We start from the raw sequence: 72,089 nt of genomic DNA on the forward strand, positions 1-72,089 counted from the left end.
TGCCGGCTGCAGTGGGCAATCCCAGCCAGCACAGCCATCCCAGGACAGTTGTTGAGGTTTGATGGAGCATTGGATAACTTCCCAGGCAGCTGCTGCTGCTCACATGAATCTACACAACTCATCAGACCTGGCAGAGTGCCCAGGGCCTTATGCTCATTCTGCAATACACAGTCTAAGCTGTGTGCTTAGGGTAGGATGGGGGTGAGCAGAGGAATGAGTGAGAGATTTTCAAACATTTTTATAAACACCAGAACCACTCAGGGCTCTTTTATCAGAAAAGGTTTTCGAGCCTCCAAAGAGTTCTTTGGCCCACAGACATAGGGTCCATCCCTGGGAGCCTAAGAAGCCATTGCTGAGACCTCCCCACTACCCCCTTCTTTGGTTGCTTGCTCTCAACCAATGTGAGGCTGAAACAGCCCCCTTCTATGAACGGGAAAAAGGTGAGCAGGAGATAAAGCAGTTTACTAACTTTCTTGGGTCTGCACTCAAAGCTCAATTCCTACATCTCCAACTTCTCAAAGGCTGCATGTACTCAGGAAAACAACTGGAATTAAACAAATAAGTAAAACCACTCTTCTGGTAACTGGTCTGGAAAATAAAATGGTAACTTCTTGTTGATTTTTAAAATTTGAATATTTTGTCTGAACCTCAATCAAATCAGATTTTTTAAAACTTCTAAGTAAATTTGTGCTTGTGCTCTTTTGTTTGTACATCTTCTCTGTGAAAGACATTGTCTAGCCCTATGGCTAGAGCCTATGTCTTCATTTGGGTTCCCCTTGAAGCAGCTTCCTAGACAAGGTGCCAGAGTTTATTTAGGAGCTGACAGGAGGAAACATCATTAAGGGAGTGAGGAGGTGAGGCAGAGTGTAGGAGGAAGCCAACAGAGGCAGTATGATCCAGTAAGGTACCACTGGGGGTAACTGGAGACTCTGAGATAGCTCAATGATGGCACCAAGAAGATGAGTCATTGCTTTACCAAGTCCCCACCTGTTCATGGAGGGGCTGATTTCTAGGTTAACTCTCCCACACTCACTCCTGATTTGCCCTTTTCTGTGAGCTATAGTAGTGTGAGTCACTCAGTCATGTCCAACTCTTTGTGACCCCATGGACTGTAGACTACCAGGCTCCTCTGTCCATGGAATTCTCCAGGTAAGAATACTGGAGTGGGTTGCCATTCCCTTCTCCAGAGGATCTTCCCAACCCAAGAATCGAACCCAGGTCTCCTGTATGACAAGCAGATTCTTTACCATCTGAGCCACCAGGGAAGCCCTTTGTGTGAGCTGAGTGATTTCCAAAGCCAGAAATAAAAGCTCCCAGATGGAAAGGTGATATCTGCCTAGCAAACAGGCTTGACATGTGGAGGTGAAGGCCAAGAGAAGATGACCAGAGCCAACAGCATGTCCTACAGCCACCCTCTAATCCCATGCATTTGTTCACTCATTAATTCAAAATGTGTTCAAAGATGCCTTCTTTTCCAACATTCTCCAGACAGAACATAATGGTTACTGAGAAAGTTTATTTGTGCTGTGAAGCTTTCCCAAAAATGTTACAAAAACATATCTTACACATTTTAACTAAAGCACACAAATATACATTTAGTGCCTGTTATTTTGATGTTGATCCTAGCTCTTCTCTTTTCATATACTTGCACTAATGCAGTCCTGCTCTCCTTTTCTTGTACAAACCACACTCATGGAAATTCATTCCCCCACCCCCTCCCCCATTTCCAGATTCAGTTTCTACAACGTACAACAAGAACTTAAGTCATTTTTGAAGCAATCTCATTGCAGGAACTCTCTAGATGTTTATGATTTCCCCCCATTCTTTTATAGTGGTTTTTCCCATATCTAATTCAACAGCTATTTTTTAGTGACTCACCTTTTATTGAGTCCAAAGCATTCAATTTAATGTTCAAAGAAGCAACAATTCTTCTTTTCACACTTATCATCAGTTTATGTAACACTTAATTCAATTTCATGGTTACAATATTAAGCATAACTGTCACACACAGATTTATGAACAAAGACAATTAACACTTGAAAAAGTGCAGCCTGAATAGTGGAGGCCCAGACATGTGGGCCTCCTGTTGGCGAGCACTGTTACTGCATGCCAGACAAGTCTGCAAGATTAACTCATTTGATTTTCTTCACAACCTAAAGTGAAGGATGGTTGTTATACCTACTTTCCAGAAGGTTCCAAGCTCTGCTTGCTCAGGGTTCAGTGACCAGTGAGTGGCAGACCTTGATTTCTAACTCAGGGAGTCACATTGTGACATCAGCCACAATGTCATGCTGTCCTGTCTAGAGAGTGGCCTTCAGCAAGGTAGCCATGATTTACCTTCCACATCATGAGACTTCCGAAAATGAGAGAGTACACTATTTTTTTAATTTATTTTATTGAAGTGTAGTTGATTTAAATGTTGTGTTAATTTCTGTTGTACAGCAAAGTGACTCAGTTATACATACATACATTCTCATATTCTCTTCCATTATAGGTTATCACAGGATGGTGAACATAGGTCCCTGTGCTATGCAGTAGTACCTTGTTATCTATCCATTCTGTATATACTAGTTTGCATCTGCTTATCTCAGACTCCCAATCCATCCTTCCCCTACCCCCTTCTTCTTGGGACCACAAGTCTGTTCTTTATGTCTGTGAGTCTGTTTCACAGATAAGTTCATTTGTATCATATTTTAGATCTCACATACAAGTGATATCATATGGCATTTGTCTCTGTCTGACCCAGTTCACTCAATATTACAACCTCTAGGTCCATCCATGTCACTGCAATTGGCATTATTTTATTCTTTTCAATGGTTGAGTAATATTCCATCATATATATGTACTACATCTTCTTTATCCACTCCTCCCTTGATGCACAATCCCAGGTTGCTTCCATGTCTTGGCTATTGTAAATAGTGTTGCTATGAACACTGGGGTGCAGCTATCTTTTCAAATTATAGTTTTCTCCAAATACACGCTCAGGGGTGAGATTGCTGGATCATATGGTAGTTCCATTTTTAGTTTTTCAAGGAATCTCCATACTGTTCTCCATATTTTCTGTACCTATTTACATTCCCGACAACAGTGTAGACAGTTTCCATTTTCTCTATACCCTGTCCAGCATCTGTTATTTATAGACTTTTAAATGATCACCATTCTTGAGAGGATATTGATAATGACAATATCCTATGACAATAATAACTATTGATAATGACACCTAAACTGCAGAGATAAAATGACACAGTCTTGAGTCAGGACATCTGACCATAAGTCTTATGTGTTTATTGTGTCTCGGCTCTGGCCAAATCTAAGTGAGTGTTAGTCGTGTGTGTGGCAGGAAAAGGGGGACTTAAGTGAGGACCAGTTAGGCGAGCTTTGATGGGTGGAGGTTGGGAAAGCATAAAGGAGAGGGCCTCATGAGGCTTACAAATCAAGTGGGAAGAACCCATGTGGCACCTTAGTTATATTATAAGATACCTTAAGTTTCTGTAATATAAGGGTGTCAAGAAGCATGTGAACTAAAAGGTGTTATGAATCTTGTGAGGAAGGAGAGCATCTTTCCAACTCAGGAATCAAGGAAGCCTTCACAGAGATAGTGGCATTTCAGCTGCCCATGAATATGCAGCATACTTGGAGGCATAAGGGCGGACTTGGAGGCATAAGCGCGGCGGCTGCAACAGATGGCGCAGAAGCGCGGCGGAGAGGAGCTACCCCATGTCCAAGGTAAGGAGCGGAGGCTGCGCTTTGCTGGAGCAGCCATGAAGAGATACCCCACATCCAAGGTAAGAGAAATCCAAGTAAGACGATAGGCACTGAGAGAGGGCATCAGAGGGCAGATGGAAACCACAGTCACAGACAATTAGCCATCTGGTCACACGGACCACAGCTTTGTCTAACTCAATGAGACTAAGCCATGTGGTGGGAGGCCACACAAGACAGACAGGGGGTGGTGGAGAGGTCTGACAGAATGTGACAGAATGTGGTCCACTGGAGAAGGGAATGGCAAACCACTTCAGTATTATTGCCTTGAGGACCCCATGAACAGTATGAAAAGGCAAAAACATAGGACACTGAAAGATGAACTGCCCAGGTGCCCAATATGCTACTGGTAGTCAGAGGAGAAATAACTCCAGAAACAATGAAGGGATATAGCCAAAGCAAAAACAACCACCCAGTTGTGGATGGGACTGGTGATAGAAGCAAGGTTCAATGCTGTAAAGAGCAATATTGCGTGGGAGCATGGAATGTTAGGTCCATGAATCAAGGCAAATTGGAAGTGGTCAAACAGGAGATGGCAAGAGTGAACATCAACATCCTAGGAATCAGCGAACTAAGATGGACTGGAATGGGTGAATTTAACTCAGATGACCATTATATCTACTACTGTGGGCAGGAATCCCTTAGAAGAAATGGAGTAGCCATCATTGTCAACAAAAGAGTTCAAAATGCAGTACTTGGATGCAATCTCAAAAATGACAGAATGGTCTCTGTTCATTTCCAAGGCAAACCATTCAATATCATGGTAATCCAAGTCTATGCCCCGACCAGTAACAATAAAGAGGCTGAAGCTGAACAGTCCTATGAAGACTTACAAGACCTTCTAGAACTAACACCCAAAAAAGATGTCCTTTTCCTTATAGGGGACTGGAATGCAAAAGTAGGGAGTCAAGTGAACACCTGGAGTAACAGGCAAATTTGGCCTTGGAGTAGAGAATGAAGCAGGTCAAAGACTAATAGAATTCTGCCAAGAGAATGCACTGGTCATAGAAAACACCCTTTTCCAACAACACAAGAGAAGACTCTACACATGGACATAACCAGATGGTCAACACTGAAATCAGATTGATTATATTCTTTGCAGCCAAAGATGGAGAAGCTCTATACAGTCAGCAAAAACAAGACCTGGGAGTTGACTGTGTCTCAGATTACTCCTTATTGCCAAATTCAGACTGAAATTGAAGAAAGTGGAAAAAACCACTAGACCATTCAGGTATGACCTAAATCAAATCCCTTATGACTATACAGTGGAAGTGAGAAATAGATTTAAGGGACTAGATCTGACAGACAGAGTGCCTGATGAACTATGGACAGAGGTTCGTGACATTGTACAGGAGACAGGGATCGAGGCCATCCCCAAGAAAAAGAAATGCAAAATAGCAAAATGGCTGTCTGAGGAGGCCTTACAAATAGCTGTGAAAAGAAGGCAAGTGAAAAGCAAAGGAGAAGAGGAAAGATATACCCATTTGAATGCAGAGTTCCAAAGAATAGGAGGAGAGATAAGAAAGCCTTCCTCAGTTATAAATGCAAAGCAATAGAGGAAAACAATAGAATGTGAAAGACTAGAGATCTCTTCAAGAACTTAGAGATACCAAGGGAACATTTCATGCAAAGATGGGCTCAATAAAGGACAGGAATGGTATGGACCTAACAGAAGCAGAAGATATTAAGAAGAGGTGGCAAGAATACACAGAAGAACTGTACAAAAAAAGATCTTCATGACCCAGATAATCATGATGGTGTGATCACTCACCTAGAGCCAGACATCCTGGAATGTGAAGCCAAGTGGGCCTTACAAAGCATCAGTACAAACAAAGCTAGTGAAGGTGATGGAATTCCAGTTGAGCTATTTCAAATCCTGAAAGATAACGCTGTGGAAGTGCTGTACTCAATATGCCAGCAAATTTGGAAAACTCAGCAGTGGCCACAGGACTGGAAAAGGTCAGTTTTCATTCCAATCCCAAAGAAAGACAATGCCAAAGAATGCTCAAACTACCGTGCAATTGCCCTCATCTCACACACTAGTAAAGTAATGTTCAAAATTCTCCAAGCCAGGTTTCAGCAATACATGAACTGTGAACATCCAGATGTTCAAGCTGGTTTTAGAAAAGGCAGAGGAACCAGAGATCAAATTGCCAACATCCGCTGGATCATTGAAGAGAGTTCCAGGAAAACATCTATTTCTGCTTTATTGACTATGCCAAAGCCTTTGACTGTGTGGATCACAATAAACTGTGGAAAATTCTGAAAGAGATGGGAATACCTGACCACCTGACCTGCCTCTTGAGAAACCTGTATGTAGGTCAGGAAGCAATAGTTAGAACTGGACATGGAACAACAGACTGGTTGCAAATAGGGAAAGGAGTACGTCAAGGCTGTATATTGTCACCCTGCTTATTTAACTTATATGCAGAGTACATCATGAGAAATGCTGGGCTGAAGGAAGCACAAGCGGGAATCAAGATTTTCAGGAGAAATATCAATAATCTCAGATATGCAGATGACACCACCCTTATGGCAGAAAGTGAAGAACTAAAGAGCCTCTTGATGAAAGTGAAAGAGGAGAGTGGAAAAAGTTGGCTTAAAGCTCAACATTCAGAAAACGAAGATCATGGCATCCGGTCCCATCACTTCATGGCAAATAGATGGGGAAACAGTGGAAACAGTGGCTGACTTTATTTTTCTGGGCTCCAAGATTGCTGATGGTGATTGCAGCCATGAAATTAAAAGACGCTTACTCCTTGGAAGGAAAGTTATGACCAACCTAGACAGCATATTCAAAAGCAGAGACATTACTTTGTCAACAAATATCCGTCTAGTCAAGGCTATGGTTTTTCCAGTGGTCATGTATGGATGTAAGAGTTGGACTGTGAAGAAAGCTGAGTGCCAAAGAATTGATGTTTTTGAACTGTGGTGTTGGAGAAGACTCTTGAGAGTTCCTTGGACTGTAAGGAGATCCAACCAGTCCATCCTAAGGAAGATCAGAGCTGGGTATTCATTGGTAGGACTGATGTTGAAGCTGAAACTCCAATACTTTGGCCACATGATTCAAAAAGCTGACTCATTTGAAAAGATCCTGATGCCGGGAAAGATTGAGGGCAGGAGGAGAAGGGGACGACAGAGGATGAGATGGTTGGATGACATCACCGACTCAATGGACATGGGTTTGGATGGACTCTGGGAGTTGGTGATGGACAGGGAGGCCTGGGATGCTGCAGTTCATGGAGTCACAAAGAGTTGGACATGACTGAGCAACTGAACTGAACTGGAGGCATAAAAGAAAAGAGAACAGTCCAGGTGAAAATCCCAAGTTCAAAAAAGCTTGGTAGGCTATAGTCCATAGGGTCACATGAGTGACCAACTGAGCATGGATGCAGGGGAAAAAGCAAAGGCTAAGAGATAAAAAGTCACGAAGGATATTAAGTGATTTATTTTGCCTGCCAAATGATGGTGACTGAGTTCTGGGCAGTGGTGGACGGAGTGAGGTTACAAGTTGAAGTTTAGATTTATTTGATAGTAAGTGGTGAACCAGAGTATGTTTCTGAACTTGAGGATGACACAAGAGCAGTGGACCCTTGCCTGGCCACTAGGAGTGCAGAATCTGGAGCCTAGCTGCCTGAGTTTCAATCTTTTCACTTACCCTATGACCTGAGAAAAGTCACATCCTGGGGTCTCAGCTGTCACATTGTAACAGGGGTATAATAATGGTACCTACCTGTTGTGCAGATTAAATTAGTTAATATATCTGTACAGAGCATAGAATGGTACCCAGAGGAAAAGCTTTGTAAGTGTCAGCTACGATCGCTACACTGAAGTTGAGCTTTAGACAGGTTAAGCTGGGGACAGAGAGTAGAGTGGCTGACAAAGGGAAGAGGGGAGCAGCATGATGAGCTGAACTGGTGGGAAGATGGCAAGGTGGAGAATGCATACGGCTCACATCCAGTAGGGGATTTGGAACCTTCTCCTTCCCCACAACCACCCTTTTACCCCACTCAGCCTCCAGGCTCCAAATGTGCCTCCCTGATTGGCAGGTAGCCCATCAGACCCTACTACATGACGCTTCTTCCCCTTACAGGGTACTCGAGCCTCTGATGCCCATTTATGTGCTCACTGCTCCCACGAAAATGGAAATCTAAGGTCACATCGCTATGTTGTGTCTGACTCTTTTGCAACTCCATGGACTGTAACCAGTTCATTTTCTCTGTCCATGAGATTTCCCAGGCAATAATACTGGAGTGGGTTGTAATTTCCATCTCCAGAGGATCTTCCCAACCTAAGGATCGAACCCACATCTCTTGCATTGCAGGCAAATTCTTTACCGCTGATCTACCAGGGAAGCCCATGGCCACAGTAGCTCTTAAGTAAAGAGCCTTCTTGTTAAGTATATAAGTTCATTTGGATTTTTTTTTTAGATTCCACATATAAGCACTATCATAGAAAAGAAGCTTATGGTTACCAAAAGGGAAAGGTGGGGGGGGATAAGTTAGTTCGAGATTAATATATACACACGACTATATATAAAATAGATAATTGACAAGAACCTACTGTAGAGCACAGGGAACTCTAGTCAACATTTTGCAATAATCTGTGGGGTGGAAAGTATCTGAAAAAGATAATATATACATATATGCGTGTGTGCATGCTAAGTTGCTTCAGTCGTGTCTGATTCTTGGCAACCATGTGGACTATAGACTGCCAGACTCCTGTCCATGGGATTTTCCAAGCAACAATACTGGAGTGAGAAGCCATTCCCTTCTCCAGGGGATCTTCCTCACCCAGGGATCGAGCCCATGTCTCCTACGTCTCCTCATTGGCAGGTGGATCCTTTACCACTAGCACCACCTAGGAAGCCCATATATACATATAACTTTGCTATGCACCTAAAACATAACCCTGTAAATGGACTATATGTCCATAAAATTTAATTAATTAAATTTTTTTAAAATAAGTCTTCCTTCCCAGAGCATCCTATCAGAATTACCACCACAGATTCAACCTCATGGTGCATTTTATGATTCACAACACGTTTTTTCTACTAAAGGTCAACCTTGCCCTGTTTACGTTTGTCTTCAGGGCTTAGCCCAGTACTTAGAAGAGAGTGACTGGTCTGGCAATGTTTGTGAATGAACACACAAGTGAACTAATGAATGTGTGTTCTTTCTCTTCCACACACTTCTCTCTCCAATCAACAAAATGATCTAATCAGAAAACAAAACAACTCTGATCCTCAGCAATGACTCAGTAAGTGGTAGATTAAGCATTCTTGCTCCATCCACTATACCACTACTCACAGTTGAGGACCTGATGTAGGTGCAGAGGGTAGGGGAGCGACCAGGGAATAAGGCCTGAGTCCTCTTCCCTGAAATGTCACCTGCTCAATCCAGAGGAGAGATCTGACTCATGTACATCCAACTAAATTGATTCAGCTTTTAAATCCATCTGGTTTGGGTTCAGTGGATGTTAACAAATTTGTTGGTGACTGATAGCTCTCTCCTACATCATCTCTGCACTGAACTTCTTCTCAGTTAGACATCCATACTTACAGCTCTGGCCTCAGAGTGTAGAAAGTGACCAAGTGGGCCGCAGGGTTGGGTCCCCCATTCTCCTGCCCCTGAAGATTGATTACCTGGACACGCTGCTTTGTGACCACATCAGAATCTTCACAGGTTAATAAGCCTTAGATGCGACCCATCCTCTCTCAGCAGAATGGCCGTCATCTTGGGAGTAACAGAAGTGCTCTAAAAATGTCTCTGTCCATTTATAAGACAGGGGAAATGATATTTGTTTCTAATTTATAAGCATGGCTAATAAGCTAATTAGACATTTAGGAGTTTTCTGGGTTCTCTTCAAAGTAAAGCATTACAAAGGTAATCTCAGATGTTGAAATTATTGTTCAAATCAACCCCCGCCCCCCCATGCTTTAGTCTCTCACTTCTTTGGCCATACATCTTTGGGGTGATAATGTAGTTTTCATTAGTATTTTGCTAATCCAGTATTGCCAAAGCTGAATCAGTAAAAATTACTTATAGAAGTTTAGGAAAGAAATATAATGTTATTGTGCAACTGCAGACTAAAGGAGCAAAGAAAAAGAGTGGTTCTAGGGATGAGATGTATAGGATATGATTTGGGTTCAGGGACATCTGAGGTCTCAATTTCAGCCATCCTCTCTGGGCCTCAGCTTCTTCATCATGTTGTCTCTAGCTTCTTTCCTCAGCAATCAGGAGAGTAATTCTTGCTTTGCCAAGTGTGTTAGAAAATGGATTTTTTTTTTAGTTTGGTTCAATTTACTTTCTTAGGTAAATTAAGCATTCATCTGAGGTTTGATCATACTATCATACTATATTGTTTGTTGGATAAATCCTTCTTCCATGGAGAAATATTTCTGGACTTTAACCCAGCCTGACTCACCAGACGCCATAAAACCCAGAGCCCATCACTGTGAAAGCATGTATTTACTTATGTTCAAAGCAACAGTCCAGGACGCTTATCCCTGTGTTCTATCTGGCCTCTCATTGATCACATGTGCATCCAACCCTGAATATTGCCTGACTCCATAGTTATATTGGGTCTCACTCTTGTGAATTAAAGGTAAGATATGGATGGTATTATGATGTTATGGCCAGATTTCTAGGAACATTGAAATCCTTTTTCCTTTGCCATCCTACTACAGAGACATAACAAGAATCCTGGTACCTCCTTATTAATGACTAAATCAGCACCAATACTGCTACATGCAAGTCTCCTTTGTGAAGTTCAGTTGAAGAAAGCAGCTTTTTGGCTGGAGAAATGGAGAGAAAAAGAGGCACCAAGCACCAAGTTTAGCCTTAGATTCCCTACCCAACCAACAGTTCAGATGCACAGGGAAGGCTCATAAGGGTGGTTGGCTTACCCAAAGAAGCTTTGCTTCCATCTGAGAAAAGGCTGGCCATGTGGATTGACCTTGGAAGCACAGTAATCCTACCCACCAGGAAACAGAGCCCCATCAGATACACCTCGCCAACCTCTCAGGTTGGCCATTTCTTCTTATTATGAGGAAGCTCATAAAACAATGAACCACATTGCAGAAGATGAAAGGAGATTGAGGAGTCGCTCCCCTCCATGTTTCCTGGTCTTTGTGTCTGAGTCTCCATTTTCCCTGATAGACTTTAATTGGCTTCTATCTCTAACTCTTAGGGCCTCCAATCAGAGCCTCCTCCCTGGTTCCACTTCCCACTAGCCCTGTGGTTGAGTCAGCCCCAAGCACTAAGGTTATTTTAGATTTTAATCCACAAGTTTCAAGACATGTAACACAAAAGTGAAGAATCCTTGGTGGCTAAGAAAAGGATTTTAAGAGAAGTTTATTAGCTACATATGACTTTGGGAAAATTTAACCACAAGTGAAAAATGTGTGTGTCTGTGTGTGTGTGTGTGTATACATGCATGTGTATGTGTGTGGAGAAAGAACATTTACTTTTTAAAAAATGAGAATATCACTGGACACAAATAAGAACACTATAGCAATCATGAAAATTTCATGATTGAGAGAACAATTCTCATTTGTTTTCAGTGCCCCAGGATAAATCAGAGCCAATTTATCTACATTCCAGGCAGGTCTGAATTTCTTTACCCTCTCTCCTCCTCCTTAAAAGATACCCAACCTCAAGCCCATCAAACTCCAGACCATTTGGGTCTTTTAGAGTTATAATTTTGCTTCTTTATGTCTTTATTGCTCCTTTGATAGAGAAATTGAAAAAAAGAAAAAGATATGAAGGAGAACAACAAAAAGCTATAATTATGAAGATTCAATTTAATTTTAAAGCTTGTGGACAAAAAAGAAGAAGCCAGAAAAGAAGGAACCAAATTAATTTAGCAGGGAAGCATTGCATGAAATATTGTTGAAGTTTAATAACCATGCAAAGACAGATGATATGTGTGGAAAAATTAGTTGTAGAACCTCATAATAGTCTATTAATATTTCCTACAGGCGCAAAACCCTTTCCTGAATAATTGTGACAAAGTAATCTTTTGAAAAAGAGAAAGTTGAAAAAAGAATCTTCAAAAGGAGACAGTGATGAGGAAGGCGCTGGAAGGAGAAGGAGACTCTGTCAGCCAGGGGATCTGAGGGTTTGTTTGATATAACTCACCATGGCCAGACAAGAGAGATAAAGCTCATAGATGATCAGAAGCCATGTGGAGGGCACACACTCATCCACATTGTAAAGAGCTGGGAAAACATACAACGTGGTTTATAGACATATCTGTCTCAATGAAAATTACTTAGTATATTTTCCATGAGGCGAACACTATTGAGTTCTCCATCATGCAGATGAAAAAACTGAGATGCACAAAAATAGATTGACTGGTTTCAGGGGTCCCCAGGAAATGCAAGTAGAGACCTGCCATGGGCAGTGTGATGGACCTGACTGCCTCCCCGTAGCCTAGAGAAATGGAATGGCTTCTTCTGGCTGCGTCTTCCTTGCAAAGGCCAAATCCTGCTTCTGATTTACAAAGTCTGAGCTCTCAAGAGCAAAGTATTTGAGTTCCTCTGCATTAATCTAACAATAAGGGTAGTTATTCTGTATACCCCAATTCCAGAGATTATTGTTCTAGTGGGGACTCAATAAATACTTATTGATTGAATTACATTCAGTTTGGGGAAAAGGAAATGAAAACTTATATGTGTTAGTTTCATACATTAGTTTTGTCCCAATGCGTTAAAGTGTATTACTTTCTCTAATCCTCACTACAAACTTGCAAAGTAGTGATATAATGCCCATTTTGCAGAAGAGGTTTTCCGTTTTCCCTGCAGCTGGGAACTGGCAGAGCAAAAGAGTCAAACGAAACATATTGCTTCTACCTAGGTCTTTGCCTGTGGAAGGATTGGTTAGGTTTGCTGCCATAATCCCTTCTGCAGAGGGTTCTCCTGCCCTTTACCAACTTGCAGTTGGTAGCCACCTCAGTGGCTGCAATCTTGGTCCCAGGTGCTAAAGTAACTTCTGTTCAGGGAAATGGCTCATAATAAAGGGCCCTATTCCTGCCCTGCTGAGCATGGTCCTGCACTAATTCTGGCCCTCTGCTTCATAGTTATTGATGACTTAGGTTACTTAGGATAAGGGCCATGATCAATGACAAGTTCAGTCCATGAAAGTCTGTGGACTTCCATGATCAACTGAGAACTTACTTCTTTCAGAGTAAGATAATCATGAGCACCTAGCACATGAATGTATGAAATGAAATAGTTGAAAATATGGAAGGAAGAATTTTGAAAGGCATAGTGGTTGGGATTGGGTTTGACAAGGTTGTTTTCATCTTTTAGAAGAGTACCATCTAGATATTTTAGGGAGCAAAACTCTTCTTCCAGGTTTTTGTCTAGGGGGGTAGGCTAATGTTCTATTTTGGTTTAGACTTATTGAGCCAAAGTAAGCTTGCATGGCTGGGACAACTGTACACGTATCAGTACATTCTCAGGGAGCCACAGTGGCCATGGCTTATCAAATGTTGGACTATAGAGGGTAATTTGCAGAACACAAATTTGTTTGAAGCAATTACAGCCAGCACAAAATGTTAGTTTTCACTTCTTTTCCTCTTTAAGTTGGGCCACACCAAGCCCATCCTGACCACCTTGAACTTTTTAGTAAATTATTTTTGGTTCAAAACATCAGAGAACAGTGGTCATTGGGATGAATCCTGGGACAGGACAGGTCTGTACTTGCAGTTCAGGAGTCACCTGAATTTGGGGTTCCTCTTCCCATCACCTAAATTTCTCTCTCTTACAGAAATATTGAGGGCCTTTCCTAGGAATATAGAAAGCAAGGTAAGCTCTCATTTCAGAGGCATCCCACAAAAGATCTACAGTTTCATGCTAAGCAAAGAAAATAAGCCCTCCCAGAAACCAGTTGGAAGCCTCTTGGTACATGGGATGCAATAAAACCTAAGTCCTAGAAGCTGACCCTAGACACTCAAGGATTTTTCCCAATAAATTTTCTTACAGTCCACCTCCTCATAAAAATTATTTTAGCCATACTGAATCACTATTAGGAATAGCATTGATCACATGTTCAGTTTCATTTATAGAATTCTATAGAATTTATTCATTTCACAAACACTGATTAAGCACCTGTATTCTGTGCCTGCTGAAGGTTGAAAAATGAATAACACACAGTCTCTGGGTTTCAGGAAACCACACCTGGGTTTCAGGATTAATTACCTGAGGATTTCAGACCATATTCAGAAAATTAGATGTGAACAAACCAAAGATTTTTCAACCCTAAAATCCTTTGTGACTTTATAATGATGTAGAACAATACACATATTAACTTAGAAATGGAATAAACCTTCTCTTGCTTTTCCTTATTTTTCATTCATTGGTCAGATGGGAAATCCACAACCATTTTAAAATTTTTGTAAAATTAGAGGCCACATAGTTTAGGAAACATTTGTATTTTACAGATCATTAATCTAAATCACAGGTACATAGCCTGCAAATAGCCCATACCTCACAAATTTCCAAATTCACCCAGGCACTTAAACTTTACCCATCTTGGCCATTTTGAGGCACAACCAAGTTGTCATAAATGGATGACACCACCTGGTGTTTGAGCCAGGAACACTCACTCCAAAAGTTTAATTCAATTTTAGTTCCTCTATCAGAGATTACATTTGGCCCTCTATAGTGAGGGCGGAGTCCTAACCACTGGACAATCAGAGAATTCCCACTCATTTCTTCCAGCCTTATTTTGCTACTTGAGAACCAAAAATCTTCCCCTTATTATAATTGTTAAACATGAGACTATGTCTAGTGATATATCTGTATCAAGAAGAAATAAATCCTGTACCATCAGGTACAAATCAAAGCAAGTTCTGTTCCCCACACATAGGTCTCCCCAGACTTGCCTGTTTCTACCCCAATACCCTTGCTGCTGCTATTCCTGTGATCGGGAAAGCCCTCCCTCTCCTCCTCACCTCCCTAAACCTTCTTTTCCAGCCTGACCTTCTCTTCCAGCCCTGCCTGCTCCATATCCCCTTTTTCCCTGAAACCCAGTGGTTAATCATTGTATTAGTCTCCCAGGGCTGCTTGGACAAATTACTGCACACTTGGTGGCTTACAACAACAGAAGTTTGTTTCCACACCGTTCTGAAGGCAAATCCAAACTCAAGGTGTTAGAAGGCCAGTCTCTCTGAAGGCTCTGGAAGGGAATCTTTCCTGGTCTCTTGCAGGTTTGGGGGCCCCTCTCATTCCTTGGTTTGTGACAGCATAACTCTAGTCACTGCCTCTGCCATCACATAGCTGGCTCCTCTGTGCATTGTAATCTAGTATGATCTCATCTTGAATTTTACCATAAGTACATCTGCAAAGACCCTTCTTCCAAAAAAGTTTATGTTTTGAAGTTTTGGTGGCCTTGAATTTCTGGGAGCTGCTATTCAACCCACCATTATCATATACTGTTTGACTTTATTTAAAATTGGTTTGCCTCATTTTCAAATTCAAATTACCATTTAAGAGACTTTTTAAATTTCTCAGAGCAACTAAACCAGAACACACACCAATTTCAAATGTAATAGAAATAGGATTTGTAAAAATTCTCCCATGTTTTATTAAGAAGCATGCATGGTTTTTTAAACAGTATTTTCTCCATAAAATATATTAAATTGGTTTCTTATGTCTAACAACATCTGCTTCTTTAAATTTTACCTTCATTACTCTGTGTATTTAACCTCCTGTAACTAGAAGTTTCCTTCAATAGGTCTTATACTTTCAGAATTGAAAATATCTTCCTTGTAATGAAGAAAATACCTTGAAATACGCTAAATATGTATTTTCCTCCCAAAAAAGGCCAGTCTAAACTAGCCACTGTTACTGAGACTCAGAGATTCACATCTGGGAGACTCTCCTCTTTTCCATCTCTTGAAATACTCCCTTATTCCATTGTCATGATCCTCACCTCCACCTTATCAACCCTTCTCATCCAATGCTTGATTGAAGGCAATGCCATACTCCCTATCTCTCTGGGACATAAGCATTTTTGGACAGAGGTACTAAACTAGAATGCCACACCAGCTCTGCCTTTCTAACTCCCATCTGTCCTCCAAGATTCAGTTCAAGTACTCATCTCTTTCATTGTTAATCATTCCCTGATTCCTGCAGATGGAAATTATCTCCCCCTCTTCTGTATATGGACTTGTGCCCTAGCATTCAATATACAACCCTCATTGACAAGACATTGTGTTCAGGTCTGTCTTCCCCACCAGTCTCTCCTCTCTTCACCATGAAGGCAGAGGTCATAACTTACTATCACCTCCTGAACTTGCACTTGTAGCATTCACTACATACAGAATGGTTGTAAGTTGAAATTTTGTACTTACTTGAATATCCTTATATGCAATTCTCCAAGCGTGTTAGTAAAATTTACTTACACTTCATAGCAAGCCATGGCTGAGCATGACCCTAAATAGACAATTCTCCCTATGCTTTGGAAGCTATAATAAGCTAAAGTAAATAATTATCTGAAAAAATATTTGAAAATGTAATAAAGAGGAGAAACATCTAACATGAAGAAACCAGTCAGTACATTGACCCAAAAGTGAGATCAAGACCAATGCAGAGAGATATTATCTCATCCTGGAAGTCTTCCCTCATCTCCCAGAAGCACTATTCAAATATATGAGGTTTATAAAGCAGGAGAGCCCTGTGTTTGAACCACTGCTTGAGCTCTTACTACCTGTGTTAAGTTGAGCAATTAATTTCACTTAATTCCCTGAGCCTCAATTTTCTCATCTAAGTGAAAACAATAATTGCTTCACATGGCTATTTTAAATCAAGTGAGATTGTGCTTATACAATGACAAGTATAGTGCCTGACTGCTATAGACTGAATGCTTTTATCACCCTGCAAATTCATATATTGAAATACTAACCCCCAATGTGATAGTATTTGGAAGTAAATCTTTTGGGGAGATGATTAGGTCATAAGGGTGGGGCCCTAATGAATGGGATTAGTGCCTTTATAAAAAAAAAGATTCCAGGGATATCTCTCACCCCTTCTGCCATGTGAGGATACAAGAAGAAGATAACTGTCTATGAAGGAAATGAACCCTCACCAAACATAGAAATCTGACATTGCCTAGGTCTTGGACTTCCCAACCTCCAGAACTGTGAGAATGCTTGTTGTTTAAGTCACTCTGTCTATGGTACTTTTGTTATAGCAGTTCAAATGGACAAAGATACTGGCTCATAGTGGATGCTCAACTGTGATCCATGGATGTCTCATCAGTGATGGGCAGAGCAGGCTTAGTTTCTGCAAGGAGAATGGACAAAAATTGTGTTGTGAGCACTGCTGGAAATATTTCTTTTCTATGAGGTGGTTGAGCCCTGGATTTTACCAGAACTATTGCTAGGATGTGGCACCAAAGTTGCACTTTTATGTAGCATGTGGAAGATTTTTTTTTTTAGGAATAGCTTTAGAGGTCTAAGGTTTAATAGTAAGTCAATGAGAAAATCTTTAGGTCTTACATACACACAAGTCAGAATCATGGTGGAATAACATCCCATATAGCTGCCCATGTCACTGATTATATGAGGATGTCACTAAGATTAACTCATTCACTAAGATTAACCAGCTTCTGCTAGTCACTGGAGGAGAAGAATCTATTAGACACTGACCTAAGGAGCCCACTATCTAGGTGGAGAGAAAAGAATACAATAGTCTCATATTAAGTACCCAGAAGTGTCTATACATGCCCTCCATGGTTTTGTCTCCCCAGAACACAACTTTCCTGCTTCTGGGAAACATTTTTCTACTCTAAACTATGTGCATCCAAAAGGAGAAACTGTTGTTACAGATTCTACCTTTGCACCAATTAGATTTTTTGCATAACAAAACATCTCAAAAGACTTAGTGCCTTTGAGCAATAGCCATTAAGGTTTTCATGACTTTGTGGGTTGGTATTTTGGTCTAGGCTCATCAGATGGTTTCTCTGGTCTCCCTGAGCTTCAGTTTCCTCATCTGTAAAGTGAGAATAATAATTACTTGATAAGTAAAGTCAGTCAGTTGTGTCTGATTCTTTGTGACCCCATGGACTGTAGCCCACCACGGTTCTCTGTCAATGGGATTTTCCAGGCAAGAGTATTGGAGTGGGTTGCCATTTCCTTCTCCAAAGGATCTTCCCGACCTAGGGATTGAACCCAGGTCTCCCGCATTGTAAGCGGGATGCTTTACCGTCTGAGCCACCAGGGAAGTGGCTCAGTTACTTGATAGGGTTATCTTAAATTAAGTGAGATTTTGTTTATACAATAACAAGTATAGTGCCTGATGGTATGGTACTGATGGCAGTACTAATGGATCACTAGGCAGCTCTGCTTCTTGTGGTTGTCTGGTTGTCAGTTGGGGTAACAGGAATGACTGGGCTACATGTCTCTCACAGTTATGCAGCCTAACCTAGACTTGTTCACATGGCAGTGGCAGATCTCAGAGAAAAATGGAAATGTGTGTGCCTCTTGAGACCTGGGCCTGGAACTGACAAAGCATCACTGCTGCTGCATTCTGATAACACCAAAGCAAGGCTCAAGTTCAGCCAAGATTCAATGGATGGGGAAATAGACTCCACCGCTTGATGGAAGGAGCTACAAAGTCCCAAGGAGGAATGAAAAATCATGGCCACTTTTTCAGTCAACCATAGTGCCCTTGGCCAAACTGGGGGCATATGCCCATACTGGGCTCAGCATAGTACCTTCCTCCCCAACTCTCAGCCTCATTTTCTTGACTTAGAAGTGGACATCCAATAACTGCTGTGTTAATCAGATATCCTGCCCATGTCTTTTCCCTTAGGGGCCAGAGAGCCAAAGTATCAGTTTGTCCCTTGTGGGAAAAATATGAAACTAGAGCTATCAGCTATGTGTTTACCTGCCCCTGGAATCCACTGTTGAATTAGAAGAATCTGTCATCAGCTGGAGAGAAGAAAGTCAACACTTACAAAGAAGCAGAGAATAAAAACAGAGTTCTAAGGATGAGCAATCTCCTGATTGGATTCCTTGAGACTCAGAGGCCCTCTTCCTTTTCCATGATTACCAAACCTTCTAATCAGATACCTTTCTGAGCCAAGCTAGATTCTGCCATGTATAACCAAGAATGTTCTGCCAATATGAGGCACTGTATCTCAGAGAAGGTAAAAACCATGTCCATCCAAGGGAAGACAGGGATAGTTATGTGGAAAAGGAAGAGAGGGAGCCAAGGAGGTACAGAATTTGGACAGATGCAGGTTTCAGGAAGAAAGTTTCAAGACAAGAAAGAACAAGAGCAAATAAATAGGCATAAAGTAATGATAACAATGTCTGAAGCACATGAACTACTTTTCTGAAGCATGGGTTCTAGAGGAGGAAGAGAAAAGGATAAGACTGGAAAAGCAGTTAAACCAGATTTTGGAGGGTCTTAAAGCTATCATAAGAAATTTGAGATGCTGAACAGGGAATGTCATTGTCAAGAAGAGTTTGGGGAAGATCAGTCTGGTGACACCTGGTATGATAGATTTGAAGGACAAAAGTCTGAGACAAAGAGGCCTTGAACTGAGACTAGAGGAAAGGGTGAGGAAGGAACAGAACAAGGGACAAGCAAGAGGGAAAGAAAAGAAAAGGCCAGGACTTGGAAACAGATGGAACAATTGACCATGGATGATGAGATAAATAGCATCTCACCAAAGGCCAGAAAGCCAAGCATTTAATTAGAGACAGAGGATGTTTATGATGGCAGGATAATTTACGGGAGACATTCAATAAGAGCTTGGGAAAGAAACTGGGATCAGAGATACATGTTTGGGAATTATCTGGCAGTCAGTTACCAAATACCAGTGGAGGACCTTCTGTGTGTTCCACTGTGAAGGGTGCCAGGAACCCCAATGTACATAAATGTCTCACAGACTTGAATTCTGATGAAGACTGTGGGAGCCTTGGGAGCACAACTGGTCTATGAGGAAGGTGTCTCTTCTATCCTCACAAGCATGGCATGACACATGGGGAGTGGTTTTATTTTTACATAAATGACTGAGAGAGAAGGAGCTAGGACATAGCTAGTCTTCAAGTAGCCCCATGCCCACAAACTGAAGTCATTCCCACTGGTTAATGCCTTACCTGCATCTCCCTTTCCTTTTGCTTCTAACTTGCAGTTAATTTGTGGCTGCTGTTTTCCATATAATCAGAGAAAATTCAACATTTGTATTAGTCAACCCAGGAGCCACATTCAAATCACTATCAGAAGACAGTTACAAAAATCTTTAACACTTCCAACCAGACCAGTGGTAGCAACGTGAAGGAAATCCTTTGGCGGAAGGGAAGAACATGATTCACTAAGATTTAGAACCCAGTATTGCCTCTTAACAAGATTTATGCCAGCACTCCCCACCCAGGAATGGAGAAGATCCCTGGAGCAACTGGACACCAACTGGGAGTCATCTGCCTGGGAGAGGCTGGGAGGAAGGTGGGGGTACCACAGCCACAGGGGCCAGGCAGAAATGCAATTCTTGGCTTTAATGTCTTTTGCCTGCCTATTTTCATCTTTATAGAACAGTTCCCTCCCTGTCCTTCCCAATTCCCCATTTTCTTTTCTTTTTTCCTTTCTTTAAATGCAGTCTAATCCTGAGTATGAACTGATGTAGTTTGTGTGTTAGGGGGGAAAAAAATCTCTCTCTTTTTCTGCCTTTTTTTTTTCCTTCTTCTTCCCCTGGCCCAGTTCATTATTTTTCTTTCTTGTCACTCAGTGTGATAGGTTGAACAGAAGTGCACAGATGAGCACTGAAAACGGTGTCACAAGGCCTTAATCTAGTCTTTAATGCCTGACTTCAGAGATGTCATTTATCTTCTAACTGCAGCAGGCATCCACCAACTTTATCTCTAATAATATATTGATGGATTAAAAGGGTCGGGCAGGAGACCGGGCTGGAAAAATTGCTTATTGACATCAAAATACAGTGCCCTCAACCTGATAAACATGGAGGGCTCGTGTATCTCCCAGAATAGTTGGCGTAGCTATAATTTTTTTTCTAACATGTTTCCCCCAGGTTCATGGGGTGGTCCAGTAAAATAAACAAATACTAACATTATTTCTATGCTGACATAGCCAGGGAACACACGAGATATTTTAGGAACACATTTTTAATGTCAGATTTATAAATAGACCTCCCTTATTTATGACATGTTATAGCATATACTATGACAGCTCGAAACAGGCACCTATAGTCTTGGCAGTATTCAAATATTCTCCATGCAGTTTGCTGGAGCCAAAGCTCCCGTTAGCACCTGATTATGCTTTTGGACGGCTGGGAACGCAAGGCTATTTCAGCAGAGAGATGAGGCCAGTAATCTCAGAATGTAAATGAAGAGAGCCTTTGGAAAGGTTTCCTTTGTTTATTGTTCTCTTCATTTCATTGTTTGGTTGGCAGCAGCATGTTTCAAATCATGGTCCCCTTTCCTTGCATGGGCTGTGTCTACACAAGTCAGTTTTAGATAACCACAAAATAATTGTAGCCTTCAAACTCCTACTTAGTGGGTAGTTCCTAAATTGGCTTTTTTCAAAATTATCTGTTGTTGAACTGAAGTCTGTCTAATTTTTTTTGACCTTGGTGACTAGTTTGCATGTGAAGATACTCTCCTGGAGAATTATCAATTTTTAATTTCAAAATCTGCAATATTGTTGACTTTCACCTGATTTTCAAATGAAATGGACTTCTTCAGCTCAGCTTCCTTTGTTTGGAAAACAAGCTCTAAAAATACCTTCCCAGCCTTATGTTAAGAGGAGGGAGGTGAACTTATTTTAGTATTTTTTTATTAGTTAATATTATTTCCTCTGAGTATGAAGTTAGTGTCATAAAGTCTGTCTGACAGAGTTGTTTGTATAGGGACTTGCAGAAATGACACATTATTCCTGCATTTTGTAAATTTCATAGGAAATATCTTTGTGTTGGACTCTTGCTAGTGACAAGAGCACTGTACTCAGGACTGTCTGAGCCAGGATCCTGGACATCAGTGTCCAGAACCTAGAGGTACCTACAGAGGGAATTCTCCAAAGTCAGCTCCTGAATGTCCATGAAGACCTGCAGCCAAGCTAGCTGCTGTCTACTTTGTACAGCTGTCCAAGGTCCTGAGACTCTTTTACAGCAGTTTCCACACCTATAAAAAGAAGACAATAATTGTATGTATTTCATGGAGCAGTTGTGAGCATTCAGTGTGTTCATATATATAAAGTGGTCACAGTAATGTCTAATACATGGTGAATGTATTAGAGGTTAGTAAATCTAATCTCTATTATCATCATCTTTAAAATTATTGGGTTTACATGGAATGACATCTCATTCCAAAGGAAGCATGACTTGAGATACAGCCAGAAATGGAGGGTATCCACCAAGAGAAAATGTGATGGAGTGCGAAACAAAGGAAACTTCTGAGGCCAAAGAGGATGCCAAAATGAAACAACACAGAGGCTGACAAAAATTCTAAGAGTGTTCAGCTATACGGTGGCAAAGTTCCAGACAACCTATGAGAAGAGAAGAAGATAAGTGCTAATATATAATGTAATTTTCAAAAGCAGACACCTGACCCCTTCTTATAAGATTTCTTAGCCAAACTGGGGAATATATGGGAATATAAGCAGTGTTGCATAAAACCCTGCTATTGAAATGAGGGTTTAAAGACCCTCATTTGACAGATTCTAGAACATATTGAGAAAAAAAAAATTTGAATTTGTAAAGTAGAGTGGAGCCCATCCCAGAATGACCTATCAATCCTCCTTGTATCCAAGAAACATCCTCTGTGTTGAGAGTGCTGCAATTAGCACGGTCAGGTTGGCTACATGGACAGAATTCAAAATGCAGGATATAAAAGCTAAGAATCCAAAACTAATCACTTAAAGGCTCTTCTACACAGAAACATTCAAAGGAAGATTAAGGATCAATGTGATTGAAGTACAAAAGCTGAACTGGAAGTAAAAATAATAATAGATGCAATTTACAGGGCACTGACCATACACCAGGATTGAGTCCACGTCTGTCTTACTTAAAAGCTGTGCTCTGAATTTCCAACATTTCAACTGCAGGAAGTGAGGGGAAGACAGTAGGGTTCCCGAGATTCTGAGCTAGAAAGTTTTATCAGCAAGGGAACTCAAAGTTCCACATGCCTACTATTTAGCCTTTTGTGTATAGCTCCACCCAATAAGACAACTCTGGGCAGAGGGCCCCCCCAACCTTAATCTAGCTAGAGATTTTCTCTTTCCTCCTCGGTTTCAAGTGCTCAGTGGATAAAGAAATCAATTCTTAGAGCTGTCATCAAATGGAGTCAGCCTAAGGTAAGACAATAAATAGAGGGCCCATGACCTAGAAACCCTGTTAAAATGTGAAAGAGTCCATCCACACCCATGACTCACTGTTTTCACAGAAGATGGCTTTCTTGCAATTCTGTTGTTCTTTTATTTCTGTGGCTTTCTTTTTTTAATTCTTTAATTGGAGGAAAATTGCTTTACAATATTGTGTTGGTTTCTGCCATACAACAATGCAATTCAGCCATACCATTACATATGTCACCTCCCTCCTGAGCCTCCCTCCCCTACCCCAACCCTACCCCTCTAAGTCATCACAGAGTGCCAGGTTGGGCTCCCTGTGTTGTATAGCAACTTCTCACCAGCTATCTATTTTACACATGGTAGTGTATGTATGTTGATGCAACTTTCTTCATTCTTCTCACTCTCTCCTTCTCCCACTGTGTCCACAAGTCTGTTCTCTGTATCTGTGTCTTGCATTCCTTCTCTGCAAATAGGTTCATCAATATCATTTTTCTAGATTCCATATATGTGTATTAATATACAATATTTGCTTTTATCTTTCTCACTTCCCTCTGTATAACAGGCTCTAGGTTCATCCACCTCACTAGAACAGGCTCATATTCGTTATTTTTTATGGCTGAGTTATATTCCATTGTGTATATGTACCATATCTTCTTTATCCATTTATCTGTCGATGGACATCTCTAGGTTGCTTCCATGTCCTGGCTATTATAAGTAGTGCTGCTATGAACATTGGGGTACATGTGTCTTTTTCAATTATGGTTTTCTTAGGGTTTTCTTTTTTATATGCCTAGTAGTGGGATTGTGTCATAAGGTAGTTTTATTCCTAGTTTTTTAAGGAATCTCCATACTGACTATATCAATTTACATTCCCACCAACAGTGCAAAAGAGTTCCCTTTTCTCTACATTCCCTCTAGCATTTATTGTTTGTAGATCCTTTTATGATAGCCATTCTGACCTGTGTAAGGCGATATTTTATTGTAGTTTTGACTTACAGTTCTCTAATGAGTGATATTGAACATATTCCCATGTGTTTATTGACCATCTGTTTATCTTCTCTGGAGAAATGTCTGTTTAGGTTTAGATGCCATTTTCAACATTTATAAAATTCTGCAATTACACCTTTGTCCAATAATTTAACTTGCATAACTTTCTCTCCAGTTGGAGAAAATAAAACAGAAAAGCAAAGAGAAGAGAAATAAAACTCCAAGCTCATTCCCAAGCAGGTTTTGTAGTCATGATCCAGAAGAAGTCACTATGGGAGTTGATAGGCCAGGTGTCAGTGTTTCATTGCATCAGTTCTTGTTGATAGGGATTATTACAAGGAAACCAAAGCTCAGAAAGGATGAGTAACTTGCCCAAGGTCATAAAACAAGTAAATACTCAAACCCAAGTTTCTCTGTCAAGTACATTTTTAACTACTACTTGTGCAGCATGGTATTGCAATGACTGGTGATGTATATCTGTTCGTTGAGAGGTGATAAAACCACAGGAGGGGAGATCATCATATCATCTTGCCTAACAAGCTGTCTATAGAAAGAAGTACAAAGAATATGGTTTGGTTTAGTCACTAAGTCATGTCTGACTTGCGACCCCATGGACGGTAGCCTACCAGGTTCCTCTGTCCATGGGATCCAGGCAAGAATACTGGAGTGGGTTGCCATTTCCTTCTCCATGGGATCTTCCTGACCCAGGGATAGAACCTGGGTCTCTGAACTGCAGGCAGATTCTTTAGCCTCTGTGCCACCAGGGAAGACCACAAAGGATATGGGGATAGCATCAAACTTCAAGGGGATCTCTTTGGCTTTGCCCATAACCTCTTTTATTAATAAAATAGTTTTTATTATTTATTTCTTGAATATAGAATATTTATTTCCTTTAAATTCATGTATACTGACTGCAGGTCCCTGATGATGCTAAAAAATTCAGATGGTCCCATTATCATTTTCAGATGCTTCCAAGGACTGAGCTCTCCCTGTAACCAGAGGTACCACTTTCTTTTGTGGGCTCAGCAGTGTCACTGATGATAGCTCAATTATCAGAGAGTATAAATCACTCTGGAAAAATCGATCTCTTCCTACCTGATTGCACAAGTGGCCCCTTCATTGGAGCGCAAAGCGCATGTGAGGGCTGGTCATGAGGAGCATTAAGACAGACTATGGCTGCAGCTGCAAGAGAGGGCTTAGTCTGTGCAGAAAGAGAGGGTGGTGATAGGGCACCTGGATACAGAAGAGGAGGCCAGCCACAAATGCTGATTGGACTCGGGCAGGTTCGCGGTTAGTGTGAAGGATGAAAGACTGCATCAAACACCAGGGAGCTGTATGTCAAAATGCAGCCTAAGGAGGCTAAAAGGTCAGTGTTGAAATTAATAGAGCAAACAAGATGAGTAAAAAGTAGTGAAGTCCAGCACAGCAATAAATGTATTCACCCACAGGGAAAAAAATTAAAGCAACAAGGGTTCTACTCAAAAGCAATAACATTAAAACTAATGATTAAAGGGGGGAAAAAGATTCTAGAGGGACTTCCCTGGTGATTCAGTGGTTGAGAATCCACCTTCCAATGCAGGGGTTGCAGGTTTCATCCCTGGTGAGTGAACTAAGATCCCACATGCTGCAGGGCCACTAAGCCTGCAGACCACAACTACTGGGCCCACGTGCCGCAACTACTGAGACTGTGCACTCTAGAGCCTGGGCGCCACAACTAGAGGGAGAGCCACATGCCCCAAGGAAAGGTCCCGCATGCCCCAACTAAGACCTGATGCAACTAAATGAGTAAATAATTAAAAAAAAATTATTCTCGACAAAGGCAAAGCACAGCTAGATGCTCTTGTGATCTCCCCAGGACACCCTCTGGGTCTCCTCATCCCCCTCAGAGAGCCACTGGTGGTGACTCAACGTCTGTTCCACCACCTCTTGTCCCTGCCATCTCCTCACTCAGTGGCCTTCCCGCTCTCTTAGGAAGCATCTGGAAAAATATTCAGTCAAGACTACCTTTCACAGTGTCTATTTGACCCAAGTGAATACGACCCACCAAAGAACAGAAAGGGCTCCTGGCTCCTGCCTGGAGGCCCCATGCTTCTCCACACTCTCATCCTTCCCAGTTTCTCTTTACCTGATGCCCAGGTAGGCACAGAAGCACATCAGCAAGTCTACTATCCACCTGGGGAACAAGATGCTAATGTTACTTGATGCCTCACCTGGTTTTGAGGGACAGGGAAGACTGATGACTACTAGACAACTGATGACTTCTGGTTGTGATTTCCTTCTCTCTTTCATATTCTGATGATATAGTTAAGCTCCTGGGTATTTCTGGAGATAGCAGAGTCAATTAGATTATTAATAAGCCCTAACTGCTGGGGGGCCCTCTTTAGAGTGTGAAAAACTTGATAGCTTCTTCTCCTCAGTTTTTAATCTTTTAGTGACCATTTCAGGGCAAGCACAAATCCCATTGAGAATCCTATTATGAACACAATTACTCTTCACTATAAGCAACATAGTAAGGACATGAATGCAACTCACACAAAAAACTACAATTACTGAAACTGCTCAACTGAGAGACCGTAACAATTTTTTTTTAATATGCAAGAGAAATCAAGAAACATAGACAGTATAATGAGAAAGCACAACTTCAACTAATAGGAGCACAAGAAGGATAAGGTGGTAGGGTAAAGGAGATGGAATGGAGAAGAGGTAATAACAGGAAAAAAAGTGGCTAAGAAGTTTTTTCAGGATTGTCAAAAAATAAGACTCTTCAGATTAAGGAATTGAAATGAAAACCAAGCAGGGTAAATAAAAATATGTCCACACCAGGCATACCTTAGTGAAACTGTAAGAAATCAGAAACTAAAAGAATCTCTTACGGCAACCAGAAGGAAAGGGTAGAATACCTATAAAGGAATAGCTATAGATCTTAACAGCAAAGTGCTCACCAGCAGCAACAGAAGCCAATAAAGTACTGTCTTCAATGTGCTGAGAGAATACAAGCAACAATTAAACATTCTTGGCAAAACTAGCATATAAAGTGAAGGCAAAAAACATGTTTTTAAAAAATTAAATGTGAGAGAATTAACTACTCCTAGATCCTGGCTAACAGAAATAGTAAAAGATATTCTTAAATAAAGCTAACACTTACAAAAACAAAGGATACGTGTACAAGGCCACCCTGACAAAAGTAATAAAAAAGATGCAAGATTCCTAACTGTGACATTATTTGAAAGAGTAAAAGACTGGAAAAAATCCAAATACCTAGCAACAGAAATGATTGAATAAACTATGGTATCTCCATGCAGTGGAGTTTTATCCATTCACAAAAGGGAATGGGGAATATCTTACTGTACACTATTGAGAAATCTCCAAGACATATTACTATGTGGAAAAAAAGTAAAATGAGGAAACATTTATAGTGGCTTCTTTTTATCTCAGAGGAGGGATATAGATATATATTTGCTGATATTAAAAATCATAAATCTTTTAAAGAATGGTAACCTATAGAAGAGAGAAGAGTGTTGGTTAGGGGATAAATATAGAAGCTGGACTCCTTTGAATATAACTTGCCTTGTAGATTTAATCTTGTAATCATGTAAATATTTTACAATTATAAGATAACATTAAATAAAGAAATAAAGCAATTCCTAAGAATCAAATTTCCTGGCATAACAACACAAAGGAGTTATTCCAAACAACTTTACAACATCATAATTTGACTATATATGCCTTAAGGGATATAACCTAAGAAAAACAGTAACACAAACAAAAAAAAACAGGAAAAAATACTAGGAAAAACCATTAAAAATGGTTTTAGTAAACAAATTGCTGTAATGCCAGTAATGCTAATATTGTTAATATGAGATAGTTGTATTAAGGGATAAATAAAATGAATGACTTTTACTAGTATTTCTCAAAACTGAGATGTTAAGCATTGTGTAAGATGCCTGGAGTAACAACCCTATAGGCCTGAAGTTTCTGAATTTGACTAGGAGGGCTGCATATAAACTTAATGGTGGAGTCTATCTTTAAGAGAAATATGTATAGACTAACTCCAACTTTGAAAAAGCTTCAAAATTATGATCAACTCTGTAGCAATGAACACCACTAGCACCTAGATTATGGTTTCAAAAAGTCATTTCCTACTAAAAGGAATAAAGTCTCCTCAAAGAAATGGTTGATTCCAGGTCTGGAGTAGGAAATGGACAAGATGAGTTTAAAACATTTTGTCAAGACAGACAGCAAGGAAACTATCAAAATTTATCAGGACTATGGTAAAGGATCTCCAGAGCCAAACTGAAGAGACTACCACAGTCCAAAATTGGATCAATAACTCTGACTCACTGTATCAATTGCTTATTCATATTTCATTTACATTTATAATAAAACAAAAATTCCTATGGAGGATGCCAGGAAGGCAACTGGTTATATTAAAAACTGTAAATAAACTTTTTTAAAAAGCAGATATTTAACCTAATTTGCTAGATAACCCATGCCTCAAGGTAAGAAAATATGTGAAGGGAAGTTTCTTTTCATAGACATTGTAGCTTAAAAAAAAGAAGAAATGGCAGAATTAAACTGTCACGGTTGTGTAACTCCTCATGCATTGATGTATTTGTAGCATGTGATCATCAAAGCCACGAACCAGAAGTTATGATGAAAGAACATACCACCACCTACAAAGTAGATGTGCCAAAAATAAATAAATAATAAAATTTTTAAAGGAAAATGAATTTCAATAACAGGAAAATCAAAAGTTAGAGGATGGGAATCTCTATGGAACAAATGACTTCTTTTTTTAACATATTATAAAAGAAAAATATATCTTTGTTCTATCCTAAATAAAAACAACAATTTGTAAAATTTGGGGAGGTAGAAAAATAAGCATGGCTGCACTTCTACATGTTTTGGTGCTTCTTTGTGTTTTCATTCCATGTTTGAGTGCTCAGAGGTTGGGAATCAAAGTGAAAGAAAATAGCAAATATTTCCATGAGCTAATGGTATATCACTTGCAATGGTGAGAGAGACATTCATTCATCCAACATTTATTGTGTGGGTTAGTCACTTGGTGTGTCTAACTCTTTTGTGACCCCATGGACTGCAGCCCACCAGGCTTCTCTGTCCACAGGGTTTCCCAGGCAAGAAAACTGGAGTTGGTAGCCATTTCCTTCTCCAGGGGATCTTCCTGACCCAGGGATCAAAGCCAGGTCTCCCACATGGTGGGGAGATTCTTTACTCTCTGAGCCACTAGGGAAGCCCCTGCATGTTATGCCTCAAGTATCAGGCTCAGTGATATGGTGATACAGAGATGAGAGCCAGTCTTGCCCTCCAGGAGCTCATGGTCTTGGATGCAGGGGACAGGAAAGATGGGCTAGGACCCCACAAGCACAGCACAGCTCGGATTCCTACAATGCAGACAACTGGAGGTGCAATAACTGATTTTTGGCAACATAAAGATGATTACTTTCTATTTTAAATATCCTTTAACACCCTCAACAATTTATTTATGCATTTATTTTAATATGTGAAAAAATATAACAAGCATATTTGAACCATAAGTCCATGGATAATACTCGGTGTGATAAAGCTAAAGTGTTTGAGTTTCAAACAAAAGTGAGTGATTTAAAGAAAAATAGTAGTAGAAGTGTTAGGCAGATAGGGCAAAAAAACTGTATGGTTCTACTCAAAATGCTTCTTTCTAGACATGTTTTGGTAGATAAATGATCCAGAAACATGAGCAGTTTGGGGAAATGGCTGAAAAGGAACACTTTGGAGGCGAAGATAGCCAAAGTAATCACTATATTATATTCTTTTCTATTAATCTAGTACATATTCTCTCCTGTGAGAAAAATAATTATTTCATATTTTTATTACTTTTATCAACTAGTCACTGTCAACTTAAAACTTAGTCACAACCTAAAAGGCAAGAGTTATGTTTTATTCAGTGAAAATTTTTTAGACTTTAAGCCAGGGAGACAGTTTCTCAAGTAACCCTGAGAGAAGTGCTCCCAGGAGGGATGGGGAGGAGTCATGTTATATAGGATTTTGCAACAAATGCCAAGTAGTTTAAACAACAAAAGATTCGTGCTAATTAAAGAAAACCAGATATTTCAAGTTAAGGAATTTAGTGCTTTTCTTTATATGGGAAGATGCAGGAGTCCAGCCTCACTGAAATCAAGCCTTTCATATGCATTTCAGCTATTTGGGGCCAGTATCCTGTGTTTTTCACATTCCCCTCTCCCGCCGCCCCTCCCCCCTCCCCCCCCACCTCCCAGCTCCTCAGTGCTCACTGTAGGGAGTGGCTGAAGCCTTATGGCTTCCAGATAGCAGATACTGTTTTCCTTCCTGGGTGTCCTCCTGGCTCAGAAATTCACATATGGAGCGCCAGAATGGCTGATGACTGTGGCATTCTTGCTTATTGATATGGTAGGAAATACTCCCTTTCTCATCACATAACATCAAAAACTTTATCAAGAAAGACAATTGGAGGGAACTCCCTGGTGGCTCAATGGTAGAATAATCTGCTTACCAATGCAAGAGGTGGGGTTCAATCCCTGGGTCAGGGAGATCCCCTGGAGAAGGAAATGGCAACCCACTCTAGTACCCTTGCCTGGGAAATCCTATGGACAGAGGAGCCTGGTGGGCTATGGTCTATGGAGGTGCAAAGAGTCAGACCCAACTTAGCAATTGAATAACCAGTGGTTAGGGCTCCATGCTTCCGCTGCAGGGCAAGTGGGTTTGATCCCTGGTCAGGAAACTAAGATCCCACATGCCACAGCATAGCAAAAAAAAAAAAAAAAAAAAAGATAGAAAGAAAGAAAGGCAATTGGAAGTCACTGGCACAGCCAAAGAGGAAATTAAGCATTATGGAAAGTAATAGGGAGAGGGGGCTTTCCCATCAGACTAACAGGGTTTGTATTTCCTCTAACAAATGCACTGCATCTACTTTATAAAGTGTCTACTTTATAAGGTTGGGGGATTATAATTTGTATACATTAAAAGTATCTACCTTATAACTTGGAGGGATTAGATGAGTTAATACCTGTGAAGCACTTCAAAAATACCTGGAACATAGCACATACTCAAAATAGATGTTTTTGTTGTTGTTGTTGTTGTTGTTGTTGTTTTTAACACAGAAAACAACCAAATGACTAGTTCAAGATGTAAATAAAGGAATATTTTTGTATTCCGAAAAGCAGTTCTCAGCTATGGGAGATTTTGCCCCCAGGGGACATTTGGCAACATCTGTTGGTATTTTCACTGTTACGCCTGAGGGGAGTGGTGATGTTGTCATCTCTGGGAAAGAGCCCAGGGATGGCAGTAAACATCCTACAACACACAGGACAGCCTTCCATAACAATTATCCAGCCCTAAATGTCAGAGGTATTGAAGTTGAGAAATCCTATTCTATGCCCACTCACCTTAGGGAAACACATTCTGCAAGAATAAGTAAATGCCTTTTCATGTCAGTTTTACATTAATTGCTTTAATCATTTTCAATCACTGGAAGTACAAATCAAATATTCTAACAGATTCATTTTACATAAACACTGGACCATCATATAGTAAATATCTCATCCATATTAACATTTTCTGGCTGTACCCCATAGTTTATGGGATCTTAGTTTCCTGACCAGGGATTGAACCTGGACCCTCAGCACTGAAAGTATGGATTCCTAACCACTAGACTGCCAGGAAATTCCATAGCATATTTTATTTTGGTGCTTCCCAGGTGGCTCAGTGGGTAAAGAACCTGCCTGCAATACAGGGGATGCAGGAGACATAGGTTTAATCCCAGGGTTGGGATGATCCCCTAGAGGAGGGCATGGCAAACCACTCTAGTATTCTTGACTGAAGAATCCCATGAACAGAGGAGACTGGTGGGCTACAGTCTATAGGGTTGCAAAGAGTCAGACACAACTGAAGAGACTCAGCACACACCTGTTTTATTTTTAGAGACAAAATAAAAATGTGGTATAGAAGAGTGGTTAAGGAAATAACTTCCACTCAGTTTGAATTCAATTTAAACACAATGTATCCCAGCCCTGCTATTACTAACTGTAAGTGCATGTTATGTGTTTTTTACCACAATTAAAAAGAAATAGTTTGCATTGCCTCCATAGAAAACACCATAGTAGTGTGTAATAATGAAGAAAACTGTATAATGGTATATGAGAAAACAGCAACTTCTTGGCAAATAAAAACATATCAGTAGTTACATAAAGTCCTGCTATGGACTGAATTGTGTCCTCCCCAAACCCTAGTTTATATATTAAAGCCCTAACCCTCAATGTGACTGTATTTGGAGATAGGACCTGAGAGGAGGTGATAAAGGATAAATGAGGTTATAAGGGTGAGATACTAATCCCATAAGAGTGGTGCCCTTATAAGAAGAGAAGGAGACACCAGAACCCTGTCTCTTTGCCATGCGTGGACATAGCAAGAAGACGGCCATCTGTGAGCCAGGAAGAGGGTCCTTCCTAGGAACCAAATTGGCCAGCACTTTGATCTCAAACTCCCAGACTCCAACACTGTGAAAAATAACTTTCTGTTGTTTAAGTCACCCAGTCTGTAGTATTTTGTTATAGCAGCCCACGCAGACAAAGACAATTACTATTAAATGTAGTTCATGACAGAGAAACTTGAAAAGAAAATTTGGATGACACTTTGGTGTGGCTAGAAAGATGGTGAGATTTTGAGGGGAGAAGAATGAATAAAAAAGAAATTGGAGAGAGAAACCAAGATAGGGAATATATCAGAGATGAAGGACAGATAAGAAACACTGAAGGAAAAATATTAAATTGAAAGGAAAAAGTCAGATAAGAAAAATGTTGTACAGAAAGATGGAAAAATAAAATAAAATAAAGGTCTTGAGAAAAATAACTCTTCCCCCTGTCAAGGCGCTATATAGCATGAAAAATTTAGAGGGTAGGAAAAACTCTGAAAAAGTTACCTCAGATGTAAAAGGAAGACCAAAGTGGAAAAGCAGTCAGTATAGAGGGGTAATGGAGAAAGACAAATGCTGTAGTGATTGGAGAAGCCACAAGTTTTAATTATTGGAAATGTTTCCATTGTGGCTGGAAACTTTCCAAATATATATATAAGATCATTTATGATCCTCTGGGAGCTTCTTTACCTTTGTTTCATTTTGTGTTTATTGATTATTACAGTATCTTCATAGATAAGTTGAAAATCCACCATCTGGCCAAAGCATGATTGAACAGTGATGCATTTACCAGTAATTCAACCTTGTACCCTTCTTTCAAATCCATTTACAGTGAGGTTGAAACACACACACATATACACACAGCTGCTTATGAACAGAATAACCAAATTGTGTCTAGACAAAGAAATCGAAGCAGTGCATTAAAGCAATTTTCTTGAAATTGAGAGAATTATTTCACTTCTAGGATCACTATGGCTATGTACAAAGCCAAAAAGAAACAATAAGAGCAAAGCCAGAAGACTCCATTTTCATGTATAAAAGAGATAGATTCAATCTGCAGCCTCCGAAATATGTCTAAAGTGAAAGTGTTAATCGTTCAGTCATGTCTGACTCTTTGTGACCCCATGGACTGCAGCCTGCCAGGCTCCTCTGTCTATGGAATTCTCTAGGCAAGAATACTGGAGTGGGTTGCCATTCCTTTCTCCAGGGGATCTTCCCAACCCAGGGATCAAACCTGGGTCTCCTGCATTGCAGTCAGGTTCTTTACCATCTGAGCCACCAGGGAAGCCCTAAAATATGTCTAAGGGTTGCCCCAAAGTGTCATAAAAACAAGAGAACTGTGAAGAGTAGCAGAAAGATCCAGAGGCAGCAGATCTCAGAAAATGCCACTAAAAGTATATTTCCTGGAAGAGAGGACTTAGGCTGAAGAGCAGTATCTACATGTTTATCTACAAAGTATCTCTTTGTTTGCAAGCAATCAGTACAGAAACAAAAGTGAATAGAACAAGAGGGCAAAGTAGCTTCAATCCAATTTGTTTCAGTGACATATTACAAGTCACACAGAAAAACCATATCTTCAGGAAGCAGCTTGTCTCTATGGCAGTAGAGAAAGAAGAGGCTCACATGTGTTGAAAAACCCAGATATTGACTTTGGCCCTTCCTTACTCTCCACTTGCAAAACACAGCTAGTCCAGGACAATCTAACTTTTTCAATGGTAGCAATGAAAAAAAAAAAAGGAAATTGATAAAGCATTCAGAGAAAGATAGTAGAAGAATAAATATGGAAAAGAGAAGCAAAACTTTGTAACACGTGATGAATGCTCACGAGGAACTTGTTCTCCAGGGCAGAAGAAAACTGAACATTTCAGTTTATCCACTACTCAGTAACAAACTCCCCTTCATGGGTCACAGCCTTGTTGTGGCAAAGGATCTTGTGTAACTCACTGAAGCTATGAGCCATGCATGCAGGGTTACCCAAGATGGATGGGTCACAGTTCAGAGTTCTGATAAAACATGGTCCCCTAGAGGAGGAAATGGCAACCCACTCCAGAATTCTTGCCAAGAGAACCCCATGAACAGTATAAAAAGGCAAAAAATATGACACCAGAATATGAGCCCTCCAGGTAAGAAGATATCCAATATGCTACTGGGAAAGAACAGAGGGCAATTACTGATAACTCCAAAAAGAATGAAGCAACTGGGCCAAAGCAGAAATGATGCTCAGTAGTGTCTGTTGGTGAAAGTAAAGTTCAGTGCTGTAAAGAACAGTACTGCATAGGAACCTGGAATGTTAGGTCCATGAATCAAGGTAAATTGGACATGACTAAGCAGGAGATGGCAAGAGTGAACATCGACATCATAGGAATCACTGAACTAAAATGGATGGGAATGGGTGAATTTATTTCAGATGACCATTATATCTACTCCTGTGGGCAAGAATCCCCTAGGAAAAATGGAGTAGCCCTCAGAGTCAACAAAAGACTCTAAAATGCAATACTTGGGTGTAACTTCAAAAATGGAGGATGATCTTGGTTCATTTCCAAGGCAAACCATTCAACATCACAGTAACCCAAGTCTATGGCCCAACGATGCCAAAAAAGCTGAAGCTGACTGATTCTATGAAGACCTACAACACCTTCTAGAACTAACGGCCAAAAAAGATGTCCTTTTCATCAAAGAGGATTGGAATGCAAAACCAGGCAGTTAAGAGATACCCAGAATAACAGGCAAGTTTGGTCTTGGAGTACAAAATGGAACAGGGGGCTAAATAGAATTTTGTCAAGAGAACATGCTGGTCATAGCAAATAGCCTTTTCCAACAACCCAAGATGACTACACATGGACATCAACAGATGGTCAATACCCAAATCAGATTGATTATGCTTTTTACAGCCAAAGATGAAGACACTTCACACAATTAGCAAAAACAAAACCTGGAGCTGACTGAGGCTCAGCTCATCAGCAACTTATTGCAAAATTCAGGCTTAAATTGAAGAAAGTAGGGAAAACCACTAGGCCATATGGGTATGACCTAGAGAAAATCCCTTATGATTATGCAGTGGAGGTGATGGATAGATTCAAGGGATTAGATCTGGTAGAAAGAGTTCCTGAAGAGTTATGGATGGAGATTTGTAATACTGTAGAGGGACCAGTGACCAAAACCATCCCAAAGAAAAAGAAATGCAAGAAAGCAAAGCAGTTGTCTGAGGAGGCCTTACAAATAGCTGAGGAAAGAAGAGAAACAAAAGGCAAGGGGAAAAGGCAGATATAGTCAACTGAATCGAGAGTTCCAGAGAATAGCAAGGAAAGATAAGAAGGTCTTCTTAAATGAACAATGCAAAGAAATAGAGGAAAACAATAGAATGGGAAAGACTAGTGACCTCTTAAAGAAAACTGGAGATGTCAAGGGAACATTTCATGCAATGATGGGCATGATAAACGACAGAAATGGTAGGGGCCTAACAGAAGCAGAAGAGATTAAGAAGAAGTGGCTAGAATACACAGAAGAACTAAACAAAAAAAGGTCTTAATGACCTGGATAACCAGGACGGAGTGGTCACTCAAACTAGAGCCAGACATCCTGGAGTGGGAAGTCAAGTGGGCTTAGGAAGCAATACTACAAACAAAGGTAGTGGAAGTGACAGAATTTCAGCTGAACTATTTAAAGTCCTGGGCTTCCCTGATAGCTCAGTTGGTAAAGGATCCGCCTGCAATGCAGGAGACACCAGTTCAATTCCTGGGTTGGGAAGATCCACTGGAGAAGGGATAGGCTACTCACTCCAGTATTCTTGGGCTTCCCTTGTGCCTCAGCCTGTAGGGAATCCACCTGCAGTGTGGAAGACCTGGATTCAATCCCTGAGTTAGGATGATGCCCTGGAGAAGGGAAAGGCTACCCACTCCAGTATTCTGGCCTAGAGAATTCCATGGACTCTATAGTCCACGGGTCACAAAGAGTCGGACCCAACTGAGCAACTTTCACTTTCATTTAAAGTCCTAAAAAATGATGCTGTTAAAGTGTTGCACTCAAAATGCCAGCAAATTTGGAAAAAACAGCAGTGGCCACAGGACTGGAAAAGGTCAGTTTTTATCCCAATTCCACAAAAAGGCAATGCCAAAGAATGTTCAAACTATGGCACAATTGCACTCATTTCACATGCTAGCAAGGTTAAGCTCAAAATTCTTCAAGCTAGGTTTCAATAATATGTGAACTGAGAACTTCCAGATGTACAAGATGGGTTTAGAAAAGGAAGAACCAGAGATCAAATTGTCAATATTCACTCATGGAGAAAGCAAGGGAATTCCAGAAAAACATTTACTTCTGCTTCATTACTAAGCAAAAGCCATTACTGTGTGCATCACAACAAACTGAAAAATTCTTCAAGAGATGGGAGTACCAGATCATGTTACCTGTGTCCTGAGAGACCTGTATGCAGGTCTAGAAGCAACAGTTAGAACGGGATGTGAACTGGTTCCAAGTTGGGAAAGGAGTATGTCAGGCTGTATACTGTCACTCTGTTTATTTAACTTATATGCAGAGTGAATCATGTGAAATGCCAGGCTGGATGACTCACAAGCTGGAATCAAGATTACCAGGATAAATATTAACCTCAATTATGAAGATGATACCACTCTAATGGCAGAAATTGAAGAGGAACTAAAGAGCCTCTTGATGAGGGTTTGAAAGTGGAGAGTGAAAAAGATGGCTTCAAACTCAACATACATAAAACTAAGATTATGGCATCCGGCCCCATCACTTTATGGCATAGAAGGGGGAAACGTAGAAGCAGTGACAGATTTTCTTTTCTTGGGCTCCAAAATCACTGCTGACAATGACTGCAGGCATGAAATTAAAAGATGTGTGCTTCTCGTGAGGAAAGTTATGACAAATCTAGAAAGCGTATTAAAAACCAAAGACATCATGTTGCTAAACAAGGTTCTAGAGTCAAAGCTATGGTTTTTCCAGTAGTCATATACAGATATGAGAGTTGGACCATAAACAAGGCTGAGTGCCAAAGAACTGATGCTTTTGAATTTTGGTGCTATAGAAGATTCTTGAGAGTCCCTTGGACTGCAAGGAGATCAAGCCAGTCAATCCTAAAGGAAATCCACCCTGAAATTCATTGAGAAGTCTGATGCTGAAGCTCTAATACTTTGGCCACATGATACAAAGTGCTGACTCATTGGAAAAGACCATGATGCTGGAAAAGATCGAAGGCAAAAGAAGAAGGGAGCAGCAGAAGACAAGATGGTTAGATAGAATCACTGACTCAAAGGCATGACTTTGAGCAAACTCCAAGATATAGTAGAGGACACAAGAGCCTGGCGTGCTGCAGTCTATAGGGCTGCAAAGAGTCAGACGTGACTTAGTGACTAAACAACAACAATGACTATAACAAACAACCTAAAACTTAGTGGCTTAAAACAACAATCATGGGCTTCCCTGATAGCTCAGTTGGTAAAGAATCCACCTGCAATACGGGAGACCCTGGTTCGATTCCTGGGTTGGGAAGATCTGCCCTAGAAGGGATAGGCTACCCACTCCAGTATTCTAGCCTGGAGAATTCCATTGACTGTATAGTCCACGGGGTCACAAAGAGTTAAACACGACTGATTGACTTTCACTTTCACTTTAAAACAACAATCACTTAATATAACTTATATTTTTCTGAGCCAGGAATTCACAAAATACTCCACAGGGTGATTTTTCTGTTCCACATGGTTTCAACTGGGGTCAATAACCTCAGATATGCAGATGACACCACCCTTATGGCAGAAAGAAAGTAGAACTAAAGAGCTTCCTCATGAAAGTGAAAGAGGAGAGTGAAAACATTGCCTTAAAACTCAACATTCAGAAAACTAAGATCATGGCATCTGGTCTCATCATTTCATGGCAAATAGATGGGGAAACAATGGAAACAGTGAGAGATTTTATTTTGGAGGGCTCCAAAATCACTGCAGATGGCGACTGAAGCCATGAAATTAAAAGACACTTACTCCTTGGAAGAAAAGTTATGACTAACCTAGACAGCTTATTAAAAAGCAGAGAAATTGCTTTGCCAAGAAAGGTCCATCTAGTCAAAGCTATGGTTTTTCCAGTAGTCATGTATGAATGTGCGAGTTGGACCATAAAGAAAGCTGAGAGCCAAAGAATTGATGTTTTTGAACTGTGGTGTTGGAGAAGATTCTTGAGAGTCTCTTGGACTGTAAGGAGATCCAACCAGTCTATCCTAAAGGAAATCAATTCTAAATATTCAATGGAAGGACTGATGTTGAAGCTGAAACTCCAATACTTTCGCCACCCAATGCGAAGAACTGATTCTTTGAAAAAGACCCTGATGCTAGGAAGGATTGGAAGCAGGAGGAGAAGGGCACGACAGAGGATTAAATGGTTGGATGGCATCACCAACTCGAAGGACATGAGTTTGAGTAAACTCCTAGAGTTGGTGATGGACAGGAAAGCCTGGCGTCCTGCAGTCCATGGGGTCGCAAAGAGTCAGACACGACTGACTGAACTGAACTGAACTGAACTGGGGTCACTTGGTAGTGTTCAACTTGTGACTTGGTTGGTCTGGAGGTTCAAGAAGGCTTCACTAACATGATGATGTCTGGGCTCAGCTAAACTACTTTCCCACCCAGGTAATCTCAAAGTTCGTTCATATAGCCTCTCCAACATGGTGGTCTTGGCTGTCATACATGGTGCATTCAAGAGAAAAAAGTAGAAGTTACCCAGATTTTAGGCAAGGGGACATAGATCCTACCTCTAAGAGGAGAGTTGAGGAATCTGTAGCCATTTTAATCCACCACTGTGATCAAGCATTTCACCATAAACTATAAATAAATCAATAGCTTTCATGAAGGAACACTACAAGAAAAACATGACAGACATAACACCAAGAACATCTACATAGCGATTAATGTAATAAGCTTCACTCACTGATTTTAAAAACTCTTTAACTCTAGACTCTGTACAGGAAGCACTCTGGAAACAAAGTGATTCAAGAAGGCTGAAAACAAAGGAAGAGATGAAGGTGTACAAGCCAAACAAACAACACAAGACCTACAAGACTTGATCTTATTATCAGATAAGGTAGAATTCAGACTGCAAAGTGATAAACATGCAAAAAGGGCACTTTATAATGCTAAAAAGTTCAGTTCACAATGAAGATAAAACATTATTTAATATTGAGGCAGCAATAATTAGAAATATACTAGTAAGATTTAATTTAGGTTTATCAGTTAAGACATAGTAAGAGGATAAAACGTACTGGAAAAAAATCACAGACCTACTTAACATAATAAGATGAAAAAGTGTTAGTCACTCAATCATGTCTGACTCTTTGTGGCCATGGACCATAGTCTGCCAGGGTCCCGTGTCCATGGAATTTTCCAGGGAAAAATATTGGAGTAAGTAGCCATTTTTTTCTCCAGGGGATCTTCCTGACCCAGGGATGGAACCCAGGTCTCCTGCATTGCAGGGAGATTCTTTACCATCTCAGCCATCCCAGAAGCCCAATTAACATATAATTAACCTATACAGAAATCTTCACCTTAAAATAGGCCACATCTTATTTTCAAGTATTCATGGACTATAATTATACATGTGGATATGTATTCAGCCACAAAGGAAAGCTCAAAAAATTTCAAAAAGTAGGAAATACATAGAAAATGTCCTTTGATCATTATACAGAAAACTAGAAATTAAAATACAGTATTGAAAAACAAAATTATTTCCATCTGAAATTTTTTAATTCTCTGATAATCAAACTCTGGGGTCAAAAAAGAAATACAAATCCAAACTGAAGAATATTTAGAAAACAATGATAATAAAAACATTTCAGAATTATGGTAAACAGATCAAAGTCTTAAGAGTAAAAATGATAGCCTTTAACACATTAACAAAAAGAATGAAGAATAAATATAGGGATAGAGGAGTAAGAGGTACAAAATATTAGACATAGAATAAGCTATAATGATACACTGTACAACACAGGGAATATAGCCAGTATTTCATAATAACTATACATAGAGTCCAAGGTAAGGAGCAGTGGCTGCGCTTTGCTGCAGCAGCTGTGAAGAGATACCCGACATCCAAGGTAAGAGAAACCCAAGTAAGACGGTAGGTGTTGTGGGAGGGCATCAGAGGGCAGACACACTGACACCATAATCACAGAAAACTAGCCAATCTGATCACATGGACCACAGCCTTGTCTAACTCAACGAAACTAAGCCATGCCATGTGGGGTCACCCAAGACGGACGGGTCATGGTGGAGAGGTCTGACAGAATGTGGTCCACTGGAGAAGGGAATGACAAACCACTTCAGTATTCTTGCCATGAGAACCCCATGAACAGTATGAAAAGGCAAAAATGATAGGATACTGAAAGAGGAACTCCCCAGGTCAGTAGGTGCCCAATATGGGACTGGAGATCAGAGGAGAAATAACTCCAGAAAGAATGAAGGGATGGAGCCAAAGCAAAAACAATACCCAGTTGTGGATGTGACTGGTGATAGAAGCAAGGTCCGATGCTGTAAAGAGCAATATTGCATAGGAACCTGGAATGTTAGGTCCATGAAACAAGGCAATTGGAAGTGGTCAAACAGGAGATGGCAAGAGTGAACGTTGACATTCTAGGAATCAGCGAACTAAGATGGACTGGAATGGGTGAATTTAACTCAGATGACCATTATAGCTACTACTGTGGGCAGGAATCCCTTAGAAGAAATGGAGTAGCCATCATGGTCAACAAAAGAGTTCAAAATGCAGTATTTGGATGCAATCTCAAAAATGACAGAATGATCTCTGTTCATTTCCAAGGCAAACCATTCAATATCACGGTAATCCAAGCCTATGCTCCAACCAGTAACACTGAAAAAGCTGAAGTTAAACGTTTCTATGAAGACATACAAGACTTTCTAGACCTAACACCCCAAAAGGATGTCCTTCTTATTATAGGGGACTGAAATGCAAAAGTAGAAAGTCAAGAAACACCTGGAGTAACAGGCAAATTTGGCCTTGGAGTACAGAATGAAAAAGGGCAAAGACTAATAGAGTTTTGCCAAGAGAACGCACTGGTGATAGCAAACAACCTTTTCCAACAACACAAGAGAAGACTCTACACATGGACATCACCAGATGGTCAACACCGAAATCAGATTGATTATATTCTTTGCAGCCAAGGATGGAAAAGCTCTACACAGCCAGGAAAAACAAGACCAGGAACTGACTGTGGCTCAGATCATGAACTCCTTATTGCCAAATTTAGACTTAAATTGAAGAAAGCTGGGAAAACCACTAGACCATTCAGGTATGACCTAAATCAAATCCCTTATGATTATATAGTGGAAGTGAGAAAAAGATTTAAGGGACTAGATCTGACAGAGTGCCTGATGAACTATGGACGGAGGTTCGTGACATTGTACAGGAGACAGGGATCAAGACCATCCCCAAGAAAAAGAAATGCAAAAAAGCAAAATGGCTGTCTGAGGAGGTCTTACAAATAGCTGTGAAGAGAAAAGAAGTGAAAAGCAAAGGAGAAAAGGAAAGATATTCCCATTTGAAATCAGAGTTCCAAAGAATAACAAGAAGAGATAAGAAAGCCTTCCTCAGCAACCAATGCAAAGAAATAGAGGAAAACAACAGAATGACAAAGACTAGAGATCTCTTCAAGAAAATTAGAGATACCAAGGGAACATTTCATGCAAAGATGGGCTCAATAAAGGACAGAAATGGTAGGGACCTACAGAAGCAAACGATATTAAGAAGAGGTGGCAAGAATACACAGAAGAACTGTACAAAAAAGATCTTCACAACCCAGATAATAGTGATGGTGTGATCACTGACCTAGAGCCAGACATCCTGGAATGTGAAGTTAAGTGCACCTTGGGAAGCATCACTATGAACACAGCTGGTGGAGGTGATGGAATTCCAGTTGAGCTATTTCAAATCCTAGAAGATGATGCTGTGAAAGTGTTGCACCCAATATGCCAGCAAATTTGGAAAACTCAGCAGTGGCCACAGGACTGGAAAAGGTCAGTTTTCATTCCAATCCCAAAGAAAGGCAATGCCTAAGAATGCTCAAACTACCACACAATTGCACTCATCTCACATGCTAGTAAAGTAATGCTCAAAATTCCCCAAGCCAGGCTTCAGCAATACGTGAACCATGAACTTCCTGATGTTCAAGCTGCTTTTAGAAAAGGCAGAGGAACCAGAGATCAAATTGCCAACATCTGCTGGATCATTGAAAAAGCTAGAGAGCTCCAGAAAAACATGTATTTCTGCTTTATTGACTATGCCAAAGCCTTTGACTGTGTGGATCACAATAAACTGTGGAAAATTCTGAAAGAGATGGGCATACCAGACCACCTGACCTGCCTCTTGAGAAATCTGCATGCAGGTCCAGGAAGCAACAGTTAGAACTGGACATCGAACAACAGACTGGTTCCAAATAGGAAAAGGAGTACATCAAGGCTGTATATTGTCACCCTTCTTATATAACTTCTATGCAGAGTACATCATGAGAAATGCTGGACTGGAAGAGCACAAGCTGAAATCAAGATTGACGGGAGAAATATCAATCACCTCAGATATGCAGATGACACCACCCTTATGGCAGAAAGTGAAGAGGAACTCAAAAGCCTCTTGATGAAAGTGAAAGTGGAGAGTGAAAAAGTTGGCTTAAAGCTCAACATTCATAAAACGAAGATCATGGCATCTGGTCCCATCACTTCATGGGAAATAGATGGGGAAACAGTGGAAACAGTGTCAGACTTTATTTTTTAGGGCTCCAAAATCACTGCAGATGGTGATTGCAGCCATGAAATTAAAAGACGCTTACTCCTTGGAAGGAAAGTTATGACCAACCTAGATAGCAGGTTGAAAAGCAGAAAAGCAGAGACATTACTTTGCCAACAAAGTCCGTCTAGTCAAGGCTATGGTTTTTCCTGTGGTCATGTATGGATGTGAGAATCAGACTGTGAAGAAGGCTGAGTGCCGAAGAATTGATGCCTTTGAACTATGGTGTTGGAGAAGACTCTTGAGAGTCCCTTGGACTGCAAGGAGATCCAACCAGTCCATTCTGAAGGCGATCAGCCCTGGGATTTCTTTGGAAGGACTGACGCTAAAGCTGAAACTCCAGTACTTTGGCCACCTCATGTGAAGAGTTGACTCATTGGAAAAGACTCTGATGCTGGGAGGGATTGGGGGCAGGAGGAGAAGGGGACGACAGAGGATGAGATGGCTGCATGACATCACTGACTCGATGGACGTGAGTCTGAGTGAACTCCGGGAGTTGGTGATGGACAGGGAGGACTGGCGCACTGCGATTCTTGGGGTTGCAAAGAGTCGGACACAACTGAGCAACTGAACTGAACTGATACATAGAGTATAACCTTTAAAAATTGTGATCACTATATTGAACATCTACCAATTATATAATATTGTATAACAACTAAATTTCAATAAAATCTATCAGAATCAAACTGTGAGGAAAAAAAGGAGAAGCAAAGCAAACCAAAGGGGAAAAGAAGCAGATAAAGATAAAAGAATTAATGCTTGAAAAGAATATTAAAAAGTAGTATTAACAAATATAAAAGTTGATTTTTAAATGAAAATGCTTTAAAAATTAGTTATACTGCTAGCTGACCTAATCAAATAAAAATTACCATTACATAAATGAAAAAACACAGGCAGGTTACTTACCACTAGTGCCACCTGGGAAGCCTAGATAAAATGGAAACAAATAGCAAAAAATGGAAATGAGAATCTTAAAGAATACTCAACCTTTTGAAAATGAATTAGAAAATCTGGCTGGATTAAACAGGCAATTTTTAGGAAAATATAATTTACCAAAGTGTAGCCAATGAGAGATAGAAAATCTAAACTAACTGGCCTCTGTAGAACAAAAATTAGAAGCTGTCAAAGCACTACCTATGTAACCCCCAGTGACACTTGTCAGTTATTTCCCACACACAATATAAATGTTGTATCAATCTAACTTCAGAGTATGAATGTAAAAAATCTTCTGTAAATGTTAAATAGGATAATACTTTCATATCTAGTGAGTTTAATCAAGAAATGCAAGGATAGTTCAATATTAGCAAGTCCCTTAATAAATGGAATTACAATGAATTATAAATTCATTATATTAATATAGTAGTACTGAAATTATAATTCATTATATTAATAGTCCTACAGACAAAAATCATGATCATCATATTTAACAAAATTTTGGAAATTTTTTAAGTTAAAAATCTCATAAAATAAAATGCATGAATAATTTCTTAACATGGTAAAATATATATTTCAGTCTAAAAGCAAGCAGCATGCTTGAAGGGAAAGAACCATAAGCATTAGTTTGCTATCTTTTTGCACATGAAATCAGTAGGAAATCTCCAAAGACTTTAAAAACCTGATACCTAGGTCTTGTCTCCTAAAGATTCCGATTAATCTGTCTGGGCTGATGCCTGGACATTGGGATTTTTAAAAGCTACCAAGTGATTCTAATGTGCAGTCAAAGTTGAGACCCATCTTTACATGCAGAAACAAAATCAGGGGTACTCACTATTAGCACCATTATTTAATATTATACTTAAGGTACATTTGTATAGCTAATATTGTATTGGATGCCAATGCAATTATATAAGATAATTATAAAATTTGGAAATGGAAAGCTAAATACATCACTATTTTGATCTTTTTTTTTTTCTTGGGAAAAAAAAAAATCCAAGAATTTGGTTTTTGATTTAAAAATTACTGCAAGCAACAAAAGAATTCAAGATGGTGGATTGCAGCATAATATATAACAAGCAATAGATTTTAAACAATCCAACCAGTTATAAGCTATAATGAAAGAAAATACAAATAACAACAAAAATGTGAATATCTAGCAATAAACAAATAGCAATGTGCAAGACCTTTGAAAAAGAAATTGAAAATACTCTGGGGGATTCAAAAGAGGACTTGAACAAATTGAAAGATATACATGCTTTTAGATAAGAATGCTCAACATCATAAAGACATCAATTCCCTCTAATTTATAAACTTAACGTCATCTCAAAAAATATGCAAAAATTTTAAAAACTAGGCTAGCTGAATCTAAAATTCATATTGAAAAGTAATCAATGTTAGCCAGGGAAATTCTGAGCAAAAAATGGAAGAGGTACTACTAACTTTATTTTAAAATATAATAAAAGTTGGCTTAAAGCTCAACATTCAGAAAACTAAGATCATGGCATCCGGTCCCATTACTTCATGGCAAATAGATGGGGAAACAGTGGAAATAGTGGCTGACTTTATTTTTCTGGGCTTCAAAATCACTGCAGATGGTGATTGCAGCCATGAAATTAAAAGACGCTTACTCCTTGGAAGGAAAGTTATGACCAACCTAGATAGCATATTAAAAAGCAGAGATATTACTTTGCCAACAAAGGTCTGTCTAGTCAAGGCTATGGTTTTACCAGTGGTCATGTATGGATGTGAGAGTTGGACTGTAAAGAAAGCGGAGCACCGAAGAATTGATGCTTTTGAACTGTGGTGTTGGAGAAGACTCTTGAGAGTCCCTTGGACTGCAAGGAGATTCAACCAGTCCATCCTAAAGGAGTTCAGTCCTGGGTGTTCATCAGAAGGACTGATGTTGAAGCTGAAACTCCAATACTTTGGCCACCTGATGATAAGAGCTGGCTCATTTGAAAAGACCCTGATGCTAGGAAAGATTGAGGGCAAAGAGGAGAAGGGGATGACAGAGAACGAGATGGTTGATGGCATCACCGACTCAATGGACATGAGTTTGGGTGAACTCTGGGAGTTGGCGATGGACAGGGAGGCCTGGCGTGCTGCGGTTCATAGGGTTGCAAAGAGTCGGACACGACTGAGTGACTGAACTGAACTGAATAAAGCCTCAATAATGAAACCTATGTAGCTATGATACATACATAATCAGATTAAACAATGAACCTGAAGAGAGACTCCAGAAACAGACAAAGTGAAAGTGAAGTCGCTCAGTCATGTCCAACTCTTTGCAAACCCCATGGACTGTAGCCCACCAGCCTCCTCCATCCATGAGATTCTTCACGCAAGAATACTGGAGTGAGTTGCCATTTCATTCTCCAGGGGATCTTCCCGACCCAGGGATCAAATCCAGGGATCAAACCCAGGTCTCCCGGGTAGTAGGCAGACGCTTTACCAGAAACAGACAAGATACAAAGAAATTTAGTAAATGAAAAATGTGTGATAAACATGGCATTTCAGTCAGAAGAAAGATGGGTTATTCAATAAGTAATACTTGACTAACTGCTTAGCCATCTGGAGAAAAATTGTTTTATTTATACCTTACATTGTATATCATGTCAAATGCCAAATGTATCAAAGATTTAAATGTAAAAATGAAATCATAATGGTAATAGAAGAAAATACAGAATTTCTTTATTCCTTTGGGGTAAGGATGACTTTCTAACTGAAACTCAAAATCCAGAAATCACTTTAAAAAATGATTAAAATTGACTCCATAAAAACACAAAGAAACTTTTGCATTTAAAAAAATCATAAAACCAAAGACAAATGGCACTGGGAAACATATTTACAAAAGTATTTTAATAAAAAGTTAAACTATAAATATAAAATATACTCCTAGAAATCAATGAGAAAAAGAACGTTAACATAAGAAAGGGCAAAGGATAAGAACAGATAGTCCCCAGAGAAGGAATTCAAGTGCCTCTTAATCATACATTAAAAAACTAAAATGTTTAATCCTACTAATAACAATAAATATATATATATGTGAAAACTACACTAAGAATTCTGACCTAGAAGAAAATAAATTTTATAAGAAGGAAATGTAAACTTAGATAGACTTGGAAAGATTCTAAAAGGAAATGCAGGTTAATTTTAAAGGCTTAAATATTCATATTTCTGTAAAATTTTACTTTTATATCTCATCACACTTTATTTTCCTGGATGGAAATTTCTCTTTGGGGTTATTCTAAACCAACCATGAAAGGAAAGAAGAAATAAATAAAAGAGAGGATAAATAAATAAATAAGAGAGGAAAGTCTTAATATTATTGTGCAATGATTGCAGAAATAAATGTAAAGAAGGAAATACGTATGTATGTATATATTTTGGCCACCTGATGAGGAGAACTGACTCACTGGAAAACACCCTGATGCTGGGAAAGATTAAAGGCAGGAGAAGGGGAGGACAGAGGATGAGATGGTCGGATGGCATCACTGACTTGATGGACATGAGTCTGAGCAACCTCCAGGATCTGGTGATGGACAGGGAAGCCTGGTGTGCTGCAGTCCATGGGGTCGCAAAGAATTGGACATGACTAAGCGACTGAACTGAACTGGACTGATAGTTGGGATGTCAGAATATACCTCATGATTCTAGAAAATTTATCAGAATGTGATAGAAAGATATTGCCTAGGGCTAAACTGCCAGTGTGAAGCACAGAATAAAGAGGCTCAGCTAGTGGAGACAGGCAGGAAGCAGGGCCTCAAGACCAGGCTGTGGCCAAGATGGGGCATTTCAGTCTGGGACAACTTGGTTGCTGTGTTTTGGTTGGGGGGGTGGGGAGTGGGGGGTGGATTTAAAGTAGCTTCAGATAGTAAGAGGGGCCAGGAGCCAGAATGTTAAGTGCTACCGCACTTCTAAGTCAGGATCCTATCCTCAAAGGGTACCATTAGCCCTAATAATATAAAATTACTTAAAATATATATTCAATTCCTTTAATAATAAAACTTAACATGTGAATCAATATATATTCTAACAAGAGGAAAAAAAGAAAATCTCACCAGTCAAAACAAATCACAGATTTTAATTGCATTGCTTCATACCATGCTGACAGAGAAAAGACAGGACGTTGCTGTCAAATTACGCCAGGAACTGCCTGATTTCTGTCATAAAAGACAGATTATTTTTTAAATGTGCGATTCAATTACTCAAAGTTCAATATACCTACTATAGCATTCAATAAATGTTGGTTGACAATCATGGTTTTCTGTGTTTCAGGTTTGAAATGTGGAGCTATTTTAAAATAACCTTTAAAGTACGGGATTTTTGTTTCCTTGTGATCTTTTTTTGCTTCTTTATTTAATTTTAATTTAGTCATGGTTCTTTGATTTTAAGCTGAGTGATTTTGTAGGTTTTTCCCCAAGCTCCATTAACAGTTTCAGAAAATTGCACTTTTATTTGTTTACCTGTATCAGTATTTCATATATATATATATATACACACACACACACACACACAATTCAAAAGGTTGACAAAATCTCCAAAGATATACCACAGACCATTGAATCAGGATTTTAAATGAAAATAAAATCATTTTAGCAGCATACGATCTTACATACATAATTACAGATCTACATTTATCCTACAATATGTTAATGGGCAACTGATTAGGTTGTAGATATCCTAGGAGTCTTCAGTATTACTTATGTATGAATCTGCATGAATTACAACTTAGTTATTCCTCACTTTCAGCATAATGTTCTTCTATGAGGAGTTCTTATATAGGTGAAGCACATTTGGCCCTTTCCTACTGTTTGTGTCTTCTGGATTTATCCCTGTCACTCTACAATTAGGTTTCAGTAAAATCGGTGTTATATTTGCAGTGTCTAAATGATGCCACATACTTTAACTGAATCAGAGATGTAAATTACTCTGAACCAGCTGAAAACAGAGTCTGGTCAAAGAAAGGAAGGGTCGGATTAGCTTTGAAATTCCTCACATGCTATCTCTGACCTGTCCTATGTCAACATTTTGAAGGTACTTTCTCTGATTCCTGAAAGATAAGCAGCTCCATGAAGACAGGGTGGGTGATCTGCAGCAGATCACAGTAATATAGAGAGAACACTTGAAATATACTCAAGGGGGATATTTAAGTCTTAACAGTTTTCTGGGTTATGTATGTAATAGTAATATCAAAAAAGTCTCATGTGGTAAATACTTATGTATGATGTCCCCAGTATTTGAGCTTTTATAAGCGTTATCTTCAATCCTTGCAATACTGAGATGTAGACAATTGACAGACAGGGAAACAGAGACTCAGAGAGTTAGATCATTTCCCCCAGAATGTCATTGCTCTAAGGAGTAGCAGTGATGGAAATACAGACACTTCCTATCCCAAAGCCTGGGAGAGGGGCACTCAAATAATGTTGTATGAACACAGAAGGTGAAAATACATTGAGTTCCAAAATTGGGGAGATGTTCATTTCTTTGAAACAGCTCTGATATCCTTTGTCTCCCATCACCCCTCTCGGAACCACGTTTAGCCTAATCTAGTTTCCTTTTATCTCACTAATGAATAGTGGCATTGTGAGAAAGCCAGGCATGTAAGACACCTACATATCTGCATTAAATATACTCTCTATTATTTTGGACAAAGTAGTTGCCCCCGTAAAGCCTCATTTGCAAAGTGTGGATAATAGCAAAATGATCAGGAAGATGAATGAAATCACAGTTGTGCATTGTAGTCCATCTTCAATAACAGCTTCTACCTTTCCTTCATCTCTACAATAGTCGTCTTGCTAGTTTCTTGGGCTCTGGCTAATCTGCTTCTAGTCTCCACTCAACTTGCATCATCATACAACTAGGTTCTGTAATGGCAAGAAACCTTGTCCAGGAGTTGTAAATTGGAGTGAAATCTTTACTGAATTATCTGATATGCTCTTTGACTTCCCTGACTATCCACCAGGGACAGAAAGCAGCAGCAAATAAAGCTGCTGGCTACTATCAGTTAGTATCATAAAGCTACCCTGGCTACTATCAGCCATCAAGAGACCAAGAGGACCAGGGATGAGGCAAGGATGAGGGCAGTGGCAGGAACTGGGGAATGGAGATGCAGGAAGATATAGCTTCTTCTACCATTCAGAACTGTCTAGGTTGCAAGAGGCAGAAAATCCAAATCAACTGAAAAACACAAACTAATAAAAGGGGAATTTACTAGAATATTAACTAAAAGGCTAGTTATGGCTGGATAGGATCTCAAGACATACGTATTATTCGGATCTGGCTTCTCTCTCCCAGGCCAGCTGTCTGTTGGCACAGATTTCACACAGTTTAATCCTCATTGGTATAAAGTAACCATAGTAGTTCTATATGTATCCTTTCAGTTCAATGGAAGTAGAACCCCTGTCTCTGCCCTCCCATTCTTAGAATTCTCATTATAACAGGTTTTATATTATAATGAGATTGAGGCTCTGATTGGGTCATATACCCATCCTTGAATCAAGTTCTGTGGCCTGGGAAATGGGATACACTCACCAGTGTAGGTCAAGATCATATGCACAGTTCTGCAACCAATTGTTGAGGCCAGGGCAGCATTATATGTTAATCATCTTGGGGGAGGGATTTCCACCAAAAATCAGAGATACTAGATGTTGTCCCCAATGGTATCCACAGGTTAAAGGCTAGAGATGCCTTCATGATACCTGGCCAATTCCTAGGGTGGGAAGGGAGGTGGGAGAGGGTTCAGGATGGGGAGGTGGGGAAACATGTATACCTGTGGCCGATTCATGTTGATATATGGCAAAAATCATCAAATATTATAAAGTAATATCCTCCAATTAAAATAAATTAATTTAAAAATAAAATAAAATATTCTATATTCAAAAAAATTAAAAAGGCCAAAAGTCCTGAGACATCCCTGGAGGTCCAGGTAGTTAAGACTCCATGTTCCCAGTGCAGGGGTCACAAGTTTGATCCCTGGTTGGGGAACTAAGATCCTGCATGCTGCACAGCATAGCCATTAATAAATAAATAAACAGAAAAATTAAGTTTTTTTTTTTTTAAAAAAAGAACAAAAGTCCTTTCTTTAAGAGAACCATACACTAAGGAAATAGTATGTGCAGAACTGACCTGAGTTGGGTAACTGGTTGTGTATTAAAAGGACCTAAGAGAAGGTCAGTGGGCCAGAGCAGAGTTAGTAAGTTTTGGAGAATGCCTTGAAATGCTGTCGGGGAGACAAAAACAACATGATTATGAAAAGCCTTGTAGGTTATTAAGGCATGTTGGTTTTAAGTACAATGGTAAGTCACTGGAGAGTAAACTCATTAATCCAGGAATACATGTTTTTAAGAAGTTATTCCAGTGATTTCATAAAATTAGAGCAAAAAGGAGGTGCTTATTTCGCTCAAAATTATGTCTATTAAGCTATCCAATTTCAGTTTTCCTAATGTGTGACTCTAGGTACATTGCTTTTCTTAGGATAAGAGAATATACTTGTCTTTAAGTCATTATATTCATATTCATTTCTAAAATACATATTTCTTAATTATAATGAACATGGAAATACTTTAACATATCAATTATAATGTCTATGAATTATTTCCAATTTATTTGAGTGCAGCTAATATCATATTACCTAGTGATCCCCAAATAAAGCATATTAAACCTGAAAAAAAGTTCTTCCTATGATAACATCTCTGCTAACTAACTTCTACAGCCAGAGAAGGTATCCTGTCTGCCAGAATCTGTGTCCAAATGGTATCTACATGGAGATGACCTGGAGAAAGGTCCATAGGGATGTAGCTTTCCAAGTCAGCTCAAATGCTCGTGGTCCCCAAAGCCTGTGTGAGCCTTCTGCACTGCCACTGGCAGAGATATGGTAGCAGGCAGATCTGTGCAACCCAGACATCAAGAGACATCACACAAGAGCCCTTCCTCACCAACTATTTCAGGTTGGTGGAGCCTCAGGGTAGTGAAAATGAGCCAGTACTAATGGTTTTCCTAATCAGAAACAGTGACCAAGATAAGATGCTAATTTTCTATTCCCTAGACTTTGCAGTGCTATATCATATATTCAAGAAGTAATAATTTCACAGAACTTAGAACCACAGAAAACTGGGGCTAAATGACCCCTCTTTTACCTAATGAAGAAGCAAAGGTCCAGAGAGGGGTAGATTCTTGATCAGGACCACATAGAAAGTCGAATCACTGATTCAAAACCAAAACCAATTTTAATTTAAGTTAAATTCCATGTTCCCAGTCTCCTGGGCTAAGAAATATATATTTATTTATATATTTTCATGATGTTTTTACAGTCATAATTCCAGGTAGCTTTATTATTTTAGAATATAAATATACCAATCCAGTACCACTTGAAGCTAATTTTTCAACCTGAGGTTTCCTGGACCATGTAGGAAGTATAAATTTGAATCCCAAAACTACTTCAACACTTGGTGGCTTAAAACAACAGTTATCTCTTTGCTGGTAGTTATGAATGCTAGGGGAGACTTTTCCTCCCCTAGAGGCTTGCCTTGCTTAGAGGCTAAGGCAAAATTAACAAGTTTCCTGGCAATAGACTCAGAGTGGGTAGTCTAAAATGGCCTCACTCATGTAACTGGCAGATGGTACTGGTTCTATGTCTCCAGGCGACTAACCTGAGTTCCACACATGTGAGTGGGCTCCAAAAACTCAAGAGGAAGGGGCAACCACCACTGGATATGTGCTTTTTCAAGCCCCTGCTTGTATCATGTTGGCTAATGCCCCAATTGGTCAAAACAGCTCACATCACAAAGCCTAGCGTCAATGTGGGAAGGAACTTCAGAAAAACTCAGATACATGCACCTCAGTAATTTGCTGAGGACCATTACTATAACAGGGGGCTTCCCAGGTGGCATAGTAGTATCGTATCTGCTTGCCAATGCAGGAGACACAGGAGATGCAGATTTGATCCCTGAATCAGGAAGATACCCTGGAGGAGGAAATGGCAACCCTCTCCCATATTCTTGCCTGGAAAATTCCATGGTCAGAGGAGTCTGGTGGGTTATAGTCCATGGGGTTGCAAAGAATTGGACATGACTGAGCAACTGAGCATGCATGCCTACATGCATATAGGCATGCATGTTACATTACTGTAACAGCTGACCTCAGGACCCAAGAGCTGAGCCAAGAAATAGTGGACAGCTTTGCTTTGTGGAAGGAGCAAAGGCTTTCCTAACAGGTTTCCTGGATCCACCTGTGTGAGATCTTACATAAATGACTAACCCTCTCAGAGCCTCAGTTTCATCTTGGGGAAATAATAACTACTTTATGGGAACTGTTGTAAAGTTTAAAAAATGTATATGAGATCACTGAGAAACATGCTTTAGTTGGCCCCATGAAAAGTTTTTCATCTTAACCCTGCCTCTGCATCAAGATTTTACCCTGTTGCATTCTCTCTCCTTTGCTGCCTTGAAAAAATTTCATTAAAAAAGCGTTCTGATTTAGAAATCATATATACCCAATGGAAGAAAAAAAAAAAGCCATGTATAGAACTCTATAGAGCTGGAAATATGGGCTCCTCTTCCACCATGTAGCCCATCTTCTTCATTCTGTGCTATTCTCCTAATTGAGGCTTCAGACTTGAACTGTATCACACTGATGACTCTCCAATCTGAATGCCCAGTCCTATTTTCCCCCATTCATACTCTTTCACCCACGACCTGAGCTGAGGTTCTCAGCTTTTAACATATGCTAGAATCACCTGTAGGGCATGTTAAACCCTGATTGCAGGGCCCCAGTGTTATGACTAAGCAGATTTGATGGGGCCTAAGAATTTGAATGTCTACCACATTTCCAGATAAGATACTGATGCTGCTGGTCTGAGAACCATATATTGGAACCACTGACCTTTTAATAGAAGCTCTTCAGTTCAACTTGTATAAAAACCAACCATTCCTCTTTCAAGACTTTCCCTTCCTAATTTCATGTAACAGGAAATGGCATTGATCCTGTTGACCAAACTAGAAACCAGTTGTAATTAAGGATTCTAAACTGTTGAATAACCTCAGGTATGCAGATGACACCACCCTTAAGGCAGAAAGTGAAGAAGAACTAAAGAGCCTTTTGATGAAACTGAAAGAGGAGAGTGAAAAAGTTGGCATAAAACTCAACGTTCAGAAAACTAAGATCATGGCATCCGGTCCCATCACTTAAATGGCAAATAGATGGGGAAACAGTGGAAACAGTGGCTGACTTTATTTTGGGGGGCTCCAAAATCACTGCAGATGATGACTGCAGCCATGAAATTAAAAGACACTTACTCCTTGGAAGGAAAGTTATGACCAAACTAGACAGCATATTAAAAATCAGAGACATTACTTGGCCAACAAAGGTCCATCTAGTCAAGGTTATGGTTTTTCCAGTAGTCATGTATGGATATGAGAGTTGGACTGTGAAGAAAGCTGAGCACCAAAGAATTGATGCTTTTGAACTGTGGTATTGGAGAAGACTCTTGAGAGTCCCTTGGACTGCAAGGAGATCCAACCAGTCCATCCTAAAGGAAATCAGCCCTGGGTGTTCATTGGAAGGATTGATGTTGAAGCTGAAACTCCAATACTTTGGCCACCTGATGTGAAGAGTTAACTCATTTGAAAAGACCCTGATGCTGGGAAAGACTGAGGGCAAGAGGAAAAGGGGGCAACAGAGGATGAGATGGCTGGATGGCATCACCGACTCAGTGGGCATGAGTTTGGGTGAACTCTGGGAGTTAGTGATGGACAGGGAGGCCTGGCGAGCTACGGTTCATGGGGTCACAAAGAGTTGGACATGATTGAGCGATTGAACTGAATTGAACTGAACTGAAACTGTTGAAATATAGGATCAAGTTTTTCTGGTTACTATTTCTTCCTTCCTGTTTCCCCAAATGGCCCCAGTCCTCATCAGTTTCATTATCTAATAAACAGAGCTGCTGCTGCTGCTGCTGCTAAGTCACATCAGTCGTGTCCGACTCTGCGACCCCATAGACAGCGGCCCACCAGGTTTCCCTATCCCTGGGATTCTCCAGGCAAGAATATTGGAGTGGGTTGCCATTTCCTTCTCCAGTGCATGAAAGTGAAAAGTGAAAGTGAAGTTGCTCAGTTGTGTCCAACTCTTTGTGACCCCATGGACTGCAGACCACCAGGCTTCTCTATCCTTGGGAGTTCCCAGGCAAGAGTACTGGAGAATAAACAGAGCTACCTGATGATAAACTCAAATACCTTTTGCTTTAAAATACTTTGTCTCAGACTTCCCTGGTGGTACAGTGTTTAAGCATCTGTCTGCCAATGCAGAGGACAAGGGTTCGATCCCTGGGCCAGGATGATTCCACATGCCACAGGGCAACTAAGTCCATGCGTTACAACTACTGAGCCTGTGCGCTGTAACAAGAGAAACCACCACAATGAGAAACCCCTGCACTGCAACTAGAGAGTAGCCTCTGCTTGCCAAAGCTAGAGAAAGCCCGTACACAGCAATGAAGACCCAGGGCAACCAAAAATAAATTAAAAATAATAAAACTCAAAATAAAATAGAGTATTTTGTCTCATTAGCCTCCCATGTTTGTCATGGAAGATTATATAATTTTGTTATATAACTGGCCTATTGGTAAGGTAGAGTTTTGCCACTGGAATCAACTGTGTGTGTGAGTGTGTTGTCATGTCCAACTCTCTGAGGCCCCATGGACTATAGTCTGACACACTCCTCTGCCCATGGAATTTTCCAGGCAAGAATACTGGCATAGGGTATCATTTCCTACTCCAGGTGACCTTCCAGACCCAGAGATCGAACCCAAGTCTCTTGCATCTCCTGCATGGGCAGGAAGATTCTTTACTACTAGCGCCATCTGGGAAGCCAGAGTTTTGCCATTGGAATCAAGATGTCTAATAAATCTGCATCCTCTGGTACTTGTGGGTAAGGTATAACAGGATGTTAATATCTCACAAGAAAAAGAAGGAGCTCTTCCAAATTTAAAGGTGAAAGTCACACTATGGAAACAAATTCTCCTGCATCCCTCACACTGTTACTCCATCTTTAACCATATTACAGGGGTTGCTATATTGTAGAAAACCATCTACACCTTGTACAACTTGGTTCAAATTTACTTTTGCAAAGGTTGAAGACATTCATACCTAAGTGCCCAGAATGTCCAGACAAGAAAAAATATACAGATCTCACAGATTTCATGAGCCAGACTTTTCTATAAGTTTTCCAGCTATAGAAAAGGGAGTCCTGGATCTTTCTCAACTGACCTATTTTACAAGTCTCTCATTAACTAATCTCCTGTCTCTCCTTTTCCCCTTCAAGCTATCATCCATTCTGTTCATCAGAGTGTTCCTTCTAAAACCCAGGTCTGATCATGTCACTCCCATACTTTAGAAGATGTACAGATGGCTAATAAACACATGAAAAGATGCTCAACATCACTCATTGTTCAGTCGCTCAGTCGTGTCCGACTCTTTGCGACCCTATGAATCACAGCACGCCAGGCCTCCCTGTCCATCACCAACTCCCGGAGTTCACCCAAACTCACGTCCATCAAGTCGGTGATGCCATCCAACCATCTCATCCACTGTCGTTCCCTTCTCCTTCTGCTCCCAATCATTCCCAGCATCAGCATCTTTTCCAGTGAGTCAATTCTTTGCATGAGGTGGCCAAAGTATTGGAGTTTCAGCTTTAGCATCAGTCCTTCCAATGAACACCCAGGACTGATCTCCTTTAGGATGGACTGGTTGGATCTCCTTGCAGTCCAAGGGACTCTCAAGAGTCTTCTCCAACACCACAGTTCAAAAGCATCAATTCTTCGGTGCTCAGCCTTCTTCACAATCCAACTCTCACATCCATACGTGACCACTGGAAAAACCATAGCCTTGACTAGATGGACCTTTGTTGGCAAAGCAATATCTCTGCTTTTGAATATGCTATCTAGGTTGGTCATACCTTTCCTTCCAAGGAGTAAGCATCTTTTAATTTCATGGCTTCAATCACCATCTGCAGTGATTTTGGAGCCCAAAAAAATAAAGTCTGACACTGTTTCCCCTGTTTCCCCATCTATTTCCCATGAAGTGATTAGACCAGATGCCATGATCTTAGTTTTCTGAATTTCACTCATTATTAGTTTTCTGAATTTCATTCATTATTAGAGAAATGCAAATCAAAACCACGATGAGATATCATCTCACACCAGTCAGAATGGCCATCATCAAAAAGTTTACAAACAAAAAATGGTGGAGAGGATGTGGAGAACAGGAAACCCTTTTACACTTTTGGTGGAAATGCAAACTAGAACAGCCACTATGGAGAACAGTGTGGAGATTCCTCAAAAAACTGGGAATAGAATTGCCATATGACCCAGCAACCCCACTGCCGGGCATACACACTAAGAAAACCAGAACTGAAAGAGACACATGTAGCCCAGTGTTCATTGCAGCAGCTGCTGCTGCTGCTGCTTCTAAGTTGCTTCAGTCGTGTCCAACTCTGTGACCCCATAGACGGCAGCCCACCAGGCTCCTCCATCCCTGGGATTCTCAAGGCAAGAACACTGGAGGGGGTTGCCATTTCCTTCTCCAATGCATGACAGTGAAAAGTGAAAGTGAAGTCCCTCAGTCGTGTCTGACCCTTAGCGACCCCATGGACTGCAGCCTACCAGGCTCCTCTGTCCATGGGATTTTCCAGGCAACAGTACTGGAGTGGGGTGCCATTGCCTTCTATTGCAGCACTATTTACAATAGCTAGGACATGGAAGCAACCTAGATGTCCTTTGGCAGATGAATGAATAAGGAAGTTATGGTACATATACACAATGGAATATTACTCACCTACAAAAAGGAATGCATTTGAGTCAGTTTTAATGAGGTGGATGAAACTGGAGTCTATTATATAGAGTGAAGTCAAAAAGAGAAGACAAATACTGTATATTAACATATATGTGCAGAATTTAGAAAGATGGCACCAACAATCCTACATGGAGGGCAGCAAAGGAAACATAGATATAAAGAAGAGAATTTTGGATTCAGTGGGAGAAGGCAAGGGTGGGATGATTTGAGTGAATAGCATTAAAACATGTACATTACCATGTGTAAAATAGATGACCAGTGCAAGTTCAATGAATGAAGCAGGGTACCCAAAGACAGTACTTGGGGACAACCCAGAGGGATAAGGTAGGAAGGGAAGAAGGAGGGGGTTCAGGATATGGGGGACACATATATACCTGTGGCCGATTCGTGTTGATATATGACAACAATCATCACCATACTGTAAAGTAATTATTCTGGAATTAAAATAAATTAATTAAAAAAAAAAGAATTTATAAGGTTCTCCATTGCCTACAGGAAAGCACAACCGGCAATTTGTTGCTGTTTTTAAGTGTAAAGGAAGCTGGGGCCAGACTATGAAGGCCCCTTAATGCCATTCAAAGAATTTTGGCTTTCATCTTGCAGGCAATAGGAAGCCATAGAAGGTTTAAAACAAAGGAATAACATAAGGTTTTTGTGTTATTTTTATCTGATATTATATAGAAGGCAGACTTGGAGAAAATTAGGTAGCAGAAGACTGGAGACAAAGAAACTAGTTCAGAAGCTATTTTAACAGTGAAGTAAAGGATGAGGAGGAGAAATGGAGTAGTACCTAATCTACAAGAAATATGTGTTTTGGTTTTGGTGGTGGTGCTGGTGAAATGAGTGATCCAGGTCACCAATTTTGAAACAGTCCCAGCTGTTAATGATGAACATGTAATAGCCTGGGTCTTCACTGCTCTCCTGATGGAGGTGAGATCACCCCAGGTTGCTCACTCTATTAGCATTTCATAAGCTGTTGAAGAACTTGGGCCATGAGCTGAAGCTGAGCTTCCTAAGTCTCCCAACATCCAGGATTAGATCAAATGCATCACAGTGATCAGCATGGCCTTCAGGCTTGTCACACTTAACAGCATTTCCTACCTCTGCATCCTGAGAATTAGATCTTCCCCATGGAGGCAATCATATGCATTTAACACTTGGATGATAAATTCTTTCGTTTTTGGTTTTTAAAATTAAGAGAGCTAAGTAAGGCAGCAATTCCAGATTGTGTGAGAAAATGTGATACTGATCGGTCTTGTGGGCTCTGACTCATTTTCTCCAGCTCCTGACTCCCAAGGCAAAGTTCTCTCCATCATGTTATGGGTGAGATGGTGAACACCCAAAACGGGTACAGCTGGGGCAGAAGAAGCTGAAGTAAAAAGTCCCATAGGGCAAGATTTTTGTTTCCTGGCACCTAAGCCTTTAATACAATTTTATATTACAAATAAATTAGATTTACTTGCAGAAGCCAAATTAAAAGAGAATTAAAAAAAACTTCAGCAGAGGCTACAGAGGCCTCACCTATAGTGCATGGCTATTAAATATAAATAATCTAGATCAGGGATAGTAAATACATGATAAATAATTAGAAATATAATCTGAATAAAGCCCATCATCCCATGAGGTTTATTCTTTGTACTACATAAACTATTTTATGTAGTACAATTTTTAAATTGTAGTAAAATTTTAAATTTTACCAGGTGTCTCAAAAACTGTCAAAGAAGGATATGCAATTTATTTAAAGTAGAAAATTTTAACATTTCTCTCCCCAGGACTGCCTCTTTCAGTGTTCTTCACCTAGAACACAACCTGTCTTTAAAAATTTCTCTTTCCCACTCTGGACACTCAGCTCTCAAAAATGCTTGTTGATATTATGTAACCAATCTCTCTCTCTCTCCTCTCCCTCTTTAATTATCATTTCTTTCAGCTTATTATGCATTTCTTCTAGCTTCTCTGGTTTCTTTTATTTAAAATGTTTTTCTGCTTTATTTTTTACCCAAATACCATACAAAAAAATTCTTTCTTCTTAGAAGCAAAGGGCAGAAGGGAAGATTGCAAGAATAGATACTGTGATCATTTTTGTCCCTGTTATATATTCATATTTTTATACCTGTTGTAGGAGAAACCAAGAATAATATGAAATATATCACTAACTTTGAATATCATCAGAATTAGGCAGTGATTTGGAACATGAGCTTCAGAATCAGAAGAACTTGTGTTAAAGATTCTCAGACTTCCCTGGTGGCCCTTTGGCTAAGATTCCATGCTCCCAATGCAGGGCATCTGGGTTTGATCCCTGGTCAGGGAACTAGATCCCACAAGGAGCAACTAAGTGTTGCTGCTGCTGCTGCTAAGTCACTTCAGTCGTGTCTGACTCTGTGCAACCTCATAGATGGCAGCCCACCAGACTCCCCTGTCCCTGGGATTCTCCAGGCAAGAACACTGGAGTGGGTTGCCATTTTATTCTCCAATGCAGGAAAGTGAAAATGAAAGTGAAGTTGCTCAGTCGTGTCTGACTCTTTGCAACCCCATGGACTGCAGCCCACCAGGCTCCTCCGCCCATGGGATTTTCCAGGCAAGAGTCCTGGAGTGGGGTGCCATTGCCTTCTTCGAACTAAGTGTTACCATGCTGCAACTAAGACCCAGTGCAGGGAAATAATAAATAAATATTAAGAAAAAAAAAAAACAAACTCTGGCTCTGCCATTTACTCCTTCCCTTGGTTTCTCTATCTCCATATGCAAAAGGACATGTATTAGGATTGCTGGAAAATTCATGTAAAATGCTCAATATAATTCCTGGGAACTTTTATTATAATTATTGAATAAGGTATATTATGAATATTTTGTTATAATTATTCATATAAATTATGAGTGTTTTCATTTAATTATTCATTCTTATCTTGAGGGAAAATAGTCTGTAGGAATTTAGCCCAGGACAATCCTTCCTATTGGCACAAGACATTAAACAATCCAGAAAACACGTTACTTTCCATCCTCAACCCTAGAGAAGTAAATGCTATTTTCCCCATATGTCATAAAGCATTCCTGCCTTCTTATGTGGTCACATGCTCAGTAAGATTCCTGGCAACTCAACACACATCAATGGATTTATTAATGGACTGTTTAAACAATGACTATCTCAGGGACACCAGATGCAAACCAAATAGCTATGAGCCTGAAAGTCTGCCTGTGATAAAATGAAGTATGTGAACTTCTTCAGTCACTCCTGGACCTACTCTATCAACCAACAGTTGTTTGTATGCTAGCAACCCACATGAGTTCTCTTTCCTCATCAGTTGGCAAAGCAGTGGTTCACTGGTTCATTCATTCACTGAACATTTTTGAGCTCCCATTGTGTGCCAAGCATTGTGTTGAGGGCAGGACATACAGAGGAAAGAATAAGAATACAATACCAGGGAGGTTTTCTTCAGCAGGCAGAAGTATCACAGACTAGTGAGCCTCAAACAACAGAATGTACATACAACTCCACTGAGAATCTTGTTAAACTGCAAGTTTTGATTCAGTATCTCTGGGATAGGCTGGAGTTTTCATTTCTAATAAGCTCCCAGGTAATATTCACACCATTCACCTTGAAGTTCACTACTCAAAGTGTAATCCTCAGACCAGGAAAATGGGTAGGTTTTCAATTTAAAGACACCTGTTAATCCAGTTGAATTAGCTCCCTCCTGTGGTGTTTTGTTAAGATTCCCAAGCACACATAGCTATGTCCATCTGGTTAGGCAGCAGGATCAGAGGGAAGAATGTGAGATACTTCTTTGAAAATGGCTGTCATTGTAAGGAGGGAAGAACCCAACGATATCAAATTTGTTTGATTTTTCTGAAAGCTGAAAGCTCAGAAATAGCAAATTCCCAACTTTAAATGTTTCCCTGTCACTTCCCAGGCTGCCCTGCTGAGGAAGGCTAGAGGTGGAGGAGGACAGTGGGAAGAGGGTGGGTGCCATACCATAGCCAATTGGATGCAGAACCAGACTTCACCCCTTTCTAACTAAGTCACTCAGCTCTAACGAGGAAGCCTTGTGTTTCAATCTCTAAATCTCAAACATGGGAATGCTTATCATACCCACGTCGGAGGCTTGCTATATTTCATGAGATGATTTGCAGAAAGCACCTAGCACAATGTCTAGGTGACCATTCAATGGTGTGTGTCATTATTGTTATTAATAAAGCTGGGAGCCATGATAAATATTCTTTATCAGTGCTTTGTCGAGACATGCTAGAGAAAGATAAATCTAAATTAGAGCCCATACTCTGACTCATGTGGTTTTAAATCAGACCCATAATGTGTGAGCATAGGTGTTTTGTAGTTTGGTTTCTCTGCTAACACGAGAAAAAAAAAATGATCAAAAGGAAGAGAGAGAAAACAATCACTATTTGAAAGTGAATGAAGGGCATCCCCCTCCTCCCCAGCCCTTTTTTTTTTCTTACTTTGACATCTCAGTTTTTTTTTTTTTTTTCTTTTAGCTATGAGTTCTGGGATAGGTGATAACTGCCAGTAATAGGATTAGCATTGATTTCTTTAGCAAGAACAGAGATGTGGCAGTTTCAGCCATTTCCTGAACTGCCAGCTTTGAAATATCAAAAAAAAAACAAAAAAAAAAAAAAAAGAGAGAGAGAGAGAAAGGGAAGAAGAAGAAAGAAAAGAAAGAAATGAAAAGAAAGAAATCCATGGGGAGGTAGGGGGAATACAGCTTTTAGAGAAAAGGGAGTGTGTGTGAATCAGACCATGCATGTCTGTGTGTGGGTGCGTGGATACACGTGTGCACACAGAGGGATTCAGGATCGCTTGGACACATGTAGTTCATGCCAATGTATTGTTGTTCGGTGATAAAGGATCAAAAGCTCTGTTTCTATTCTGCTTCAAAAAAAAAGGTTTTAACATTCATTTGGCTTTCTTTTTCTTTCACTTGTGAACCAGCTGATCTTTCATAGCTATCCTTGAATTCTGACTTTTGTAACCTTGAAATTCAAACAAAGGAAAGAAGTGTCTCAGAGAAAGACTGTATAGGGGACCCTGCCAGACTCATACCCCCTGGGATTCCATTTCTCTGAAACTAAGTTCACATGAAACTAAAATACAGGATCGAGTTCTCCAAATCAAAACCTACATGTCTCCTTAAAAATAGCTGATGGACCTCCTGCAGAAGGGGACCCAAGTCTTGACATCCCAGCCAGGGAGCTGGGAGTCTGCCCTCTTTCCCAAAGGTACTGAACACGAATCCAAGCAGGAATGAGGCACTAACTCACCACTTCCTGATGCTAGAACTAAAGAGAAAGAAACATGGGACAAAGGAAACTACATCCACAGCCTCTGAGTTACTTTGAAAGCAAAACGAGTGTAAAGCAGGATGTGAGGTCAAGATACCAGGTCAATCACGTAAGTCAGAACTTGAGGCTCAACAATTTAGAAATAGAGAATTTTCTAGAAGAAAGAAGTAGAGGAAGGGGTAGTGACAGGTGGTTCTCTTTGATGTCTCCTTAAGTTGGATATATCCAAATCAATACAGGTGGTTTGGGGGTGAAAATCATTTTAAGGACCAAACCCATTAAGCCAGTTAAGTAATGATTTTGCTTAGCCAATTATTTTGTCAATTATGATATCATTTGTGATAATTATCATTATTTGTGGCTGTTAATTGAAAGGGAATTATGTACCAGAGATAAGTCCCCTGTATGTACTTGTTAACATTTTAATCTTCATGAAAGAAACTAACATCCATCTTACATCTTACAGACCAGAAAACTTTAGCTCAGATAAGTTAAGTGACTTGCCCAACATCATACAGCAATGAATTAATAAAGCCTGTATTTAACTCCAAACATGGATGATTCCCATGTCCAGGGTCTCTTTCATTACATCGTTGTCTCAGTATAATTGAACCACCTTACCTTTAAGGGTATAACATTTTCATTTGCTGAGACACCATTTAACGGGAGCCATTCCTCCCTATTCATTTATTCATTCACTCACCATGCAATTGGCATCATTTGGGCACCTGATATATGTCATCTACAGAGATAGAACACTGAATTCAAGGATGAATCAGTCAAGGTTCCTGACACAAAGTGCTTAGAGCCAGGTGGAGCAAACTGGCCCAAGTATAGTGCAGAGGAGAAAAGAAGCTGGACAGTACCATCATAAAGATGGGGTTCCATTTGAACCTGGAGGTTGAGTAAGAATTTATAGAATATACACATCAGAGTAAGTAATTTCTAAGCTGAATGTTATCAGCAGCTTCAAAACTCCCAAAGGCAAAAAAATCCTATTGAACTATGTATGCACAACATGTTAGCAACAAGTTGAAAAGATCAAATATTAACTTAAACTGTTCAGCTCAAGCTGTCAAGTAATAATTTAACTTGCCGTTTATTCTCATTGAAATAAGGTTTGACAGTATATACACATTTTAAAATAGCATTTATGCTTTTCTTTCTCATTTGTAATGCTAATCTTTAGGGGAAAAAACTGGAAAATTAATATGTTAATATACATTAATAGATATGCATATTTATGTGTTTATTTTTTTATATGTACACATATATGAAAATTTAAATCACTCATAATCCTGCTACTCAGAGCTATCCAGGATTAACATCTTGGAATATATTTCCTTCAAGTGTATTTCTATACAGCTATCTATTTAGTTCACAGAATTAGATTTATAATATGTATCATGTATTTTAATGTTTTTACCCACATTTACAATGATTATTTAACACTTTTCTGTGTGATTAAACTTTCTCTGACAGTATAAATTCTGATGGTTTCCTAGCATTCACCCTTATATGTCCCATTCCATCCCTACTCTATAGAACACGTAGATACTTTCCTTTTTGTTGTTGTTATGTTATACATTGTACTGCAAAGAATATCCTGGTGTATAGATTTTTGTGTGCATCTATAATTATTTCCTAAAGATAAATTCCCAGAGGCATTATTACCTCATGAAAAGTTTAAAACCATTTTAAAGTTTTTGGTGTGTATTTCTAAATACATATTCAGAAACAGAATCAATGTGCCCTCCCAGAAGCAGTGTAAGGGTGCCCATCTGCTGAATTTTCACCAATATTGGATATTTCCATTTAAACCACTTTAAAAGTATTTCCCAATTGAGTAGGCAGAAAATTGTATCTTGTTTTTATTTGCTTATCACTGAATACTGATGAGCTTAGCCATTTTTCATACATTTATTATCCACTTATATTTCTTTTTCTGTCATTTATTCATGTCCTTTGCCCATTTTTCAGTTTCTGGGCTTAACTTTTTCTTATTGATTGGTAGGCGTTCCTTATGGATTAAGGATATTTAACCCTTTGTTTGTCAAAGATGCTGACACAGCCTTAAGCACTAGTTCAAGCACAACATATTTTCCATTCTTTAAAGTTCAACTCAGATTTCCGCAAATCTAAATAAGCCAGCCATACTCTGTGCCCTGGCTTCCAAACACACAAAGCCTATTCTTCCTGCGGCTCTCTGAGCCTATACCTGCACCTCTGGAGCATATTATGATTTGCATCTTAATTTGCTAAGTGTTTCTTTTGCGCTGAGCTTGTCCCCATCCTAACCCTCCCAAACTAGATACTTCATTGAAAATAATATGCCATCTAAATCTTCTCTTTTTGCTATCTTCATTTTTTACCAAACAGCCAATTATTTCTCTGTCTTCACACAGTTCCCTCTCTAGTCTAGATACAAGAGACCATAATTTCCAAGCACTTCTCTAGGAACATGAGTCTGATTTTTGTCTAATCTTCAATTTTAAAGTAATGGCTTTTAAGAACAGCATCAATGCCATAAAAATGTAAACATGGTCAATATGAATGGAACCTAACACTTATTTCTTCATTAGCATAAATTGTTTAGTAACTGTTTAGTAACAATAACAAAAAAGCTTTTCTCTCTTGTAGAGAATAGACAGGAAGATCTGAATGACAGTGCATCCTGGAGATGGTGATGTTTCATGAACTCTCTCTGATCCCTTTGTTAGAAAGGCAAATAGAAGGAATGGGAGATGATTCTATTTCTTTTTGGCCTAATTGCTCTGGATTATGATTATCAAATAAAATATGGATCATTCTGTTAAATTTGAATTTCTGATAAAGAATGAATAATTTTAAATAGAAGTATGTTCTACACTTCTGAAATGCAAATTTAACTGAATATAAGGTATTTTGGGGGCTACCTTGGTGGTTCAATGTTAAAGAATCCATCTGCAATGCAGGAGACACAGGTTCTATCCCTGGATTGGGAATATCTCCTGGAGAAGGAAGTGGCAACCACTCCAGTACTCTTGCCTGGGAAATCCCATGGACAGAGGAGCCTTGGGAGAGGTGGGCTACTGTCCATGGGTTCACAAGAGTTGGATGTGTCTTGACGACTAAACAACAACAACAAGGTAATCTGATTTGCTAAATCTGGCAACCTGACTCTGAATAAAAACCCTCTGGGCACTAGGAATTCAAAGAGAAGGTTTAAGAAGAGAATTTGACTGGAGAGTAAGCAGAGACAAGGCCATTTGGAATTTGTATATTGTATATATTGGCAACACTAGATTTGAAACAATCTCCCTTTATTAAAGGAGGAAACTTTAGAAAAAGAAAAAAGAAACAAAAGCAGCATACTGAAAATCCAAAGTAAGAGAAAACTATGAAAATGATTTCCTGTAGGACCTAGAACACACTCCTAGAAAACTGTTTTAGTATTCTTAATTGGATACAGGAAGATTGAATCTCTGTAGAACAGGAATAGAAACCTATGAGGTACGAGTGAATCAGGAAGAGATCAAAAGGGAGATAAAAAAGGTGAGGAATTAATGAAAAGAGACAAAAATTAATTAACAGCTTTAAAATGTCCTTTGACTCAATAAAAAATAGAACTACTTTTAAAACATGAAGTTTTTCATGTAGAAGAAAAACTTAAGAAGCTCTCTTAGAACATAGAGGAAAAAGCCAAAAAGAGAGAAAGAGAGAGAGAAAATCACTGCTTTGAAGCCAGAGAAATAGGATAAACAATGTTAGAACATTGGACAAGAACATTAGGACAATATAATATAAAAATAGGGTTGAAGGTGCTGGTTTGGGGTAAGATGAAGTAAGCATACTTCTTGCTTTTGCACTGAGTGCAGCTTTAAAATCCAAACAGAAAATTCTGAAAATTATATAGGAGCATGCAGATCAGAATTCAGAGTATCTCTGAAACAGTGATTACCCGCAAATATTCCTCAATCTGATCTCAATGCAGCCCCAAACCCGGAAGTTGGCAACCTGGTACAGAGAATGCTCCAGCAAGCTTCAAATTTCTGGCTCCAGAATAGGGAAATGGAACTCCTAATGCTCATATAGACTATGGAAATCCCTATCTTCTTTTTCTTTGCTCCATTCTTGAGCACCCCAGCCTGCAAGCAAACCCACAGTGGTAGCAGCAATAAAGTCCCCAGGAGACAAAACTGTGAAGGGAGGGTAACTTTCTTCTACTAACAGAGTTGCATTCCTAAAAGGATGAGGCAAATTACCCATATCTCTCTCCCCTTCTCTCCCTCTGTCTCCTTCCTGCTCTTCTTGCTTGATTTTGGACATAGTGGCTGAGGTAGGTAGAAGGCTACTAAACTAAAACCCCAGCCTTCAGGATTGCAAGATTTAAATAATAGATATCAATCCTTCCCAAAATGATTGATTGACTTAACAATTCCACTCAGAATATCCATAGTAGTCTTTGTAGGTAGAGACAAATTAATTCCAAAAGTGTTTATAGAAAGGCAAAGGAATTAGCAGAGGTAAAACAATATTTTAAAGAATAATAAATCTTTAGGACTCATACTAGTCAATTTTAAGATTTGTTACAAAACTATAGAACTCAATGCAAACTGGCAAAGAGATAGACACATAGATCAATGGAACATAATAAATAGTCCAGATACACACCCAAACAAATATGGTTAATTGCTTTAATTACACCTAACAAATTTTAAAAATAAAGACCTATAAGGATCAAACTGTTTCCATGTAACTTAACCAAATCCCAGAACAACATTCAAGAACCTGGCACCCAACAAGCAAAAAGACATGATGTCTGTCATGAGATAAAAAATTACTATGCATGTAAGGAAGCAGGAAAAAACAACCCAAATGAAGATAAATGTCAATCAACATATACCAACTCAGATTAGTCACAGATACTAGAATTAGGAATTAGAAATTATCCCAAATGAATAAATAGAAAATAATCATAACAATAACAAGAACAAGCAGGACATTGGTGCTCTAAATAACAAATTCAAGAGCCTGTTTATATATGTCATTGACCTCCCTAAAGGTGGGGTGTGGGAAGGAAAAAAATGTTTAAATATATAATTACCGAAATTTTCCAGATTCAATGAAAGCCATAAGTCCACAGATTCAAAAGCACAGAAACATGGAGAAATGTATACTGTTGCCTCAAAATTGATTTGCTAAAAGTCAGTAATAAAGATAATCCATTTTTGTAAAAGCTCTGTACTGAGGAGTATAGATAAGAGTTACAGTAGCTTTCTTTTCAGAAAGCAAGAAGATAATGGATCAATCTTTAAGGTACTAAAGAAAAAAATTAGGATTTTGAGATGAACAGATACAAAGTACTACATATAAAATAGATAAACAAGTACCTATTGTATAGTACAGGGAACTGTCAATATAGTCAATATTTTAAAATAACATATAATAGAAGAGAATCTGCAAAATACATATATAGAGAATGTGTATGTACATATATAAGTTGCTTTGCTGTACACCTGAAATGAACACAACATTGTAAATCAATTACACTTCAATTAAAAAGAAAAAAAGAAGAAATCAACCTAGAATTTGTACCCAGCAAAAATATCTTTCAGAAACAAAGTGTATTTGAAGGGGGTAATTTTGATTTTTTGAGAAAAAGCTGAAAGAATTGATCACCAACAGATCCGCATTACCAAATAATAGTAATCAGTTAAAAGATATTCTTTACATTGAAGGAAAATGATATGACTTGCAAATATGGATCTAAACAAGGAAATAAAGAGAATATATCCATTCAAATATTTGTTTATAAAAGTTCATAGTAGCTTTATTTTTAATAGCTAAAAATTAGAAACAATCCAGATATCCATTGAGAGGTGAATGGATAAACAAATGGAAGATATCCATACTATTAATTCAATTCAATATAAATTCAAGATAAATACTATTAAGTTGGTGCAAACATAATAGCGGTTTTGGACCATGAATTTTAAATCATTATAACTAGACTCAAACCTTTATTAATCAAACTAGGAACCATTACAATCCACACATTTTTATCAAGGACAAGTAAGTTTATTCCTGTAGCATAAAAATCTGTGCTTTGAAACTTGAACTCTTGGAAAGCATTTTAGGCCTTCTGCTGTTTGTGGAAGCATTTTCTCTGCAAAAAATTGTTGAGATACTTGAAGAAGTGGTTATCGGTTGGCAAGAGGTCAGATGAATATAGCAGATGAAGCAAAACTTTGTAGCCTGATTAGTTCAACTTTTGAAGCACTGGCTGTGCCATGTGCAGTCAGGCATTGTCGTGGAGAACTGGGCCCTTTCTGTTGACCGATGCCAGCTGCAGGTGTTGCAGTTTTCAGTGCATCTCATTGATTTGCTGAGCATACTTCTCAGATGTAATGGTTTCACTGGGATTCAGAAATCTGTAGTGGATAAGACGGGCAGCAGACCACCAAACAGTGACCATGACCTTTTATTGGTGCAAGCTTGGCTTTGGGAAGTGCTTTGGAGCTTCTTCTCAGTCCAACCACTGAGTTCAGTTCAGTTCAGTTCAGTCAGTCCGTCGTGTCTGACTCTTTGTGACCCCATGAATAACAGCATGCCAGGCCTCCCTGTCCATCACCAACTCTGAGTTAGTTGTATACAATCCACTTTAGGTCACATGTCACAATCCAGTTGAGAAACAGTTGCTTGTTGTTGCACAGAATAAGAGAAGATGACACTTCAATATGACAATTTTTTTTTAATTTCTGGTCAGCTCATGAGGCATCCACTTATGAAGCTTTACCACCTTTCCAATTTGCTTCAAATGCTGAACAACCATAGGGATCGATGTTGAGTTCTTCAGCAATTTCTCATGTAGTTTTAAGAGGATCAGCTTCAATGATGGTTCTTAGTTGTTGTTGTCAACTCTAGTAGCTGGCCACCATGCTCCTCATCCTCTAGGCTCTTGTCTCCTTTACAAAACTTCATGAACCACCACTGCACTGTACATTCATTAGCAGCTCCTGGGCCAAGTGCGCTGTTGATGTTGCAAGTTGTCTTCTGCCTTACAACCCATTTTGATTTCAAATAAGAAAATTTCTCGAATTTGCTTTCTGTATAATATCATTTCCATAGTCTAAAATAAATATAAAATAAACTGAAAGTAATGCTATTAGCAAAAAAAATAAATAAAGCAAGAAATCTGCTTGCTTTGAAAGCAATGAAAATGATATATAACAGAACCACATTTATTTATAATGTATTCCAATACCAAACAGCAAATTTTAACAATGCAAAACCGCAATTACTTTTGCACCAACCCAATACTTTGGCAATGAAATGAAATGAATTAATAATATTAATACATACAGCAATATTGATGAATCTCAAGATCACACTAAGTGAAAGAAGCAAGATAATAAAAGAGTAAATACTATATGATTACATTTATACAAACATCTAGATAAAACAGCTAAATCTATAGGGAAAGAAAGATCAGTGGTTTACTAGAGATGGGAGGGGTGAGATGGAAGGGGAGAAATAGAGGAATTACAAAGAGGCAGAAAACTTATGGAGGCAATGGATACATTCATTATTTTAATTGTGATGATGGTTTCATGGGTGTATATATATGTCTAATTTATGAAATTGTAAACTTCAAATATGTGCAGTTTATTACACATAAATTAAAACTTCAATAAATATCCACTGGATCATTGAAAAAGCAAGAGAGTTTCAGAAAAACATATACTTTTGCTTCATTGACTATGCCAAAGCCTTTGACTGTGTGGATCACAATAAACTGTGAAAAATTCTTCAAGAGATGGGAATACCAGAACACCTGACCTGCCTCCTGAGAAATCTGTATGCAGGTCAAGAAGCAACAGTTAGAACTGGACATGGAACAACAGACTGGTTCCAAATTGGGAAAGGAATACATCAAGGCTGTATATTGTCACCCTGCTTATTTAACTTCTATGCAGAGTGCAAAATGCCAGGATGGATGAAGCACAAGCTTAAATCAAGATTGTCGGAAGAAATATCAATAACCTCAGATATGCAGATGACACCACCCTTATAGCAGAAAGTGAAGAAGAACTAAAGAGCCTCTTGATGAAAGTGAAAGAGGAGAGTGAAAAAGTTGGCTTAAAACTCAATATTCAGAAAACTAAGATCATGCCATCTGGTCCCATCACTTCATGGCAAACAGATGGGGAAACAATGCTTTTGAACTATGGTGTTGGAGAAGACTCTTGAGAGTCCCTAGGACTGCAAGGAGATCCAACCAGTCCATTCTAAAGGAGATCAGTCCTGGGTGTTCATTGGAAGGACTGATGCTAAAGCTGAAACTCCAATACTTTGGCCACCTCATGCGAAGAGTTGACTCATTGGAAAAGACTCTGATGCTGGGAGGGATTGGGGGCAGGAGGAGAAGGGGACGACAAAGGATGAGATGGCTGGATGGCATCACCAACTCGATGGACGTGAGTCTGAGTGAACTCCAGGAGTTGGTGATGGACAGGGAGGCCTGGCGTGCTGCAATTCATGGGGTTGCCAAGAGTCGGACACGACTGAGCGACTGAACTGAAGATCATGGCATCCAGTCCCATCACTTCATGGCAAACAGATGGGGAAACAATGGAAACAGTGAGAGATTTTATTTTGGGGTGCACCAAAATCACTGCTGGAAAAGGCAATGGCAACCCACTCTGGTACTCTTGTCTGGAAAGTCCCATGGATGGAGGAG

Source organism: Bubalus bubalis, chromosome 1 (genome assembly GCF_019923935.1).
Source record: "Bubalus bubalis isolate 160015118507 breed Murrah chromosome 1, NDDB_SH_1, whole genome shotgun sequence".
Lineage (NCBI taxonomy): Eukaryota > Metazoa > Chordata > Mammalia > Artiodactyla > Bovidae > Bubalus > Bubalus bubalis.